Source organism: Lithobates pipiens, unplaced genomic scaffold, assembly GCF_037356315.1.
Source record: "Lithobates pipiens isolate NorthernLeopardFrog02 unplaced genomic scaffold, aLitPip1_a1.2 Scaffold_37, whole genome shotgun sequence".
NCBI classification, from domain to species: domain Eukaryota; kingdom Metazoa; phylum Chordata; class Amphibia; order Anura; family Ranidae; genus Lithobates; species Lithobates pipiens.
Window position 1 is genome coordinate 4,631,391 of NW_027507825.1, and position 65,589 is coordinate 4,696,979.

Genomic DNA, 65,589 nt, shown 5'->3' on the forward strand with positions numbered 1-65,589 from the left:
TCTGATCTTTAATTGTATTTTACCTGTACAGCACAGCCCATAGCAAAATAAAGAAAATAAAAAGCGCAGGGCTACATGAACAGAGGCACAAGAGAGCCAGGCTAGTGGGGGTTAATACTGTTGCTAGGCAACTAGAGCAGGCCATAGATTGGCCAGTTAAGTGGTGGGGGAGGTACTGCAGGAGCTGGAGTGAGGGAGGTCAGGGGTGACAGGATATCCAATGTTCTGCCGAGAACTGTCCCCCCATCGGATAGTGTCCGCCCAGTACAGGGCAGGAGCAGTGCTTGCGCATTACGGAGGACAAGGAGACGCCGAATGTCTTAGAACATGAACAGCGCCTGCACACTTAATAGTACCTTCTGCCCTGAGTCCAGGTTCAAGCCCCACCATGCAAGTGGACATACGGTAGCACTTAGTAACAGGGCCCCTCGTGGGCTCGCTTCGCTCACCGCACTTTGGGCAAGGCCTCGCTCTGCAATTTTTTATTCTAACTCTATATCCACTTGGATAGTGGGGCTTGAAACTGGACTCAGTGCGCAGGCGCCGTTTATCTTCAGAGACTTTCAGCGTCTCCATGTCCTCCGTACTGCACAAGCGCAATACAGAGTGGACACTGGTCGACAAGACACCGGCCAGCAGACACAAGGAGAAAATCGTTCCATGCTGAGCCCTTCCCCTGCATTCCCGATGGAAGATCCACAGTGCATGGCTGAGCAGCTCTGCTCAATGGCGTAATCCATAGGGACCAATTGTCTGCAGAGCCAGATCGCAGCCCTGCAGGGGACGACTGCTGCAGCTCCGGCCAGCACCCAGGTGAGACATGCTCGGTGGGCGCCCCCCCCCCAGGAGCGCTTTAGCCCCTCACAATCACCACAAGCTCAGCGCCATATTGGGAGCCCCGACTCGCACCCTCCAGCCCAGCCGGTCCAGCCACCCCTTGTGCTGGGAGGAATCCCTGCAAGGGGCGGAGCTCTGCGGGGCGGGTATGCAGCCCTACCCCACTCCCCATCCCTGGTGGTAACAGCACTGGAAATGTCGGTTCAGCGAGGGAGGAGTTGTGCTGCGGGTCACTCAGATCCAGTTTGGATCTGAGGGCTTCCAGTTTGGGTCAGCACAGCAAGTCGCCACCCACCAGCAGGAGGGGGTGAAGAGGAGCTACACAGCTATGGTCAGGCACACCAGTCCGTGGGGGTCAGAGATGCAGATGAAAAATTGAACAGCCGGGTCTTTCCACGGGCGGCTTTTTTATCACTAGTCCAGCCTCCTGAAAGTTCGCCAGGATTCCTCCCGCTCTGAGTGTGAGCTGTCCAGTGCAGAAGAGGATGTCGCCCCGCTGAGGTCGTCGATGTTGGATTCCCGAATGGCGGCTGTGGGACCTCGTCCTGGTCGGCCTGGTAAGTCATTGTCTAATGTTGTCCCTTCTTTGCAGCTTTCTGTTTTACCTGTTGTGGGTTCTAGGGGTGGGCAGGCACCAGGGGTGGGTCCTGGTGTCACTCCGCAGATAGTAGGCGGGGCCTCCCACATCCCTCACATGGGATGGCAAGCCTAGGGCCGGATGTGACAGATGATGCTACGGCCGTTCTGGACCTTTTGGTTGGGCTGCATTCATTGGTCCAACGATTTGACGCGGGCACGACAAGTTCTACGCCAGTGTCGACTTGAGTTTCAGGGGGGCGTGTCAAGCAGCCACAAAGATTACTGTGAGTTCTGCACTGGCGCTGGGTCAGGTATCGTGGCATTAACGTCTCCGGGACTAGCGTTGGCCCCCCCGTAGTATCCCCCCCGCAAAAGAAGCTAATAAAAGCACTGACTCGGTTCGCCTGGCCGATTTGGCCAAATGTGAAGTGTATGTCTGTTTTGAAGGTCCTCTGGGACCACACCTCAAATCTGAGATACTGGAAAAGATTTGGTGGGGGAGCATGTGGAAATCTTCACATTGCTCCCCCTGGAAAAGTTTGATTTTGATAGGGTAAAACCAGAAGAGTCCAAGAAAGAAGATATAGAGAAGCAGCATTATCGGTTGATTCCGCATGCGTTTAACAATTGGCTCCAGGCATTCGCCATTTTGTTATCGAAAAATGCCCTGAGTGTTATCGAAAAATCCCCTGAAAGTTTTTGTTATCTGGATTCCATTAACCGGGCCCAGAGGAGGATTTATGGGGGTGCAGCTTGACTACGTTATGATGAGTAGTTCCGTCAACGCAAGGCTATACGTCCCTCGTTGCGCTGGGACCATAAGGATATTAGTTTGTGAATGAAACTTATGTCTTCTCCACGAGCCTCAACTTAGTTTTTTCCAGCGGGGGCCAGGAGTCCTACCGCCCCTGGACAACCAGGAGGGTGAACAGGATGGCCCCCTTTCTAAATAAATACCCGGACTGGCCCGCAGCTCGTTTGTTACATGCGGGTTTTTAAGGAGGGGTTTGTGATACTTTGCTCCCTTACAGTGGCGTAACTAGAACCTTCAGGGCCCCGATGCAAGAAACCATGAAGGGCCCCCCTGACAGGGCCCTTTACTCCGAGTTTGGTGGCGGAACAACAGAACCCGGTTGCAAGTGGGTGGCTACATGTAAAGGAACCAATTTCTCCATTTGCCGCCGCTTCTCCACCTCTCCCTTCCACAGGCATTCAGCGGCTGCAGGAGGAAAATGGAGAGACGGGTTCCTCTATGTCGGTGTTTCTCAAGCTTTTTCCAGTCAGGGCACCCTTTAAGTACATCCCTAGGTGAATGGGGCTGCACTGCAACCACCCTGCAACTGTGTGCATTGCATGCAGTTGCAGCATAGTGATGATGCATTTAAGGGGTTGTAAACCCTTGTGTTTTTTCACCTTAATTCATCCTATGCATTAAGGTGAAAAAACACCTGGCAGTCATCGGAACCCCAGCCCCCACCTTTTTACTTACCTGAGCCCTGGAACTTCACCAGGTGGAGATGCGCTCTTCCTTTGCCCGGGGTTCTCGGCTCCTGATTGGATAGATTGATAGCAGCTCAACCATTGGCTCCCACTGCTGTTAATAAAATCCAATGAGGCGGGCGTCGGGGGCGCCTGCAAGGTAACCCCCCCCCCCCCCCCCCGGGAGAGCGCTTCTCCTAGGGGGTTGTCTGATAAGAGGAGGAGCCACGAGAGCCACCGAGGGACCCCAGAATACAAGGTTCGGGGCCACTCTGTGCAAAACGAGCTGCACAGTGAGGGTAAGTATAACATGTTTGTTATTAAAAAAAAAAAAAACCTTTACAATCACATTAAGGGATTAAAACAGGTGGTCAGGAGGCAACATATTGCCCCTTTACCAGCTGTCAAATGCCTCTGAAAAGCGATCTGAGCACAGATCGCTTTTCAGAGTAATAGCATTTTTTTTGCTGCTACTTTGAACAAGCAAGAAAAAAAAAACAGTTCTGATTGTACACATATGGAGTAGGGCTGGGGAAAAAAATCGATTTGAATCTTGATTTGAGTTGAGAGGTCAAATCGATTAAAATTTTCAGCAAATAGTTTTTTTTTAGATATTTATTTTTTCACCAGGATCAGTGCTGACACCGCACCGGTCCTGAGGAGCTGCATGCAGGAGTTTTTAGGTGAGGCAGTGGCTTCGGCCTAGCCCGCGAGGCCGGACCTGCGGACTAGGACGAAGCCACGGCCTCACCTAAAAACTCCTGCCCGCAGCTCCTCAGGACTGGCGCGGTGTCCATAAAAAAAAAACTGGATTCGATTTGTGAATTGAGTTTTTTTTTTTTAAATGACAACATTTTTTTTTTTTTTAATCGCCCAGCTCTAATATGGGAAGGGGGGGCAGGATTAAACGCAGATACATAAAATGTGCATAAATACATCTAAACAGCGGTGGCTCGTGCTCAAAATTTTTGGGGGGCACAAAATTTTTTATAAACCAAATCATCAAATGCAGCCACTGTGCCGTCAAACGCTGCCACTGTACCCTCAAATGCAGCCACTGTGCCCAAACGCTGCTACTGTGCCCAACAAACGCTGCCTCTGTGCCATCAAACGCTGTCATTCTGCCATCAAACGCTGCCACTGTGCCATCAAACGCTGTCACCGTGCCGTCAAACGCTGTCACCGTGCCGTCAAACGCTGCCACCGTGCCATCAAACGCTGTCACCGTGCCGTCAAACACTGCCACCGCTCCATCAAACGCTGCCACCGTGCCATCAAACGCTGCCACCGTGCCCATTTAACGCTGCCATTGTGCCATTAAAGACTGCCACTGTGCCCATTTAACGCTGCCACTGTGCCATCAATTGCAGCCACTGTGCCATCAATTGCAGCCACTGTGCCATCAAAAGCTGTCACTGTGCCATCAAACACTGCCACTGTGCCATCAACTGCAGCCACTGTGCCCATTTAACGCTGCCACTGTGCCCTCAAACACTGCCACTGTGCAATCAATTGCAACCACTGTGCCAAACGCTGCCACTGTGCCTTCAAATGCTACAACTGTGCCATTAAACGCTGTGCCATTAAACGTGTGCCCCCCCTGCCCGCTCGCCATCTACACACATGCACATACACGCACACATGCACATACACATGCACACACATACACGCATACATACACACACACACACACACACACAAATACACACACACATACACACACACACAAATGCACACACACATAAAGTCTGTTCAAAAACGGCAGTGCTTTATCTTACCTCTTCCTGCCGGGTACTGCACTGTAGGGGGAGACAAAGAGCACACACTGCTTTCACTTTAGTTACAAGCAGTGTGATGACTCTGAGCTCCCCGCACAGCGCACAGTGCCGATTACACTTCGGCTGAAGATCGGGGAGCTCGGTCACAGCCGCCCGCTCCTTCAGATATACAGGGGGGCCCTGAAGGCCCCCCTGCAGCACGGGGCCCGGTCGCCTTGGCGATCGCAGCGACCCCTATAATTCCGCCACTGCTCCCTTACTCAGATTCCCCCTCTGAAGAAGTTTCTGCGAAAGGAAATCTCCTTGGGCCGCATTTGCGGCCCATTTACGCACCCCCCCTTAGATAATTTGGTGGTCGGAAAAGCGGCTTTTCGGTTGCTACTGGTTCACCCGTGCAGCTTTCATCTGTTAGGCTGCAGATGGTTAGGGGCCTTTTACGTGGATCGCTGCATGCCTATGGGCTGCTCCATCTCTTGCACTTTCTTTGAAACCTTCAGTTCTTTTCTCAAATGGGTAGCGCGGGACGTGGCAGGTGTCAATTCATTGATTCATTACCTGGATGACTTCTTATGTGTTGGCCATCCATCCTCTAAGTTATGCAGCATGTTGCTGGCTACGATACAGCACACAGCAGAACGTTTAGGTATTCCTCTTGCGGCGGACAAGACCGAAGGCCCGGTAGAGGTTATCAAGTTTCTGGGTATAGAGATAGATTCTTAGGCAATGAAGTGTCATCTGCCTGATGAAAAATTACATGCTCTACAGGAAGAGGTCCGCATGGCTACCAGGAAACACAAAATTCAACTTTCACGAGCTACAGTCGCTCATAGGTAAGCTTAATTTTGCATGCTGTATTATGCCAATGGGGAGAGTTTTTTTGTTGTCCAGGCGTTTCATTTGGCTATCTAGGGACCACAAGACAGATCTGCGGGTGTGGCATGAATTTTTGGGCAACTTCAATGGCCAGTCTATCTGGATGGAAGGGTTGGTCAGCAACTACGATCTTGAGCTTTTCACGGATGCGGCGGGATACACTGGTTATGGAGCATTTTGGGGGGGGGTCAGTGGAGTGTGGAGCACTAACCTGCAGAATGGCGGGAGGCGGGATTCCTAAAGAATTTGGTGCAGTGGTGGTTGCCCTGTCGCTATGGGGGGAACTGTTTAGCAATAAGAAGGTTTGACTCCACTGCGATAACTTGGGTGTAGTGCAGGTTATCGATTCTCTTTCAGGGTCCCCCCCTCCGGTTATACGCCTATTACAATATCTGATTCTATGTTGTCTTCAGCTAAATGTTTTTCTGTACGCTGTGCATATTCCTGGAGTGGAGAACACAGTAGCTGACGCTCTTTCCTGTTTTCAGTTGGACAGGTTCCGGGAGCTGGCACCTGGCATGGAGAAACACGGAACCCCTTGTCCGATTTGGCTGTGGCGGATTGCGTTGGAATCACCTCACCAATTTGATTTTAAGCTCCTTGAGCGTGTTGACCTGGTCCTTCTATAATAAGGTCTGGAGGGAATGGGGTGAGTTTATGCAGCAGGCTGGGGTTGATAGTAAAGGTTCTGACATTTGGTGGTTTATTTTGTTTGCCAGTGTTTCACAGCTGGCATATCTATTTCCGCCATAACCCGAAAATTGGCCGGCCTGGCCTTTCGGTATAAAATGCGGGGCATACATGATTTTATCAAAAAAATGTTGGTAAAACATGCCCTTAGAGGCTATTGGAAGGGTGCTTGATGTCTGGACTGCCACCGGCCTATCACTTTTATTATTTTGCCATCGTTATTCCTACAGATAACCTACAGATGTTTGTTTGTCCGGCTTGGAAACCTTGCTGTTCAGGGCGGCTTTTGCCTTGGCTTTCTATGGGGCCCTTGGGGTGGGTGAATTAGTCCATCCAAGGCTGACTTCCACTGCGATGGGGTTTCTGTTATGATTTTTATCCGTCGATCCAAGATGGATCAAGCCGGAAAAGGGTGCACGTGAAATGAATGCAGATTCCTGGTTCGCCCATATGCCCGGTGGGTGAATAGTCATGGCTCCGCCCGGTAGGGGTGGGTTAACTTCTTTCCATTTGGATGGTTCAGCATTGTCCACTTTTCAATTTCTGTCTGTTCTGCGGCGCTGCCTCACAGCTGCCAGTCTTGAGGCCAGTAGTTTTTCCTCTCCTTCTTTCCACATCGGGGTGGCCACTGAATCGGCCTGGTGGGGATTGGATAATGCGGTGGTGAAGTGTGACGGCAGGTGGGAGTCGGACAGGTTCAGAATTTATGTTTGCCCGCACTTGATTTTTTATACAACTGGGTTCACTGGGTGTTGTGTTGTTTGTCCGCTTAAATGAATAGCAGTTATTATAGTCTTGTTCTGATGTTATATGTTAGGTGTTGTATTTTCTTTTCAGATATTGCCTGCCTCGTGTGGATCTTGAGACATTCATTTATGCATTGGGGGGCTAGGAGGGCTGACGTCAGGCCTAATGGTCCTCAGTTGGGCTTCCGAGGCCATTATTAAGTAGATTGGCGTTCCTATGTTTTTATGGAACAGGGTGGTTCCAGAGGTCAGATGGGACAGGCCCCCTGACATTTTAGTCTTACATGTGGGAGGGAGGTTACCTCCATTACATGTTACCGTCACCTCCGGTACATTGTACCCCTACCGTTTCACAAAAAAAGTGTCAAAAATTGTAAAAAAAGACAAGAGACAGCTTGGGACAAGCCCTTTATTAAAAAATAAAAATGTCCAGCGATGTAAATCCACTCCGCCCGACGGACCGAAAAAATAAAAAAGCCGCAACAGTTCCGCCTCCATGGGAGGCTCCTGCTGAGTGACGCTTCTTCTTGGTGACAGCTGTTATATAGCTGAGGGTGGCCCCGCCCCCTCTGATGCCGCGGGGGCTGGACATTTTTCTTTTATGATAAAGGACTTGTCCCAAGCTGTCTCTTGTCTTTTTTTTACCATTTTTGAAACTTTTTTGTGAAATGGTAGGGGTACAATGTACCCCGTTACCAATTCACATAGAGGTGGAGCCAGGATCTGGGGGTCCCCTCGTTAAAGGGGGCTTACAGATTATTATAAGCCCCCCCCACCCACAGACCCCCACAACCACCGGGCAAGGGTTATGGGGATGAGGCCCTTGTCCTCATCAACATGCTTTCTTTTGGTGGTATTTGATCACCTCTGCGGCTTTTATTTTGTGTTAAAAAAATTAAAAATGGCCAAATTAAAAAAAAAAACTGGTAATTTTTGTCCTTCATTGATGTACGCTGATGAGGCAGCAGTGATGGCCACCAATAGGTGACAGTGATGGGCACTGATGGTGAGCATTGATAGGTGGCACTTATGGGCATTGATAGGTGGCACTGGCAGGTGGCAATAACAGATGGTACTGGCAGAGGCTACTGATTTGCACAGATGAGGTGCCTGTGTTCCTTCCTCTTCGGGACCGATGTCCCTTTAAAGAGGAAGTAAAGGCAAAAAAAAAAAAAAACACACCCAGTAAGGCAAAGGCATAATGAGCTAGTATGCATAGCATGCTAGCTCATTATGAATAACTTACCTGAGAATGAAGCCCCCGAAGCGGTCCTCCGTCTTCCTCTTCGCCGCTGCCATGTATCCCGGAGTGACTTCCGGGTCTCGCTGCTCCGGCGCTGTGAATCGCCGGAGCCGCGATGACATGCACACGGGAGCCGACACTCGCGGCATATCGCCGCGATCTGCGGCCTTCCCAGTGCGCCTGCGTGCCGCTGTCTACGGCGCATGCGCCGTAGACAGCGGTGCATGTCTTCGGGCAAATATCTCCTAAACCGTATAGGTTTAGAAGATATTTCTTGGACCTACAGGTAAGCCTTAAGCTAGGCTTACCTGTAGGTCAAAGTGGTTTGTAAGGGTTTACAACCACTTTAACATAAGCCGGTGATGAGGATTACCGAGCTTTTGTTTACATCATGTGATCAGCTGTCATTGGCTGACAGCTGATCACATGGTAAGGGGCCGGTAGCGGATTGGTGATCACCCGAGTCTCAATGACTCGGTGATCACAGCACGCTCCCCGCGCGCTCTGCAGGGCGTGCGCAGGGAGCGTGCACAGGGGAGGACGTCCTATGATGGCCTCCTGGAAATTGAGGTCCACGCTGTAGCCGTCATTCAGCTATGGCCCGGAACCTGAAGCTGTTAATATATTTTTGATATATACCATTGTTCCTTTTTGAAGAATCTCTTTTCTGTACATTGTCCATTTGTCTATCTCCCTATAGAACACAGAGATTACCAGTCACATTGCACAATAAGCCATTCACAGTACCCTGGGAAAAACAGGTTGTTCCAGGATCATCTTTCTGGCAAAGTCATTTTGGCAAGTGAACCTGTTATTATATAAAGAACCTAAAATTAAAACCTAAAATTAGCATATAAGAAAAAAGGTAGGAGATAATTGAGACTTTAAATGAGGCACATAGGTCATTCCTGTTTCTAGTAAAAAAAAGAAGGGGAATTTGGGACTTGAAATGAGACAATTGACTTGGATGAGTGTGACTTAAAGTAGTGTTGCCACCAAAAAAATACAAAATAGTTTAAAATTCTTAAAATAAATAAATAAATAAATAATTGGGAAAAAAAAATTTACTCACCTCTAAATACCTGTTGCTAGGGGGTCCTTCGTAGTCTGTGTTCTTCCTTGCCCGGGCTGGTGACATCACTTCCCCTTGCGCCGCACAGTCATCTGGGACCTGTCACGTGTCCCAGATAACTGTGTGGCGTATCAGGGCACCCTGCGCCGCTCTGGCATGCGCAGTGGGTGCCCGGCTGTGAAGCCACAGTCGAATGCCCACAGTACGATTGATGGCGCCACGAGCGGAGCGGGGAACGAGGGGGGGGCTTCGTTCCCCCCGCATCGCTGGACCCTGGGACAGGTAAGTGTCTGATTATTAAAAGTCAGCAACTGCAGTATTTGTAGCTGCTGACTTTTATTTTTATTTTTTTTTAAGGGGCAATCCATTTTAATATGATTTAATTATGTATGGACATATTAAGTAAATATCAAAATACATAACATGAGCATATACCATGTACATAAGTCATTTCATATGAGAACATTGATATGGCGTAATTGAGTAAATCCATATATAAATACACAGAGGTTGACATTACAATCAACTTAGCAGCACACAACAATCTTGAATATAAAAAAACGGGATGGTAAAACATGTAGAAAAGGTTTTATGAGTCTGGATAGGGTCCTCATTAAAAACACAGCGTGGCCATCTCCAATGTGGGCATCTGAAGCCACATATTTTCTTTCTTCCTGGATTCCGTGCATGCTGGCTACCCAGCATGCACCTGCCGATCTCACGCATGTGCAGTGCGGTGCAATCTTGGTCAGCTTGCCATGCCAGGCTGACCAAGATTTTTCATAGACGCCAAAGTTAAATGTTACTGGAGCCGTGCCATGCTAAGCTGACCAAGATTTTTCATAGACGCCAAAGTTAAATGTTACTGGAGCCATGCCATGCCAAGCTCACCAAGATTTTTCATAGACGCCAATGTTAAATGTTACTGGAACCGTGCCATGCCAAGTTCAACAAGATTTTCCATAGACGCCAATGTTAAATGTTACTGGAGCTGTGCCATGCCAAGTACACCAAGATTTTTCATAGACGCCAATGTTAAATGTTACTGGAGCCGTGCCATGCCAAGCTGATCAAGATTTTTCATAGACGCCAATGTTAAATGTTACTGGAGCCGTGCCATGCCAAGTTCACCAAGATTTTTCAACAACGCCAATGTAAAATGTTACTGGAGCCGTGCCATGCCAAGTTCACCAAGATTTTTCATAGACGCCAATGTTAAATGTTACTGGAGCCGTGCCATGCCAAGTTCACCAAGATTTTCCATAGACGCCAATGTTAAATGTTACTGGAGCCGTGCCATGCCAAGTTCACCAAGATTTTCCATAGACGCCAATGTTAAATGTTACTGGAGCCATGCCATGTCAAGCTGACCAAGATTTTTTATAGACGCCAATGTTAAATGTTACTGGAGCCGTGCCGTGCCAAGCTGACCAAGATTTTTCATAGACGCCAATGTTAAATGTTACTGGAGCCATGCCATGCCAAGCTGACCAAGCATGCTTATAAATCCCAATGTTAAATGTTACGGAAGCAGCGCCATGCCAAGCTGACCAAGATCTCCCAGGAGCCAATGCAAAACCGAAATGAGGTACGGCGCCATGGCGGCTAAAAGGAGGAAGTGAAATTAGATCTAGACATAAATCAGGTAAGTGAACAGAAAAAAAATAATAAATTAGCAATTCATTTTAAGGATGCACATTAGTACTGCGTGCTGAGGAGTGAAAAATGTGGGTGTAATTCTGCTTTAAAGTCCCAAATTCCCCTTCTTTTTTAATATTAGCATATAAGCATTGAATATTGTCATTTAATCTTTAGTAAATTACATGTAAATTTTTTTATCACTTGAAATGCTTGCACTATGACAAGTGATGACATACATACATACTTTTCATTTTCATGTCAGACCTATTATTTTATTACGACACTATAAACACACAAGGAAGTCATTGCAATAGTAAATGAGCCAAATGCTAATTATTTCTGGAACAGGGATGAGTAAAGGAATTATAAAATGTGAATATCAGGTTTGTTGCCCAATCCGGCACTGTGCAAACGTACTTCTTTATGATAGGGGCGGAGTTTTCTGAAATTTCAGGAAATCTTTTGCCACTTATAAAATATATAAATAAGATTTGTTTCTGGCTCTGCAGACGTGAAGGATCCATACGTGTAGAAGGTTGGTCAGGTTGGTACCGGTGATGGGTGGTGAAGGTCTAATTCTAATTAGAAATTTCTCAAGCAATTGCACTCTTTTCCCCATCATTGAATGTATTAATATTGTAAGGTGGGAGGGGGATAATAATCTGTGTACACGGTGTTCAGGGTATTGTTATCGTTTGTTTTTTTGTTTTTTTAGTTTTGGATATCTTTGAAAAATGGCCAAAGATCCCTTCAGATTTTTTTTATTTGTATCCTATTGTTAGATATCTCTTTACTCCTTTTCCCAGAGAAACAATTAGAAGTCTCTCCAACGTCAGAAGAAACTCTTTCATAGTTGTCAGGTGTCCCCTCTGGAAGATATTCCCTCCCATCCTGTTCTAGTGACAACTGCAAAAAATTGGATTATTACAATGGTCACCAGGACAAGCCGAGAGGGTGAATCTATCCAATGGTGATGTGGAGAGCAATAAAACCTGATGGGGGTTTTAATGGGGGTGGCAAAAATGTCCTTCTGCGTAGCTGGGAAGTAATAAGAAAATGAGTATAAGTGACTGTAGGTGCTTGCGGTGCAGGGACAAGATTACCCAGTGCCTGGGTAAAAGTTGGGAAACTGTCTCCCCTTCCTGGATGGCGGAGGGGTGTCAGGATCTGGATCTGAACCTAGGGCCTCTGCTATGTCTGGTAGTAAATCTTCTTGCTGAGCTACCTGGACAGCTCGCTATCTGATCCCCAATCTTGTCTTGTACCTTGTTTCTTGTGAACCTTGAACTCTTTGCTCCTCCCGTTAACTTCCTATTTAAGCCTTTGCACCTCCTGTTTGCCAGATTATTGTGCTGTTCCCTGCCAATATCTCCACTGCTGTCCACATCTTTGCTACCATTCATTACTGACCTTTGACTTGTTCCTCGGCTACACTTCTGCTTGATCCCAACCTGCTACATCTAGTACTTGGCCCTGTCTTGCTCCTCTCCTAGTGGGGAGATCCTGCAGACCATGATCTGGTGCTAGCACACAGAAAAACCCATCCCCACCATCAGGAGTGCTGGTGAAGACTGGTTAGTGCTTAGAACCTGCAACTTGGATGAGCCCACCTCATCCCCATGGGGACCTGCTTGTGTGCTTATTCCTGCTGGTTGACGGGAGTGTCTCTGCTGCTACGGCTACTGGCCGCTGAGCCTGACCCCTGACTGTGACAAGGTAATTGGGACTAAAAGAGGTGGGTGCAGCACACCGTGCCAAAATGTCCACACCTGACCCATCTACCCAGAAGGTATCCATGTGATGAAGAAGCAGACAATATGCTTAGAGGATTTTTCCTCTTTATCAAGTACACAGTATCTCACAAAAGTGAGTACACCCCTCACATTTTTGTAAATCGTTTCTTCTCTCTTTTCATGTGACAACACTGAAGAAATGACACTTGTCTACAATGTAAAGTAGTGAGTGTACAGCTTGTATAACAGTGTAAATTTCCTGTCCCCTCAAAATAACTCAACACACAGCCATTAATGTCTAAACTGCTGGCAACAAACTGAGTACACCCCTAAGTGGGCCCAAAGTGTCAATATTTTGTTTGGCCACCATTATTTTCCAGCACTGCCTTAACTCTCTTGGGCATGGAGTCCTCTTCCACTTCTCCATGACAACATCACAGAGCTGATGGATGTTGGAGACCTTGCGCTCCTCCACCTTCCATTTGAGGATGTCCCACAGATGGTCAATAGGGTTTAGGTCTGGAGACATGCTTGGCCAGTCCATCACCTTCACCCTCAGCTTCTTTAGCAAGGCAGTGGTCATCTTGGAGGTGTGTTTGGGGTGGTTATCATGTTGGAATACTGCCCTGAAGTCCAGTCTCCGAAGAGAGGGGATCATGCTCTGCTTCAGTATGCCACAGTACATGTTGGCATTCATGGTTTCCTCAATGAACTGTAGCTCCCCAGTGCCGGCAGCTAATGATAGAGATGCTATAGTCAGTCTAATGCCCAGGGGAAAGATGGAAAACTGCCCCTCACCCCCCCCCCACACTGGGTGGAGAAGGGGATGGGACCAATAGCAGCACACGCTTCACTGAAATGGTTGTGACGTGCCCAAATAGTGCAAATAGTTGTGTGCACTCCAAACTGAAGAGTTTAATATCAGTGCACAAATATGGGGCTGTGTCAGTGGTGTCACTGGAAGGAAAAATGGCACTGCATCGGTGGTGCCACTGGAAGGAAAATATGTATCTGTGTTAGAGATGTTTTTTCCATCCAATGACATCTCTGTGTCGGTGTTGTCACTGGAAAGATAAAATGTCCCAACACCTGTGGCTTTACTGGAAGGAAAAAATGGCCCTATGTCAGTAGTGACATTGGAAGCACAAATGCCCCCACATAGGTGGTGTCACGGTACAGAAAAAATGTCTATGTGTCGTTGGGGTCAGGCCCATTATTATAAAACACTAATAGACTGGATAGAATTTCTTTGAGGCTTTCTCTGTATTTGCTCAGGAAAATCTGTCCTGCTGCTGGCTAATTTATATCAAACCCTTAGGGAATCACAGATGATAAAGAAGTGTACAAATTGGCCAGCAGGAGGGCAGATTTGATAAAGAAGAACTAGCCAAAATGTACTAGAGACACAAGGCACAGATACGAGATGTAAGAGACTGCAGAGGTGGTATAAATAAAGCAGGACCGGAGCAGAAGATTGCTCTTGGCCGGGGACTCAGGAAGCCATACCTGAGAGAGCTGCTGATCTGTTTTGTGAGAGAAAGAAAAGGTTGCATGAAAAAACAAAAAAATAAACCAGAAAATAAATCCTTGCCATCCAGGCACTAACTAAACATTTCAGGTTCCTATCTCACAGGTGAAGGGCTTCTCCCAGTCACCCACAAAACAAAGATAATGCAAAGCTTTTCTTTCTCTCACAAAACAAACTTCAGATCAGCAGCTCTCTAAGGTATGGCTTCCTGAGTCCCCGACCAAGAGCAATATAGTCCTGTCCTAAATCCTGTCTAATCCAGTCCTGCTTTATTTATACCAACTGCTGGTAGACACAAGTGGACCGTAAAATCTGGTCCGGCAGGACCCGGACCACGTAAGGAGAGCAATAGACCTCATCTCCATCCTTCAGTCTGGATGGGACGGGGGACCCCCCACAGGAGGGTCTCCTATTGTCATTGGACCTGCAGAAGGCCTTTGACTCGCTATCCTGGCTTTACCTGTTCTCAGCCCTAAAACGATGGGGGTTCGGTGAGAACTTTATGGGGATACTGAGATCCCTCTACTTTGACCCTGAAGCTAGGGTCAGACTTCAGGGTTACTACTCCAAACCCATCAAAATCACCAGGGGAACAGGTGATTAGCGATTGAAACTCTAGCCATAGCAATCAGATCAGATCACAACATCAAGGGTGTAAAGTGCGGCCTCAGTACTCACAAGTGCGCACTCTTTGCGGACAACATCCTCTTATTTGTCACCTCGCCATTGACCTCTCTACCCAACATAAGCAAACTCTTGGAATCATTTGGAAATAGTTCAGGCCTACAGGTTGACATGAAAAAATCCCAGGCACTAAATATTTCATTGAACCCAACATTGGTCGATCAACTTAAACCCTCATTCAAATTTAAGTGGAGCGAATCATCGATTCGTTACCTAGGAATAAATCTTACCCCCAAGATCAAACAGCTATACCAGGCAAATTTCCCCCCAATGTATCGTAAAATGGAAAAGGACTTCCAAACTTGGTCACTACACAATATATCACGGCTTGGCAAAATTCTCTCCATTAAGATGACTCTTCTCCCTAGACTTATTTAGATCCCTCCCAATTGTAATTAGAAGAGATCATCTTAAGTCTTTCCAAGGAAGGATAATCAAATTTATATGGGGAAAAAAAGGATACAGATTAGCCAGACGCATTCTCTCCAGCCCAAGAACGCGAGACGGACTAGGTCTCCCTGATCTCTTTAAATATTACCAAGCTGACAGATTAGCCCAACTCTCAACGGTCTATTTTAGACACAAGAAACCTGTTTGGATAAGCATTGAGAGACAGGCAGTCTCAACACACACCCTAGACTTCTTACTATGGTGTCCTCGGAAATCCAGACCCCCAATACTGTCCCCTACACTTTCCATACCCATTAAATTATGGGATGACATAATACACCTTCCTTCTCTAACATCTGTGACACGTCTAATGGCTCACATCTTCCACAACCCCCTCTTCAAGCCTGGTATGGGCATCAAATCATTCCAATGGTGGTTGGATAAGGGGATGTATTGTATTGTGTTGGATACTTTTTTCCACCTCAGGCCTGATCTCTTTTAAACACTGTGTTAAAAAATTGGAAGTTCCCGAATCAGAAAAATTTAGATGCCATCAGATCTCTCATTTGCTGTACTCTATATGGAAAAACAAACCCACTCCCCCAGAGTTTACACCATACGAGCGTTAGTGTGGCCAGGCAATGGAGCAAAGAGGGGGTATATCCATAATATACACTTCACTTTCAGAACCTACCTCCAAACTCCCATACATGCAAGCATGGGAAAGAGAGACCTTGCAGGAGACCTGGGACCTGGAGAAATGGCATAGAATGGGAACGAGAGCATCTAAAGGTATAATGAACATCTCCTTGATAGAAGTAAATCTAAAAGTGTTAACTTGATGGTACCTGGTCCCAACTAGATTAGCAAAGATGTTTCCCTCTACCTCACCGTTGTGCTTTAGAGAATGTCAAGCTCAGGGTTCCGTGCTCCACATATGGTGGGAATGTCCGAGAATCAGAGGATTCTGGAACAAAATGTTCAATCTCATTAGGAGAGTCTCAGGCCTCTCTATTCCAAAATCCCGCAAACAGCGCTATTGAATGCCCACATTCCCAAGATCTCTAAAAACTCTCATAAATTAATATCATTCATGGTTTTCGGAGCAAAAATTGTCATAGCAAAGGGCTGGAAACGCCTCGCCACGGTCTCTCTCTTGGCCGCAAAGAGGAAGATCTTGTGGATCATGTCCCAAGAAAAGATGGTCAATACAATAATGGACACCACAAAAATATTTGAAGGAATTTGGGAACCCTGGGCTAGGCACATAGGGATCTCCCTCATCCCTGGAGTCAACATAAATCGAACAAACAAATTTAAAGCAATGGCAACCTCCCCCTATAGCCTCTCTCCCCTATACTCTCTCTTTCTCCTTCTTCTCTCTAAATAATCATAATGTAACATTTAAGATAGCAGGTTTATATACCCCAGTAATGGTTTTATACGGTATACGTTTACACCGTCATCTTACTAGCAGGGACTCTCAAACTTAAACTATAATCTTTCAGAGTACCCCCTGTTCCTCCTGAGATTTTGACAGAAATAAACAGTTTAATCACCTTAGGGTGCCTAAACCACCTGGGAAATTACTGCTATTCCCGGGAGACGAGAAGTGCCCAAGTCTCGAAAGAGCACTCATGCTAAATCCTGATTTAGTCGGCCCCTGACACGGCATGAACCCTTTTGGGGTGTCAGGACTAGTGATGGACGAACTTCCGACGGGACGTTTCGCGAACGCGAAATGCGAACGGACCCAAACGTTCGCGAAACAGAACGTTCGCCGCGGGCCCCATTGACTTCAATGGGAGGCGAACTTTGCAAACCTTCATGTCGAATTTGCGGCCACGTGGTAATTATTAGGGGGTAAAACGTAGTCCCACCATCTGGACAATGACATAATACATGTATGAGGTGAATTTGGGATCGATAACTACAAGCATTTTTATTTTATTTGGGAAATTGTTCTAACAATTCAGGACTATGGAGCTAATGAAGGCAATGGAGGAGAGGGAAGGTCAGGGACCAGGGTAGGCAAAGAAGAGGGTGCAGGAGATGATCACCAGCAGCGTGACATACCGGAATGACACATGCACCGTGATAGAGGCATCTGACAGCAGCACCGTAATACAGAGCACTGACAGCAGCACCGTGACATACAGCGCTGACAGCAGCACCGTGACATACAGCGCTGACAGCAGCACCGTGACATACAGCGCTGACAGCAGCACCGTGACATACAGCGCTGACAGCAGCACCGTGACATACAGCGCTGACAGCAGCACCGTGACATACAGCGCTGACAGCAGCACCGTGACATACAGCGCTGACAGCAGCACCGTGACATACAGCGCTGACAGCAGCACCGTGACATACAGCGCTGACAGCAGCACCGTGACATACAGCGCTGACAGCAGCACCGTGACATACAGCGCTGACAGCAGCACCGTGACATACAGCGCTGACAGCAGCACCGTGACATACAGCGCTGACAGCAGCACCGTGACATACAGCGCTGACAGCAGCACCGTGACATACAGCGCTGACAGCAGCACCGTGACATACAGCACTGACAGCAGCACCGTAAGCAGCCCCAGGAGGAAGTCAGCACAGCACAGGGATGGTGTGATCCCCTCATAATAAGAACCCCCAGGAGGAAGTCAGCACAGCACAGGGATATCATAAGCAGCCCCAGTAGAAATATGACACCGCTCAACCTCTTCAAAGAGGAGGGTAGGGGCATATAGTACGGTGTGCTTTTTTGGGTCAAGGAAGTGAGCCAAATGAATTAAGAAGGTCTGTGTGCTTGATTAAAAAAATAGTTTATAGACATATACATGGTCTACTGGTCACATGTGTTGAATTCCTCCGAGATCCATGCCTCATTCATTTTTAGAAATGTGAGGTAGTTAACACTGTGGTGAGCTAGGCGAGTACGCTTATCGGTCACAATCCCCCCTGCTGCGCTGAACGTCCTTTCGGACAGGACACTGGATGAGGGGCAAGCCAACAGTTCGATTGCAAATTGGGCAAGCTCTGGCCAGAGGTCAAGCCTGCCCACCCAGTAGTCTAGGGGTTCATCACTCCTCAGAGCGTCCACATCGGCCGTTAACCCAATGTAGTCGGACACCTGACGGTCTAGGCGTTCCCTGATGCTGGATCCGGATGACACCTGTCGATGGGTCGGCTGAAAGAATGACCTCATATCCGAAGTCACCAACACATCTTCAAACCGGCCTCTTCTTGCAGGCGCTGTTGGATTGGTACCCGCAAATCCTTCTCTGGGAGTGGGAATTGCTCCTCTGCCAGCGCACGCAAAAGCAGAATGCAGCATTTCTCGAAGCAAGGCCTGGAAGTGCTGCATTCTGACAGCCCTCTGCGACGGCGGTAACATTTCCGCCATTTTGTGTTTGTACCGGGGGTCTAAGTACGTTGCCACCCAGTACTGGTCCTTGACCCTCATGCTTTTTATACGGGGGTCCCTATTAAAACACTGGAGCATGAAGGCCCCCATTTGCACTAAAGTGGAAGCGGTGTGGTGGCCTGGCTCCTGCTCATCATCCAGGATAATGTCGTCCTCTTCATTCTCCTCTCCCCATCCTCGCACAACAGGGATCCCAGAAAGGTTTAAAGCATGCTCTTCTTGCTCCTGCTCATCCGCCCCGGCACCATCCTCCTCTGACTCCTCATCAGACTCCTGTTGTTGACTTGTCTCAGATAGAGTAGCCCCCCCTGGGAATTCATCCAGCATTGCGACTTCCTCATCTTCCCGCTCCTGCTCCTCCACAGCCTGATCAATGACACGACGCAATGCACGCTCCAGAAAGAAGGCATAAGGTACCATGTCACTGATGGCGCCATGGCTGCGACTGACCAGTTTGGTGATCTCCTCAAATGGCCGCAGAAGTCTGCATGTGTCGCGCATGAGCAGCCACTGGCGCGGTGAAAAAAAACCCAGCTCCCCAGAACCGTTTCTTTCGCAGAGTTCATACAGGTAGACGTTAACTGCACGTTTCTGCTGGAGCAGCCTATCAAGCATATAGAAGGTTGAGTTCCATCGCGTCGGGCAATCGCAAATAAGACGTCTGACCGGCAGATGGTGTCGCCGCTGAATGTCAGCAAGGCGAGCCATGGCCGTGTAAGATCTTCTGAAATGGGCCGAGATTTTCCTTGCCTGCCGCAAGATGTCCTGGACCCCAGGGTATTTGACAAGGAATCGCTGCACGACCAAGTTTAAGACGTGTGCCATGCACGGCACGTGCGTGATTTTGCCCTGTTTCAATGCGCTAAGCAGATTGGCACCGTTGTCACACACCACTTTACCAACTGTCAAATTGAGCGGTGTTAGCCACTCATCTGCCTGTGAACGCAAAGCTGAAAGGAGTGCCGGGCCAGTGTGGCTCTTTGCTTCCAGGCACAACAGACGCAGCACGGCATGGCAACGTCTCACCTGGCATGTGGAATAGGTTCTGGGGAGCTTGGGCGGTGCAGTGGAAGAGACGCTAGCAGCGGAAAAGGAGGAGGCAGCTGAGGAGGAGAGGGAGGAGGATGGAGTAGGAGGAGGAGAAGAAGAGTCAGGCCTGCATGCAATCCGTGGCGGTAAAACCAAATCTACACGGGTGCCACGGGTTACATGCTTGACGGCCGTCAGAAGGTTCACCCAGTGGGCAGTAAAACTGATATACCTTCCCTGCCCGTGTTTGCTAGACCACGTGTCTGTGGTCAGATGTATCTTGGCACCGACACTGTGTGCCAGAGATACATTCACTTGCCGCTGAACATGGCCATATAGCTCTGGGATGCCCTTCTCTGAGAAATACTTCCTTCCTGGGACCTTCCATTGTGGTGTTCCAATGGCCACAAATTTGCGAAAGGCCTCCGAGTCCACCAGTTTATATGGCAGTAGTTGGCGGGCTATGAGTTCTGACAAGCCAGCCGCCAACCGTTGGGCAAGAGGGTTATCCGGCATCATCATTTTTTTACGCTCAAACATTAGGCCCACGGAAGCCTGCCTTTTTGCAGAAAAATGTGAGCTTGGCGTGATGGAAGGTGGAGTGGAGGACAATTGTGAGGAGAGAGGAGAAGGAGAAGTAGAAGACGAGGCTGGACGGTGAGAGCCTGCAGTGTGGCTTTGTGTGTTCCGTTGCTCCCACTGGGCTCGGTGATGGCTGCTCATGTGCCTTCTTAAGGCGGTCGTCCCTAGGTGAGTATTGGGCTTACCGCGACTAACGCGTTGACTGCAAAGATTGCAGATGGCAACGCTATTGTCAGCAGCGGACACGTTAAAAAAAGCCCACACTGCGGAGCCATGTGCCGGTGTCCTGGGAGCGCCAGATGTGACCGTACATGGTCGATGACTCGCTCCTGATACATTTGCAGTCTGCTTTGTCCCTGCTGTGCAATGTAAGTCATTGCTGCTTCTCCTCCCTATCTGCTGGTCCATATCTCCCTCTGAACTCCCCTCCTCTTCCTCTCTTGTGGGCACCCACGTGACATCACTAGACACGTCATCATCAACGTCACCTTCCCCACCGCTATAAGTAGAGATCTCGGAGTAGGCAGCAACACCGGGGACCAACCTCCTCCTTGGGCTGATCTGGGTACTGGCGTCAGACTGCTGAGTAGCGCTTGTTGCTACCTCCTCTTCCTGATCCAATACCAAGAGTGGCTGCGCATCAGAAATGTCCTCTTGATATGGATCGGAAAATAATTCCAGTGACTCAAGCGGAAGGTATGTGGTGGTGGTGGTCGTGTTGTTGGTGGTAGTGTCTTTGGGGGTGCACATAGCAGAGAGTGAAGAAGAGGGTGCAGATCGAGAGGATGAGGAGGGTGCAGAAGAGTAAGGCTGAGCGAGCCACTCAACCAAGTCTGGTGCATCCTTTAAAGTAATTGAACGCACCTTCTGCAACTTCCCACTTTGGCTCAAGCCTGTTGCTCCTGCCCTACCCCTACCACCCCTGCGGAAGGGCCTGCCTCTTCCTCTGCCTGTCATTTTTTAAATGACCCTGTGACAAAACTCTTAGTCCCTATACCGATGAAGGACTGCTGCAGTATAGGGCAGCGGTCAGCAGTGGTGCACGTCAACCCTATCTATTGTGGACCGATAGCGGTCCTTACAGAACAGCAGACTGTACCGCACTCAAGCCTATGTACCGTAGCACCCTATACCAAGTTACCAGTCCTTATAAGAACTTTTGTGGACCAAGCAGGTTGTGTATTAGTGTTTAGCAGACTGTACGTCAGTCCCTATACCGCTGAAGGACTGCTGCAGTATAGGGCAGCGGTCAGCAGTGGTGCACGTCAACCCTATCTATTGTGGACCGATAGCGGTCCTTACAGAACAGCAGACTGTACCGCACTCAAGCCTATGTACCGTAGCACCCTATACCAAGTTACCAGTCCTTATAAGAACTTTTGTGGACCAAGCAGGTTGTGTATTAGTGTTTAGCAGACTGTACGTCAGTCCCTATACCGCTGAAGGACTGCTGCAGTATAGGGCAGCGGTCAGCAGTGGTGCACGTCAACCCTATCTATTGTGGACCGATAGCGGTCCTTACAGAACAGCAGACTGTACCGCACTCAAGCCTATGTACCGTAGCACCCTATACCAAGTTACCAGTCCTTATAAGAACTTTTGTGGAACAAGCAGGTTGTGTGTTAGTGATTAGCAGACTGTACGTCAGTCCCTATACCGCTGAAGGACTGCTGCAGTATAGGTGAGCGGTCAGCAGTGGTGCACGTCAACCCTATCTATTGTGGACCTATAGCGGTCCTTACAGAACAGCAGACTGTACCGCACTCAAGCCTATGTACCGTAGCACCCTATACCAAGTTACCAGTCCTTATAAGAACTTTTGTGGACCAAGCAGGTTGTGTATTAGTGTTTAGCAGACTGTACGTCAGTCCCTATACCGCTGAAGGACTGCTGCAGTATAGGGCAGCGGTCAGCAGTGGTGCACGTCAACCCTATCTATTGTGGACCGATAGCGGTCCTTACAGAACAGCAGACTGTACCGCACTCAAGCCTATGTACCGTAGCACCCTATACCAAGTTACCAGTCCTTATAAGAACTTTTGTGGAACAAGCAGGTTGTGTGTTAGTGATTAGCAGACTGTACGTCAGTCCCTATACCGCTGAAGGACTGCTGCAGTATAGGTGAGCGGTCAGCAGTGGTGCACGTCAACCCTATCTATTGTGGACCTATAGCGGTCCTTACAGAACAGCAGACTGTACCGCACTCAAGCCTATGTACCGTAGCACCCTATACCAAGTTACCAGTCCTTATAAGAACTTTTGTGGACCAAGCAGGTTGTGTATTAGTGTTTAGCAGACTGTACGTCAGTCCCTATACCGCTGAAGGACTGCTGCAGTATAGGGCAGCGGTCAGCAGTGGTGCACGTCAACCCTATCTATTGTGGACCGATAGCGGTCCTTACAGAACAGCAGACTGTACCGCACTCAAGCCTATGTACCGTAGCACCCTATACCAAGTTACCAGTCCTTATAAGAACTTTTGTGGACCAAGCAGGTTGTGTATTAGTGTTTAGCAGACTGTACGTCAGTCCCTATACCGCTGAAGGACTGCTGCAGTATAGGGCAGCGGTCAGCAGTGGTGCACGTCAACCCTATCTATTGTGGACCGATAGCGGTCCTTACAGAACAGCAGACTGTACCGCACTCAAGCCTATGTACCGTAGCACCCTATACCAAGTTACCAGTCCTTATAAGAACTTTTGTGGAACAAGCAGGTTGTGTGTTAGTGATTAGCAGACTGTACGTCAGTCCCTATACCGCTGAAGGACTGCTGCAGTATAGGGCAGCGGTCAGCAGTGGTGCACGTCAACCCTATCTATTGTGGACCGATAGCGGTCCTTACAGAACAGCAGACTGTACCGCACTCAAGCCTATGTACCGTAGCACCCTATACCAAGTTACCAGTCCTTATAAGAACTTTTGTGGAACAAGTGAGTTGTGAATGTTTAGCAGACTGCAGCAGAAGGGCAGCAGTCAAGTATAATATCCTTTCTATATTTGGAAGAAAGAATATTATACATGTACAAGCCTATTACTGTACCACTGATACCAGTCCTGAAAAGAACCTTTGTGGAACTAATAATAACAGCAAGTCTTTAAAATTACCCTCACTGCCTGACAACACTGCTTCCTTCCTGTCCCTATACAAATTGGCAAAAAAAGAGAACGATTAGTGGTTACTGGAACAGCTCTTTTGTGGACCTTGATAGTAACAGCTAATGATGATGATGATGATGATGATGATGAAAGACTAATCTGGCTGTCCCTGTAGCATACACCGTCCTTTCCCTTTCTCTAAACTAACAAAAGACACTCAGGCTGCTGCAAGAATCAGCAGCACAGCAAACCTATCAACACCTAACACCTATACCAGTCCTGAAAAGAACTTTTGTGTACCAAATAGCTAGTGGTTTATCTCTCCCTACTCCACACAGGAACCTGTCCCTATCGTAACAGAAGAAAGAATGTAAAATGGCCACCGGATCGGGTGTATTTATAGGTTAGGGGGAATGTACAAGTGTCCATGTGCTGTCATGTCTCAATTGGCTGTCCTGTATCACATGATAAACGTGTCACCAAAGGTTAAAGTTCTTGTATACATTAAACACGTAAGTCCGCCGCGGCGAACGACGGAAAAAGGCGTTCGAACGTGCGGACCGCGAATGTCGGAAATTCGCCGCGAAACGACCGCCGGGCGAACCGTTCGGCCATCACTAGTCAGGACCGACACTTGAAACTTAGTGCACTTACCCTTTGTACCCCTGTACAGCTGATTCTCAGGAAGAGGACGTAATGTTGAGATTACCAATTGTCAAATGATATTCAATTACTTGGTTGTATATTTTTCTTAATCATAAGATATGTCTCAAAGTGAAATGGTGGCATTAAGCTGTGATGTACTGCTTTTCAATAAAAGAGTTAAAAGTAAAAAAAAAAAAAAAAAAATCTGGTCCGGAACAAACCCTGCTAAGGTGGTTTGTAAAACCTGGACTGGATTCTACCTTAGTTTCCTGCACATTAACGCATGTGAAGTGATACACAACGTCCATCGATCACCTCACCTTTCATAATGTCCCAGTAGTTACATAATTACATAGTTAATCTGGTTGAAAAAAAGACCATCTAGTTCAACCAACATAGATAAAAATTAAAAAAAGGACACACACACAACTTGAAAGCTTATTGTATCCCCCTTATGTATTTATACATGGAGATCATATCCCCCTTATATATTTATACATGGAGATCATATCCCCCCTTATGTATTTATACATGGAGATCATATCCCCCCTTATGTATTTATACATGGAGATCATATCCCCATATGTATTTATACATGGAGATCATATCCCCCTTATGTATTTATACATGGAGATCATATCCCCCCTTATGTATTTATACATGGAGATCATATCCCCATATGTATTTATACATGGAGATCATATCCCCCCCTTATGTATTTATACATGGAGATCATACCCCCCCTTATGTATTTATACATGGAGATCATATCCCCTTATGTATTTATACATGGAGATCATATCCCCATATGTATTTATACATGGAGATCATATCCCCCCCTTATGTATTTATACATGGAGATCATACCCCCCCTTATGTATTTATACATGAAGATCATATCCCCATATGTATTTATACATGGAGATCATACCCCCCCTTATGTATTTATACATGGAGATCATATCCCCATATGTATTTATACATGGAGATCATATCCCCCCCTTATGTATTTATACATGGTGATCATATCCCCCTTATGTATTTATACATGGAGATCATATCCCCCCCTTATGTATTTATACATGGAGATCATATCCCCCGTATGTATTTATACATGGAGATCATATCCCCCGTATGTATTTATACATGGAGATCATATCCCCCGTATGTATTTATACGTGGTGATCATATCCCCACCATTTTGGCTAGGGCAAGACCGGCAGTAAAGCCCGGCAGCTTCACAGACGTCTCTCTCCTGCACATCCGTGAAGTATGCTGCGCTTTGTGAATGGCCCGGGCAGAGTGAGAAGGGGGAGGGGGTCTCTGGCTGAGTTTTCTTGGCGAACTCAATCAGAAGTGGGAGCGGGTACCTATCAAAACCAAGTACCTACTCCGGATGGGGGGGGGGGGGGCGTGAACAAGTGAAGTTTCCCCTTTTGGGTGGTGCTTCACTTTAAACCTCATCTACCACTTAGTTGCCTAATTAGACAGAGCATTGAGGTCGGCTTGTAAATTGGAGACATCCTGTAAGGAAGTTATTCCACTGCATAGCTCGGTGTCATCCAGAAAGACTGAAATCCCAGACCCCGTAACATTTATAAAGATAATAAAAAGTAAGGGTCCCAACACCTTGGGGTACACCACTGATAACCTTAGACCATTCAGAGTAAGAATCATTAACCATTGCTCTCTGAATTTGGTCTTTTAGCTTTTTTCTATTCATTTACAGGCTGATTTTCCCTTGAGTGTCCTAATCCTAAAAAAAAGCCCTATCTACATATAATCAAATAAAAAAAAAAAAGGAAAATTTTTTTTCCGTCAGGACTCTCAAATTTTTGCATGTGGGAATTCGGTCAGCTAAATTCCGATGGAGCGTACACACGGTCGCATTTTCCGATGAAAAGCTCTCATCGGTCTTTTGCTGGCCGAAATTCCGATTGTGTGTACGCGGCATTAGTCTTATCAGTGGTTGAAATCAAAGACTCAACTAACACATTGTCATTACCTGCAGGTGAGCGTCTATACTGAGAAGACATGAAGTTCCTCCTAATTTTGCTTTTGCTCATCCCGGTCATAACTGCTTCAGATGAACACAAATCTAAAGAGTGCCATGAAGATGCAGAAGGTGGAAGGAAAGCCCAAGCACTAAAAGAAGCAGCAAAGGGAAATACTGAATTTGCCTTTGATTTCTTCAAGCATCTGACCTCTGTGTCTTCTCAGGGCAAGGATTCACCACCCAAAAATATTGTTTTATCACCTTTCAGTATTTCTTCTGCTTTTTCCATGCTGTTGTTGGGCGCCCAATCAAAGACCCACCAGGAAATCCTGGAAGGTTTGAGCCTGAACAACAAAAAATCCACAGAAAGTGAGCTCCACCAGGCGTATTCCACTCTTCTCCGACTTCTGAATGAACCAAAAAGCAGCCTTCAAGTTGACATCGGCAATGCCCTCTTTGTAGAGAAGACACTGGCCTTGCTGAAGAGGTTTGAAGATGATTTAAAGAATCTTTATCATGCTGAATTTAGGAAGACCAATTTCAATGACCTACAAAAGGCTACAAAAGAAGTGAATGAATATGTGAAGAATAAAACTGAAGGCAAAATTAAGGATCTCGTCAAAGAATTTCCTGCAGATACTAAGTTGGCCCTGGTCAACTATGTTCTGTTTAAGGGTAAGAAGAGAGCCACAGGATCTGGAGTAGACGATTACATATGTAGTGCTACCCGAGGAGAGGCTGCTGTAGATTACCCCAGGTCTTATTTGCTCGCACAGAAGCTGCTAGTCACAAGAACAGTTCCATGTATACTGACAATACAAGCTCAGTCTAGGGGATGTCAAACAAAACCAAAGAGACTTCTAAGCTCAACTTACCATCCAGCATGTGACCAAATTTTCCTGTCTAACAATAAGCATTAAAACAGGGATTTAGTCTGCACACATTTGCAAATACATGCATAAGCTACAGAGCACTGTAAAGGAACCCCATTTTCTGTAGTCCCAGCTTAAAAATTTGAGAGCCTCCACAGTAGAAGCACTGGTGAGGCAATGCAGTGGATACCTTTTCTGCCATAGTGATATGTGCTGGGTGTCCAGTGCACCCCTGAGCCTTTAAGAAGGGTTGTGTTCCCACCAGGCTCACCCAACCTCAAACTATCCATTATAATGCATGTGCTTCCACTGTGGAGGCTCTCAAAGCCCTTCCAGTGCTCCTTGCTGTGGAGTCCAGTTATAGGTGGGACAGTGGCCAGTTGTTTATACTGTTTAAATGCTGGTAAGATAACGCAATGGCCACCTTTGCTGCCATAGTGATATGTGCTGGGTGTGCAGTGTGCCCCTGTGCCTTTAAGGAGGGTTGGGCACCCTTCAGGCTCACCTACCCTCTACCTATCCATTATAATGCATGCGTTTCAACTGTGGAGGCTCTCAAAATTTAGTTAGGATTACAGAAAACAGGATGACTTGATGAGACTCTGTAGCTTATGCATGTAATTGCAAATGTGTGCCGACTAAAGCCCCGTTTTTAACGCATATTGTCAGACAGGATGATTTGGTTGGTTGCAGGCTGGTTGATAAGTTGAGCTTGGAAATTTCTTTGGTTTTGTTTGACACGCATCGCTCTTACAGAGCTCCTTGCTGTGGAGGCCACTTATAGGGGAAGGATAGCCAGGGTCATGCACAGGAGAGCAGAGAAAGACAGTCCATTAAACAAGCCGGGGTCAAATCAGGAGACGGGCATAAGACAGGTCCAGGGGCAAGCTGAGTCATTAACAGGTATTCACAGCAAGGTTTCACAGGAACAAACGCACTAAAAAAACGAAGATCAGCCAGCAATCACAGAGGATAGCTAGCTCCCTTATAAAGGCCGCTTGGCGTCAATCCGGGCTGAGAACATGCACATCAGTGCGCCTGCACATACCCATGTGCCTGCACATCCATTATGCCTCCAGCTGGCATTTCTGCCATGTAAGGCACTGGCGGGAATGGCGAGTCTTCATGGGCCAGTGTCCTGACAGTAAGTCTTACTCACAATGTTCCAGGTGCTGACTGTGATCTTCCATGGGTAGTTCCTCATTAGGGGAGATAAAAAAAAACACTTTCTCCATACCAGGACTTCAGAACAGTGCTCTCCTGCAAAATCCTTTAGCAATGTTCTCCCAGCCTTCGGGCCCAGCCACTGATGAGGTCCTAACTGTAGTTCCCATCTCACTACAGCTGCCTCCAGGGGCAGCAGGCCAGGAGAATAGGATCCTATTAGCAGGGGAAGACCTTCTTGTAAGGCTTCCCTTTCATATTTATCACCTCCCCGGCCACCTTCTGGATGCCCCCTTCCAGGAATTGGCTGAGGTGGGATATATTTCCCTTGGGAGCTGCAACGTTTTTCATTACCTTAGTTTCACAAACACCAGGCAATTTGTATTTTCTGTAAGGCTTTATTCCTTGAAACTTGAGATGATGTTACAGATGGTAAAGAATATGAGTTGCCTCTGTTAATCCCGGTTCCTGACTGATCCTGTGTACTATCCTTTTATGAACCGACCAGCAACACTCAGAATAATACTGTGGGTTGTGGATTTCAAAGTCCCAGGCCTCACCGCCAAATTCCTTGATTCTTGCAATCCGCCCATGTCAGTTGTGGAAAGTGTCTCTCACTAGGTTCTTGGACACATAGCAAGTTTACGGATAAGTACCCCTGGGTTGCACTCCCTTTGCTCTCTCCCATCGACAGTCCATGTTTCCCACAGAAGGTCGATCCCAGTTTTCTCCACCCGCTTTACACCTACTTCCTCCTCCGCGTGGTCCTGCATATCCCAGGCAGGGACGCCTTGTTCCTCCTCTGGTCTACATAGAGACGTCTGTTCAGGCCATCCAGCACTGAGGTCTCTGAACCCCCAGGCCTTCAAGCCCCCTCCTGCTATCCAGCACTGGGGTCTCTGAACCCCCAGGCCTTCAAGCCTGCTCCATGCTCTAGATCTCTCCTTTCTTCTCTCTCTCCTCCTCCTCTGGAAGCATGTGACCCCCAGCTTATATGCGAGTCCTGCCCCTGCCAATACAAGTTAATGATTGGTCCAGAGCTCTCCACATTAGCTGCCTGCCACTCCAGTCCCAAGTCCTGCCTCCCTTCCAGAACATTTCCACTGAAAGGTTGAGGGGATCTCTCTGAGCCAGAGTATAGGTGGCCACACCCCCCTCTATTCTTGCACTTCCCTCTCCCAGATAAACAACCAGGCCTAGAAAAGTGCAAGGCCCGGGCTATATTTACCTATCACTACCTACAGAAACATACTTAGCACCCACCTAAATGGGGTGGGTGCTATATATGATATAATATTTATAATATTCATATCTGAATATTTGACTCTCCCTGCTCTATATTCTGGAAGCTTCTCCCAGGAGAAATCAGACACCCAGCTTAGAAAGCCAGACCAGACAGAAACAATAGATCACTGATTCACTGACTACAGTGAAGCTAACAACTGAATTTAGCCTTATAGCCTAACTAGAGAAGGGTGCTACACATATCAGTTGATTCCAGGGTTGTCAGCCCTGCCCATTTTTCTGCTGCTATATAGCAAAACACACTCCCTTAATTAATGGAGGTAAGGAGGGAAGAGATGTTCTGTAGGCAAGTAATGCTGAACTAGGCAGAGCTCAAAACACTGCTTGAGGTTTCAGTGTTTTAGGAAGTAGATTAATGATGATAGAACCTTGAGACAATAATGGTTGACACTTCTATGTTCAAATTTTTGTCAATATTATGTTGTCCCTGTGGGGTATCTGGATGATAGGTAGGCAGCTTCTTCATTTTTTATTATTATTATTTATTATTATTAATTAGTTATGTTCCATTCGTTTAGGTGCGGCATTCGTTATTTCTAATAGTTCGTATTCGTTACGTTCACGAACAGCCAAATTTGAAAGGAAATTCCAATACCTATAATTTAATAGTTAGTAATAGTTACATTATTATTAGTTATTATTTTATTTTTATTTTTTTATTTTTTGGATTTTCAAATTTTTGAATTTACGAATTTTTGAATATCCCGAAAAATGTGTTAAGTGGGTTTTCTTTAATACGGATGTTTCCAAATTAACAAATTTGTTTCAATTTGTTAAAAAAATAATAATTTGGAACTAAACTAATTGCACATGTCTAATGTCATGACATTGCTTCCGTGTTACTAGATCCGAGACCCGATCAAAGCCAATTCCAGCTTCATTCGGGTCTCCAGCCAGCCAGCGGACGTATAGGATGAGATGGAAGAGCTTGGGAGAGCCGTGGAAGATGGCGGGAGTAGGGGGGTGGTCCCCTCGCGCTCCTTGGGATAACAGCCAAGCAGCTTTTTAGCCGCATCGGTTGTTATCCCAAGAAAGCCAACCGCCGGCTGTAAAAAAATTATACCGGGTGGTTATGCGTACAGCTGAAGGCATCACCCCGGTACAAATCCTTCAACCCGAGGCTGCATATTTGCATCCGGTCGGCGTGAAGGGCTTAAAGAGACAAAACATGGGAAATGTTCAGGTATTGTTGAGATATATTGAATGTGCTTTTTTTCCCAGACATTGGCTTTAATGCCATGAGCATGTTTTATTTGGGGCATCACATCTAATAATTTCATGAGTTTATTTATCCATTCACCAGAGATTTTATTGGATTTAAATCACATACATGTTTTATGTTATTAGGAGAATGGCAGGACACTTTTAATGCAGCATTTACAAGGACCCAGAAGTTCAAGGTTGATACGAACACAAAGGTGGATGTTCCAATGATGAGTCGAACGGGTCAGTACAACATTTACCGTGACACAAAGCTTCCTTGTACAGTGGTGGAGCTTCCATACAAGGATAACGCATCCATGATTATCGCCATGGCTGAGCCGGGCAAGATCCGTGAGGTAGAGCAAGGATTGTCTGCTGAGACCATGCAACGATGGAGGTCATCATGGAGAAAATGGTAAGAGGAGAACACTGCAGGCCAACGTACAAAAAAAACCCCCTAAATTTTGTTTACATGTTTATTCAAACTTAAAAAACATTTTCATATAATTGCATACCATGTATCTATATTCTGACATGCCATATGCCTGCTGAATATGGAAATTGAACTTGCTGGGCGAGCATTTATAAACTCATTTAGCTTACAGGAGAAAGACAGCCCAAGACAGACATCAGCAGTGCTGTGATGTTGCATAGTTGGCAACATTGTAAAAAAAAAATTCTGCGACACTTTTTTGGCTGTAGGCGGGGTTGTATTATAATTAGGGGGCAGGGCATGTGTTTGTAGGTGTGGCATAGGTAAAAACTGAAAATGTGGCGTGCCACTGCGTGAAATGGGCGTGGTTTTACGTGCATAATGGGCGTGGCTTAAATAGGCGTGTGCTCAAATGGGGTGTGGTTAGAGTCTGAGATGAATGCTGGATGGAAAGGGAAAGGGGGGGGGGGAGAGGGATGGAGGGACAGCAGCCCCAGATCCTACACCACAATAGCAATATGTGTTTTCCAGAGTTTGACAATCAGCTGATAAAGATACTTCAAATACCTGTTTTTTGCGCTTCAATCATACCGCCGCCATAATTGTTATGGTGTCAGGATAATTAAAGGGCATTATTTCTATTATTATATTGTAATATAAAATGACATCATTCAACTCACCATAATGCAGAGTCAGTGGGAGCCATGAGCGCGTCACTAGCCACGTTGCCTGCCACCAGATGCCATCAGGTGCCCCATCAGCGGAGCCTTCCTCACATCTGTGTCTCCATCAGCGGAGCCCCTCCTTACATCTGTGTCTCCATCAGTCCTCCTAACATCTGGTGTCCCCATCAGTCCTTCTTACATCTGGTGTCCCCATCAGTCCTTCTTACATCTGGTGTCCCCATCAGTCCTTCTTACATCTGGTGTCCCCATCAGTCCTCCTAACATCCGGTGTCCCCATCAGTCCTCCTAACATCCGGTGTCCCCATCAGTCCCCCTAACATCCGGTGTCCCCATCAGTCCTCCTAACATCCGGTGTCCCCATCAGTCCTCCTTACATCTGGTGTCCCCATCAGTCCTCCTAACATCTGGTGTCCCCATCAGTCCTCCTTACATCTGGTGTCCCCATCAATCCTTCTTACATCTGGTGTCCCCATCAGTCCTCCTAACATCCGGTGTCCCCATCAGTCCTCCTAACATCCGGTGTCCCCATCAGTCCTCCTTACATCTGGTGTCCCCATCAGTCCTCCTTACATTTGGTGCCCCCCCCGTGACATCTAGACTGCCTCCCAGTGACATCCAGACTGGCCCCCCCTGTGACATCCAGACTGCCCCCACTGTGAAATCCAGACTGACCTCACCATGACATCCAGACTGCCCTCCCCTGTGACATCCAGACTGCCCCCCCCCCCCGGCATCCACACAAAGTTGGTCAACCAGAGCCATGTGGTTACAATAGAGATTGAGCTGCGGCGCTGCCCATCCCCCGCCCCTTTTCATAACAGGTCATAGAGACTGGCAGCGGGGCCGGGGGGGGGGGGCGGTGAGCGGTGCCGCAGCTTAATTTCAATTGTAGCCATCTGCCAACCCTAATTCTATGATCTTCTCGAAAATGGCGGCCTGCGGAGATATGGTCTCCGCCGGCCGCGGACCTCTAGCGGACCTCGTGGTGAAAATTGGGAAAAATCGAATTTCCTGGGAAACGGTTAAATTGGGAAAAGGGTCTAAATCCCGGGAATGTCCCGAGAAATTCAGGACAGTTGGCAACTATGATGTTGACTAGTATCCTAAAGGGTAGGAAGGAGGCAGGACCAGAACAGGAAGGAGGTGTGAGAAGGGCAAAAAGGAGGAAATACAAAGGGAAGCAAAAGGTGAAACAAAGGCAGGCAGGTCAAAGTCAGGCAGGAGGTGGTAAAAGGGCCTGCAGGAGGCAGGACAAAGACAATTACAAGGTTTGACAAGACAGACCAGAGCCAAAACAAAAGCAAGCAGAAAGTGGGACAAGGACAGGCAGGAGGCAGGTCAAATGTAGGCAGAAGGCTGGAAAAGGCCAGGCAGGAAGCAGGACAAGAGCAAGGAGGATAAGGGAAAAGGATAGGCAGGAGGCTGAACAAAGGCAGGCAGGAGTGATGGCAAAGACATTTAGATGGTGGGATAAGGGCAAATGGGAGGAAGGACAAAAGGTAGGCAGTTTGTTGAACAAGGGCAGGCAGGAGGCAGGACAAAGGCTTTCAGATAGTGGGACAAGCGCAGGCAGTAGGGATGATAAAGGCATGCAGGGGGTGTGACAAGGGCAGGCAGGAGGCAAAACAAAGGCAGGCAGTCACAACGGGCAAGGGCAGGGCAGGTCCCACGGGCATGATGTGAAGCTTTGAAGCCATTGGATCATTATGACCCTGAGGCAGCTGGCATTGTCAGAGAGGTCGGGGATTACAGCCTCTGTGTTTTTTTTCTTGACAGGTTTATTTTTTAAAACTGGCCGTGCACATTACATTTTATGTATACGTTCTTTTTAGATCCACCAAAAATTGTATGGGGAAACTTATAACTAGATTGAATGGACTATTTAGGTAAGCCTCCGCAATACATAGTTGTATTTAACTATGGAGGGGGTCCTGTTTAAGTTCACCTTACAGATTTTTCTGTAAAGGTGAACTTACACTTTAACTATGTTTACGGTGTGGTGCTTTAGTGCTTTGCAGGGAAACAAAAACCGGCACATCACCGCTGTCGGAAGAGAGCATGGTGTGGTTTACATGCACACAGATCTCTCCTGTAACTCATTCAAATGATCGATGGGGCCATAAATGGGCGGGAATTGTATGGATTCAAGCCTCTAGGGCAGTGATGGTGAACCTTGGCACCCCAGATGTTTTGGAACTACATTTCCCATGATGCTCTGGCACTCTGCCATGTACTGGAGCATCATGGGATATGTAGTTCCAAAACATCTGGGGTGCCAAGGTTCGCCATCATTGCTCTAGGGTGTGCAGTACCGCATCTGGCCAGAAGTGCTGGGTGTCCGTGACACTCGGAGCCGCTCTGAGACACTCGGAAACCCACAGAGTGTCTCCGAGCGCCTCTGAGCGTCTCCACGTGTTTCTGAGTGTCTCAGGGCATCACCAAGTGACTCCGGCGCCCTCCACTCTTGGCCACATGCGGTACAGCATACAATAGGAGTCACCGTGGAACGGATTATCTGAGTTTCCATTGAATCTTATAGGTAAACTCGCTTTGATATACGAGTGCTTTGGATTACAAACATTTTTGTGGAACTGATTATGCTCGTAATCCAAGGTACCACTGTACCTTGGATTACGGGCATAATTAGTTCCAGAAGTATGCTTGTAATCCAGAGCACTCGTATATCAAAGCGAGTTTCCCAATATAGGCTGAAAGCATGACACTCCCGGTCTGGTATCATCAGATGCCACTATTTATTCCTCAGATGACAACAAAATTAGTTCGGAAACGAGTCGGAGGAACAACTTTGTCTCCTTGTTTCTATGAATTTTGACTTCTACTTTTCTGACCTTTCCTTCCTCACTCAAAGGTATTGGTGATGAGTCCCAAAGGCCACTCATTTCTTTGGGACTGACCGTCCTTATCAAGAACAAGGTCTCCCCCTTATAGGTTGGGCTTGTTGTCTTGACATTTAGAACGTGGCTGTAAAGTGGAGAGGTGCTGCTTCCTCCACCTGCCCCAAAAGGTATTTGCCAGACTTTGTACTTGTCTCCACTGGCACAAGTGTAAGTCTTTGGTGGTGAAATTCCCGTGGGGAGCACTGATTACTCCAGTTTTCTGTGTAAGGATACAGTCGATCTCCTTTGGCATAGGCTTCATGCTGTACAGTCATTATCATTCCACTGTACCTTGGATTATGAGCATAATTCCTTCCAGAAGAATGTTTGTAATCCAAAGCACTTGTATATCAAAGCGAGTTTCCCAATAGGAAATAATGGAAAGTCAGATAATCCGCTCCACAGCCACTGCTTGTCTATGCAGTACTGCATGTGGCCAGAGGTGCAGGGGTGCCAGAGACACTCGGAATCACTTGGGAACACCTCTGGCCAAATCCGGTACTGCACCCCCAACATGCTAGCAAAGCGAGTCGGGATTTTTATAACAGCACATATTGCGAAATGCTCGTAAACCACGGTTCCACTGTACGTGATTCTGCACAGCTGGCCCGCACTGCAGCAGTAAAACTACAGTGTGCGGTCGACAAGTGGTTAATGATAAATTGTCCTGTTTTCTTTCTAATGCTGGGTGTTCTGTTCTCGCTGTCAGAAACCATGAATCAGACTGAGACAGAAGTACAATTAAATCACACTTGTTTATTAATAAAAATAAAAAGGTAAATAGGAAAAAGCGTAGTCAAGCATAGCCAGAGTCCAGTAGCCAGATTGGGTAGTCAGCCAGTCCAAAGTTCATTAATCAGATTGGGTAATCAGCCAGGCCAGAAGTCAGGGATCCAAGGAGAGCAACAGCAAGCAGGATAAGAAGCCCGGAGGGATGTCAGCAAGCCAGTCTTGAAACAAACAGCAAGAGAGGGTTCCTTGTGATGTGACCAACGCGAAGGCAAAGGAAAAAGTGAGCTGGAAGGCTTTAAATAGGCAGGTCAGACGAGCATCATCGGGAACAGCTGGTAACTGTGGAAAGAGAAGATAGCTGGCAATTAGCCGACAGCTGAGCGGCCATCCCAGAGGAGGAAGGGCTAAGCCAGCCCTGACACTCACTACACATTTACCCGTCTGGCGTGTATGTAGCTCAACATACAGTTTAAACCTTGAATCCCAAAATAACCACACTGTCTGTAACCTTGGATCTTTATTACAATGAACAGGTGGTGGCCATATAAGAATAGGATGTGCACGTGCGTGTATGATATGGTGAAACTAGAAATAAACAGATAAATGGACATATATAAGAATTACATGAACATAAACAAACATCTACTAGGTATACAGGTAAACAACCTTTAGTATACCAGCGATGCTGCCTTAGAAGGATCAGGATTTTCCTCTGAAAGATGTGGTGCAGGCTCGGCTGGCTCCATGCAGTCTGCCCCAATGGAAAAGATGAAAGAGTTGTAATAGGAAGTGGCGCTAGTGATATGGCAGGGCATGTGTATTAACCATAGAGCACTGCCCATCAATAGTCTTTTGTTAAGAGTGCCATCTAGTGGACAATGTTGGTATTGCAAGTCCAGAAGATATTATTTTTTTCCTTATGGGCTGAAGGACTGACACTGGGTCATGTACGGCTCTACAATTGTTTTGGTGGATTAGCAGCTCTATGGGGGTCTCAGCTGCAGTGGGGTGGATAGAGAAGGTGGTTGAAGTTTCCTTTTTTTATTCCAATGTTTGTTGCAGCCATCAGCATATTTCAGTTCTCATAAGCTTCATCGTTTTTGTTTTGTTTACTCCACAGGACCATTGAACTTTATGTACCCAAATTTATTATTACTTCCAAAATAAACCTGAAGGATGAGTTACCTAAAGTTGGCATCAAAACCCCTTTCACCAATGCTGCAGACTTCTCCGGAATCACTCGCGATTTCGGGCTTAAAGTGGGATCGGTAAGAGTCCATTCTATTCATTATTCCTGTTATGGAGTTTATATTTGGCCCATAAACATGATATCCCCTCTGACCTACTACCCTCTAGATATGTCCAATTCGGTTCGTTCTGAATTCCTTTTTTAACCACTTGAGACCCGCGCTATAGCCGAATGACGGCTACAGCGCGGATCTCCTTTGCCGGGACTACGTCTATTGATGTCGTCCCGTGCACGAGCGGCCTGCGCGCCCCCTGAGGGGCGCACGGCGCGCTCTGTGATCGGCGAGTCTATGAGACTCGCCTGATCACCGATCCGAGCAAGGGGTCAATCCCGACCCCTTATCACGTGATCAGCTGTCAGCCAATGACAGCTGTTCATGTGATATAACGGAGCCGGTAATCGGCTATTATTCCCCCTCGCGCTGACAGCACGAGGAGAAAAAAAAAGAGCCGATCACCGGCGGCCGTGATCGGGACATCAGTCCCGATCACGGCCAGCCCTGCCAGTGCCCACCTGCCCCCTGCCAGTGCCCACCTGCCCCCTCATCACTAAACATCATTAAAAAATAAGTGCCCCCGTCAGTGCCACCCAGCAGTGCCCACAGTGCCACCCAGCAGTGCCCACAATCTGCCTCAACAAAGGTGCTGCACCCCAGTGCCACATATCCATGCCCATCAGTGTCATCTACCAGTGCCCATCAGTGCCCAGCAGTGCCGCCCATCAGTGCCCAGCAGTGCCACCTATCAGAGCCACCTATCAGTGCCACCTATCAGTGCCCATCAGTTCCATCTATCAGTGGTACCTATCAGTGCCCCTTAGTGCCACCCATCCGTGCCACCCATCTGTGCCACCCATCCGTGCCATCTTATCTGTGCCCATCTTTGCCCATCAGTGCCGCCTTATCTGTGCCCATCGGTGCCGCCTTATCTGTGCCTATTAGTGCCGCCTTAACTATGCCTATCAGTGCCCACCAGTGCAGCCTATCAGTGCCCACCAATGCAGCCTATCAGTGCCCACCAGTGCAGCCTATCAGTGCCGCTTCATCAGCGCACTTCAATGAAGGAGGAAAATGACCTGTTTGCAAAATTTTATAACAAACTATTAAACATGATTTTTTTTTTTTGCACCTTTTTTTGTTGTTTAGCAAAAAATAAAACTCCCAGCTGTAATTAAATACCACCAAAAGAAATCTCTATTTGTGGGAAAAAAATGATAAAAATTTCATTTGGGTACAGTGTTGTATGACCGCGCAATTGTCATTCAAAGTGCATCAGCGCTGAAAGCTGAAAATTGGTCTGGGACTGAGGGGGGTTTAAGTGCCCAGTAAGCAAGTGGTTAATGAATTTCGTCAAAATTCTTTAATTTGGAAATATCCGAATTAACGAAAACCCGTTTAACAAAATTTTTCCCGAATATTTGTAAATTTGAACATTCAAAAACCCCAAAATTCGAATATCTGAAACAACTAACTAATAATAACTTAACTATCACTAACTATTAAATTCTAAGTATTGAAATTTCCTTTCAAGTTTGGCTGTTAGTTAACGTAACTGTCAAGAAGGGCTAGGCAGTACCCAAGATGGCGGCAGAAGAAGATGAACTGGGACCTCAGCCAGAACACCTCTGGTGCATCTGCGCGCGCCTTTGCGCGCAGGTGTGCGCACACGAGCATATGCCGTGGGCATGCCGGTGGGCATGCCAGTGCTCAAGATGGGAATCCAGGACAGCCTGTTTCCTCAGCCAGATTGCCGCCAGTTTGCCTGCGTGTGCCTTTGCGCACAACAGCAGGCACACGTGCGCACCCTGTGGCAGATTTTGGCACCCAACAAGCTATTTAAACCCGGCCAGTACACAGACTTGGTGCTGTCTGCTCGACAGCGTTCCTGTGTGTTCCTGTTACCTGTATCTGAGATCTGTTCCTGTTACCCAACCTGGCTTGCCTCTGACGATTCCTGCTATCTGCCTTGTCTGACCACCGCATCTGCCTACTCCTTCTGCTACCTCACTGCCAGCCCATCACCGACCCGGCTTGTATCCTGACTGCTCTTCTGCCTCCTCACCTGCTCCTGACGTGTCCGCCAGTGTATGTTCTGTACCTACCCTGTCTCCTGCCTGGAGAATCCTGCTGTACTGCCGCTCATCCTGCAGCTGCTTCTGATTCCACAGTCAGCGATCCATCAGGCACTCGTGCGACTCTGCACTCCTGTGCCTCCTGTCTGCCCTACCAGAAGGCCTTAAGTTAGAGGTGTAAGAGAGGTCGTCTGCTGCATACCAGGCTCTACAGTACCATCGAATTACGAATTATCCGAAATAACGAATGCCGTATCTAAACGAATGGAACGTGACGAATCAATGAAAATAAATGTAGCGCCACCCCCGAAGGAGGCAATTGGTGAATTTGGATTCTCTGATCTCCACCTCAACTCCAAGAATGACCTCAGCCCCTCTGACACACCTGGTTAAATAAAATTACTGCAAACACATTTGAGGACACATGCAGTAAATACCGTTATACTGGTTGTGGATTATCACCAAAAATAGACACACACCTGGTAGTGATAAACAAGTTGAATATATTCACTCGGTTTAAAGCATATGGAAACTTACAACACTGTTAAACCTTGCTACAAATAGCTAATACATTAGAAAAGACAACCTTCAATAGTTAGCAACTTCAGGTAAGGAAGGGCAGTAATCTATAATCTATATGCCCTTAAAACAGGCGCTGAGAGGGAGGAGAGAAGACGTGTCAACTTCTCAGCTCCTTCTGGGCCCCAAAGACCCTTGAGAGGCAAACATGCAAAGAAAAGAATGGGTTACACAAGTACAGTAAACACTGTTCTGTAATGTTGCAGGTCCTGAGGTGAAGAATACTAGTGTCTTCGGCTAGCAAACGCTGGGGCCCTTGTAGATTCAAACAAGCTTGCATGGAGCAGTAATCCCTTGGAATGTTCCATTGGGTAGAGATTAAAAGGGGCAAACTACTAGAGGTGGTAGCTTCCAAACAAGCATCCCGTAACACTTAAAATGAAAATAGGTGTCTGCATGCAGTGTCAGTATGGTGTCCAGAAGGATGGTGGGTTTGCAGCCTCTCACCCATCCTCGGTGCGGTGACACAACGGTAATCCCAGGTGCTTGTTCAGGCTCCTGATGCGCCTAGCAATGTTGTAAGGCACTGGATCTCTTGCTGATGGCCGATCGATATGACTGATAGTAAAACTCGCAAGGTGAGCAGGCAGTGGCCGACCTGATACCCGGATGGGTATCTTGATCCCTGAAAGGCGTGGGTCGTCTATTCTGAGCTGAGTGGTGCTGGGCTAATGAGTAGGGTCCCTGGACTAAATAGTAGTGGACTACGTGGCTGTCTCTGCTCCTGGCACTCCTCAGGCATCCTCATTCCTCCGTCTCCAGGCAGTCTCTGGAAAAGCTTGGCTTTCTCCTCCTCTGATGCTACCAGAGTCCCTCTCTCTGTCTCTCTTTTTAGACCACTGACCTTATTCTCCTCACAGATGCCTTTTCCCAGGCTTCAGGATATCCCTCCTCCTCTGTTGGGGCACACAGTCCCTGGTGTCAGTGTGTGTCTCTCTCTTCAGTCTCCCGTCAGCCCTCTCTCTTTCTTTTACCTCAGTCCTTCTCCTCTCCTCATTCTCCTCGCACCTCCTGACACTCCCCCTTTTTCCCAGTGAGCTCTTTTATTTCTCTGTTTTCTGGAAGGACAAGTCAGCATTTCTCGGTCTCCATCTTGTGGCCAAAATGAGAAATTGCATTGCAAAAATGCCTGCTACATACTCCCCCCACCAAAGAACCTTTGGTCCCAAAAGAAAGGACAGAGTCGAGGTGAGGTTGTTTAGCCCACAAGTCACCAATATAGGGATGGCCCACCTAGATGTGTCAGGGGGGTGAGTTGGAGTCTCCCTCCACTAAACCTGTAGTGGGAAGGATCTGCAGGTTGTGCATTCTCTGAGGTGTGAGGATCGCTTCTTCAGAACTTTCACCTAAAGTATCATATGTCAGCCGTTTTGGTGGGTGAATTGTTCGCTCTCCTGTCTGCTCTTTGATCTCAGGTGTTTCATGTATAGTAGCCTCTTCTTCTGATTCTGCAGAAGGTTAAGGAGCTTTTATGTCCTCTACAATTGGGTAACTCGGAAGGTCTGCTTGGCTTGCCAAGGGTTGACTCTGTGGGATGGACTCTGGAGCCTCAGGCCTGAGTGTTCCCGCATCTGCTTCTCTGGGAGAAAGGGGAGTGGCAGTCTCTGCCACTGTAGAATGCCATAGCCAATCCGTGCCCATTTCTTCATCCTTACTGTCTTCTGCATCCATGTTTGGTTGCAAGGATTGGGACCTGGTTACTGGAGGTGATTCCTGAGAGATGGTTTGAGTAGGCTGTTGATTTGGTTGATGAGGTATACAAACTGCTTCTTATAAAGGTAGCAGATGTTTCCTGTGCCAGGTCTTTAATGGGCCTGTGTTTCCTTCTGGGCAAATCTGGAATACTGGCAGTCCTGGCAACTGCTTGCAGATGATGTAGGGCTGCGACTTCCACCGATCAGCCAGTTTGTGTTTCCCAGGGATACCCAAGTTCCTCAGTAACACTCTGCCACCAGGTTGCAAATCATGTACTCTCACCTTTAGGTCAAAGTTTTGCTTGTTTTGCTGGCCTCAGGTATCTGAGGCAGCCTGGGCTTTCTCATATGCTGTCTTCAGACTCTTCCTCAGGCGGTACACATATCCCCTGTGTGACACCATCGAGGTATGATCTAAAGAGGTGCCAAATGCTAAGTCCACTGGTAGTCGAGCTTCCCTACCAAACATCAGCCTATATGGTGAATAGCCCATGGCATCGTTTTCAGTGCTATTATAGGCATGTACAATAGCTGCAATGTGCCTGCTCCAATGCTGTTTCTTTTGAGCCGTAAGAGTCCCAAGCATATCAGGGAGGGTGTGATTAAAGTGTTCTGGCTGGGGATCTCCTTGAGGGTGGTAGGGGGTGGTTCTTGACTTCTGAGCACCCAACAGGTCTAACAGTCTTTTAATGAGTCTACTCTCAAAGTCTCTCCCCTGGTCAGAGTGAATGCGCTGAGGTATGCCATAGTGGACAAATAACTTATCTACCAGAATTTTGGCCACCGCAGATGCTTGCTGGTCCTTAGATGGGAATGCCTGGGCATACCGTGCGAAGTGGTTGGTCACCACCAACACATTTCCCTGCCCACTCAAGTCAGGCGCCAGACACAGAAAGTGGATACACACCAATTCCAGTGGTCCTTGACTCTGAAGATGGCCCATTGGGGCAGCTCTGTTGGGCAAAGTCTTCCTCTGTATACACGGCATGCAGGAGTGACAGTATCCCTCAACTTCAGCCCGCATACAGGGTCAATAGAACTGGTCTCAAACCAGTTTGAATGTCCTCTCAGGTCCTAGGTGGCCATGATTGTCAAGTAAGGCAGTCAGCACAGTCTCTCTATGCTTTCTCGGTAAGAATAGCTGAAACTTATCTTCAAGATCATCTGAGGGGCCCCTTCGGTAGACCACCCCTTTGCGTAACTGCAGTCAATCCCATTCCTTGTGTACTAGTTCTGCTTCTGTTGGAGAGTCTGTTGTTAGCAGTATATCTGGGCGTTGGTCCTCCAGGGCCTTCAGTGTTAAATTACAGAGGGGATCTTCCATCTGGTCTTTTTTTAAGTCCTTATCTGAAAGCTTATTTATTATTTGGGGATACCTGCCACTGAGACTCCGATGGCTTCTGCCCCAGTTGTTCCTCTGTTCCTCTAATGTTCCTCTCCCTGACACATGGCTTGTATCCCTTCTGGAGTCAGTTGAGTCCACTCTTCAGAGGAAACTCCCAAATCATAGGGTCTCCTCGAAAGGGCATCAGCATCTCTGTTCCCATTTCCCAATTCCTGGGCGGTATTTTAAGCTGAAGCGAAACACCAATGGTATCCAGTTTTGCTTTATTGAGTATATACGTGAGTGGATAGTTATCAATTTTTACCACAAAGACTGCCCCATACAAGTAGTCTTTCAATTTGTCCACCACTGCCCACTTCAGAGACAAGAATTCCAACTTGTGAGTAGGGTAGTTTTTCTCAGCAGGTGCAAGACTTCGGCTCACATAAGCAGGTGTCCATCGTGCTCCTGATACAGTACCGCTGAAGGCTGGTAAAACTGAAATTTTTCCAGGGGCACCTTCAACCCCTCATCATGGAGTCTCCTCAGAACCTCCTCCAGACGCTCTTCATGTTCTTCAAGGGTTTTGCCGAAGATGATGATATCATCCAGGTACACCAGAACTTCAATTAAGTTCATGTCTCCTACTGTCTTCTCCATCAGCCTCTGAAATGTTGCCAGAGCACCAGACAGACCTTGAGGCATCCTATCAAACTCAAAGAACCCTACTGGGGTGATATAAGCGGTCTTTTCTCTGTCCTTAGGGTGCATGGGGATTTCATAGTACCCACTCTTCAGGTCCAGGACGCTGAACCACTTCGCCCCTGATAGGCTCTGCAGGGCATCTTCTAGTGGTGTATTGATCAGGCATAGTGCTCCTGTTGAGTGTCCGATAATGGATGCATATCCTCAGGGACCCATTTTTCTTCCGCACCACCACTATGGGGGAGGCATAGGCGCTTCTAGACTCCCTGATGATGCCTGATCTCTTCAGCTCTGCTAGTTGTTCATGGAGATCTTCCAGATCACCCAGTGGGATCCGTCTGACTCTTTCCCTGAATGGCTTGTCTTCCTGGAGGTGAATACGGTGCTGGGCACTTTTCGCACACCCCACATCAAACTCATGGTTTGAAAATATATCCTGTCATCTCAGGAGCTGGGCTTTGACCTTTTCTTTTCACTCAGGTGATAGTGATAGTAATTGTTCTATGGAGATTCTGTCCTTTTCTCCTTTCCCCAAATCAGATGGTGAGACTGGGGTGGCTGGATTTACTTGTCCTAACAGCATTTGGGCTCGCAGTTCCAATGGCGATGCCGTAACATTCCTGGATGCTGGCAGGGATCTTCCCATGAACCCTAATTGATACGACTTATGGGATTACTCCACTCCGATTGTCCTCTCCCTGGCGGTCAGCTTCAAGGACAACAAAGGGGCGCGTTTGTTCCCAATTGAGCTTGACTGAAGCTTGTAGACACACCACCTCTCCAGGTTGTAGTATCTTCTCACTTCTGTCCAATCGCCAAATCATCCCCACTCCTTCAGCTGGGGCTCTCTATTCCTCTACTAGGTGCTGATACACTTGTCTCAGCATAGGGTGTATGCCTTTGGTTGGGATGTCAGGCTTCAATACAAGAGGAGTGAGCAGCCTTCTAACAAGGTCAGTGTTCCTATGAACAGAGAATGTTTGTTGGCTTCTGATGGGCAATGGCATACAACAGCTAAGGTATCAAACGTTTCTGTTTGTTCAGTCACAGAGGAGTCAAAAATCAACTTGACCTGTAAGTATCCATCAGATGGGAAATTTTGGGCTCCAATACCCCATATCTCCAGTTCCTCCAATTTCTGCAGCGGTAAGAGTTTGAGGTGCCGGTCGTAAAAAAGTCTCTATATAATAGGGTAACTTGCGCCCCTGTGTCCAGAAGGGCCTTTGTATAGATGCCTTCTACTTGAATTGACACGATGGGAGAAGATCCCCCAAGTTTGTCAGGGAATCTATCAGTAGTGGGGTAGTTGACTTGTCCTGTCATTTGTATTCGTGCCCCCTTTTTTTTCCACTTCAGCAAAATTTTCCGAGAGACTTATTTCAACTTTCCCAGTTCAAATTTTGGTTTCTTCTCATTTTCACATCATTGTGGCTTATATTTTTATACTTTAATTTACTCACTTATCGGGAAATTTTAACTTACATACAAAAAAAAGGATCATTACCCCCCAATTTAACCCCCTAAACCACCCTTCCTTACCCTCCCTCCCCCTCCCCTGTTCATTATGTTTTCTCCTATTCCTATGTTACCTTCCTCTGCCTGCCGTCTTCTCTAAGTACTTTTCGGAGGATTTAAATTTTTCACAACTTTCCCATATTTCAGTGTATATCCGGGATCGTCCTTTGTCTCTACTCTCCAGATGTGCCATTCCATTATGGTACTCTATTTTATCAAACTGGTCTCTCATATCTGGCTTTTCGCTGTTTAACCAGCTCTTTGGGATCAACCCTTTTGTGGCATTGAGGAGTGTCGGGATAATTGTTTTCCTTATCTGCTTCCTTGGTTTTTTAAAGTCCTGAAACAGACACGTCTGTAGATTGTATTCTATGTTCTCATTCGTTATTTATTTTATAGTGCCCCCTTCTTAATGGGCTTTTTATTTTGTTTGCATCTCAGTTGAGCCCCAGAGAGGGCTGGTATGCACCGACTCCCCGCAATGTCCTCTCTTGCGGCTCCGGCTCGAGGGCCCTGGTAGGATGAATAGGAAGCACACGAGTCAAGAGTGGCACAAGTGCCTGGCAGGATCAACAGCAGAAGATGGATTAGGAATTCGGGAAGCACTATGTAGAAGGACCTAAAACTGGACCGGAAAGTAGGCAGGAACCTAGAAGGAATAGAGAAAGAGACGGCGCCCTCTAAGTGCAGCAATAAAGTTGCTCAAATTAATTAAAAATGGTTAAAAAAACACTCACATTAAATTAGTGGTGTACAGGCACATCAGGGATGTAATGTTTCATCCGTATGTCCATGGGGGCGACTCGCAGGGCTGTAAGGCAAGGTTTCAGGCATCTGACTTTTTGACCGATGGTTGGTGTTTTGGTCTATTCCATGTATTTCCTCGGAATGGTCAGAGCAGTCGGGGTAGTGCTGGTAGCTGTGGTGCCTTTGGTCCGATGTTCAAGGAGTCGGTGTCCTCAGGAGACGGGCTGGGCAAAGCGGGCGCTTCGGAGCATGCATGCTCCTTCATCAGGCTTTTTGGAACCTAGAAGGAGCTGGATCAGCAGGCAGGTGCAGCAGACTGGAACCGGACAGCAGACTGGAACTAGGAACTAGGATACCGGAGCTTGACTGCAGATAGGAGCCGGACAACAAGCTGGACAGCAGACAGGAACTAGGATACCCGAGCTGGACCTTAAAGCGGAGCTGGACTGCAGATAGGAGCTGAACAACAAGCTGGACAGCAGACAGGAACCAGGATACTGAGACTTGAGGGTCAGACAAGCCGGGTCAGTAATCAGGCAGACAGTGGAGGTACCAAAGGATCAAGCAAAAGAGTAGTCAGACAGGCCAAAGTCGGATGCAGGCGGAAGACAGGGATGGTTGGGGACAAGCCAGGTAAAGCACTAGGTATAGAGCCTCCGTCAGAGACTCTATACCTATATCAGAGATGATGTGTCAGACTGACACACCACACCACCAATCGAGGTGGCACGTGATTGCGGCTTATTCTGAAGGACGTCATATGACGCCCAGTCAGGATAACAGAACCCTGTAAAACAACTCATTCAGTTTAAAATAGAAATGATAGGCAAAACATTTGTGTATAGTGATCACATTCCATCTGTTCACAGCTGCATAAGAGCTGGGGGAGGAGAAGCAGCAGCATACTGAGATTTCCAGTGAATGGCTGTACAGTGGGGGGGGTGTCAGACAAGTCTGGTCATTGGAGGAGAGGAGGCTGCGTTCCCAGCACTGACCATGGTGTGCTCTCCTGCTTAGTGTGGTCAGTATTTAATAGTAAAGTAGAGAGACTGGCAGGAACACCAGAGATTTCACACAAAGGAAGCAATACAAAGAGAACAGGAGACTTTCTCATACAAGTACATGGTACAGCAGCCACATATCAGGAATATGAAGTGTTGGGGTAACAAACACTTTTAATGTTGCGGACAAGCTGCCTCGGATCAGAGCCATGCATTGGCATGGTGCAGGTGAGCCCGCTGCCATCATCATAGCAACAAATGGGGCCATGCATCCTGGCACTATTGTTGTATGGTGCTGGCGGGTGACCTGTCCATGGCAAGTCACGGCTTTGTTCCGGGGCAAACTGGGTCTCATGCTCATGGCACCCCTGAAGAACCGTGATGGCACTTCAGGGTGCCGTGGCACCCTGGTTGGGTAACACGGGTCTAAACGACAGTAAGCAAAGGAACTGGCGAAAATTATTAGAAAAATCCCACAAACATAATTGTGTATATAGAATGTTTCTTGGTCTTTTCTTGTAGTGATTATAAACTCCCATTACCCCGACACCAATCATCTTATAGGGTTAGAGCTGAGCAGGTTGTGTTTGCTGATTATTTGCTGATCTCATCATGTCTGTTATTATATTTCAGGCCGTACACCAGGCTGTCATAAATGTGGAGGAAAAAGGGACAGAGGCCGCCGCAGCCACCGCCCTGGGGATAGTTGCAGTGTCAGCCCCCCCAGTGTTATCCATTGATATGCCATTTGTTTTCCTTATATTTGAGGAAACAACCAACAGCATTCTTTTCATGGGGAGGGTCATCAACCCTACAGAGAAATAATCCACAATGTTCCCATCTCTGCCACAATGTAACATTCTGGGGGATTAAATAAAGCTTGATGAATAAAAGCTGCACACTCTTTCCGGATGGTTTGTCAAATATTTAGATCAGGGGGGTCTCCAAACTTCTCATAGGGCCAGTTTACTGTCCTTCAGACTTTAGGGGGGCTGGACTGTGCCCAGTGAGGGTAGAAAATATCCCGGACTGGCATCAGTGAGAATAAACATTGCCTCAGTTACATAGAGCCTGTGGTCAGTAGGTGGAGGAATAGTGCCCCATTGTTGGTAACAGTGGAAGGAATAATGCCCCATCATTGGTGTCATTAGGTGGATGACTAGTGCCCCATTGTTGTTATCAGAAAGAGGAATAGTGCCCCATCATTGGTGTCAGTGGGAGGAATAGTGCCCCATCATTGGTGTCAGTGGCAGGAATAGTGCCCCATCATTGGAGTCAGTGGGAGGAATAGTGCCCCATCATTGGTATGCAGCACCTTGTCCTCATGTTGATGAGGACAAGGGCCTCTTCCCGACAACCCTGGCCGTTGGTTGTCGGGGTCTGTGGGCAAGGGGCTTATTGGAATCCGGGAGCCCCCTTTAATAAGGGGGCCCCCAGATTCCAGCCCCTCACCCTATATGAATAAGTATGGGGTATAATTGCAAATTTGGAGCCCCAGAAATCTAAGGCCGACCGGTACTGACTCCCCAAAGACGGTACCCCTAAGACATTTTAACATTGGTGCCTATGGGAAAACTGGCCAGGTTTGGGACCCGATTGCTCGCCTGTTCAAACTTTGCATGCATACTCCCAAGACCATTGACTACATGGAGCCGAAGAAAGTGAGTCAATAGCATATACGGTTCGGGAAATAGGATCGTGCAAATTTGAGCTCTGGTTGAACTTTGGAACTTTGCACTCCCTAACTGGGGAACCTTCCAAACTGGTGTGCCATCGAGTTGCGGGTGGACCCCCCACCCTGGCACCCCCCTTTAGGGGGGGTGCTGGGTGGGGGGGCATGCCGGACAGATCACTGGCCAGCCTGGAGTGAAAATGCAATATGTAAATAAAAAACAAACAACACAGGTTTTTAAAGTAGTTTATTAGTCAGCTCCGGGGGTCTTCTTCCGACTTCGAGGGTCTTCTCGCCGAGCTCCTCCGCTATCTTCTGCTCTTTTGCTAGCGGAGGAGCCCGGCTTTCTCGTTCGTCATCGTTGCTGACTGGGGGTCTTCTTCCGACTTCTCCCGCTCGTCGGTTAAAGGCATAAGGGGCGGGGTCACTGGGTGATGTCTCATGGTGACCCCGCCCCTTATGATGTTACAGTCCCAGCATCCCCCGGGACTGTGACATCATAAGGGGTGGGATCATCATCCAGTGACTCCGCCCCTTATGTATATATAAGTCGCCGTGCACCGCATCCCTGGCATTACAGCCGGAGAGAGCGTTGTGTCAACATCGGAAGAAAAGAAGAGAAGAAGAAGGCGGCGACAGTGACGAACAAAAAGACCGGGCCAGCGCTAGTAAAAGAGATGGAAGAAGATAGCATTGGAGCCCGGCAGAAGAACCGACGAGCGGGAGAAGTCAGAAGAAGACCCCGGAAGTTGGAAGAAGACCCCGAATTCAGAAGAAGACTCCCGGTCGGCGACAACGACGAACGAGAAAGCCGGGCTCCTCCGCTAGCAAAAGAGTGGCAAAAGAGCAAAAGATAGCGGAGGAGTCCGGCAAGAAGACCCCCGAAGTCGGAAGAAGACCCCCGGAGCTGACTAATAAACTACTTTAAAAACCTGTGTGTGTTTTTTATTTACACTTTTTTCCCCTAGGTGAATGGGTAGTGGTACATCGTAGGGTTTTTTCAGCATAGTGGTTCCACTTAAAATTCATACCAGGCGATGGGGCTAGCAAGGTGTCAATCTCACATACGGTGGGGGGCCGGAATCTGGGGGCCCCCTTATTAAATGGGGCGTAGGGTTTTTTCAGCATAAGGGTTCCCCTTAAAATCCATGTCATGCGATGGGGCTAGCAAGGTGTCAATCTCGCCGATGGAGGCAGTGACATTGACTTCCTTCGTTAGTCCCATCTACCTGGAGTCACGTTCAAAATGAACAGACATTTCTCAGTGTGCGGGAAAGTCTGTTCATTTCAAAAGTCCGGCGGACTAGCACACAGACGGCCGGATTGTCCGCCGGACTGCCGAGTCCGGCGGACGATTTTGAGTCAAAACTTCTTTCTAAGTCCACTGGACTTTTGGTGAAAAAAAATCTTCTGGAGCCCACACACGGTCAGATTGTCCGGCGGACCAGAGTCCGATCGTGTGTACGGGGCATTAGACATGCTTCCAAAAGGTAGCCAAGGTCCTGTGCATCTCTTCACTCTCCTTCCTGCCGGAGGAGTACCCCAATTTTAGCAATGTCTTTGACAAAGGTCAAGCCAGTAGTTTGCCTCCACACCGGTCGTATGATTGTGCATTTGACCTTCAACCTAGTAGTTTTAAATGACTTTTTTTCCTTTAGCAATGTCATTTTGCTGTCAGACTGTTCTAAACACGGGAAACATGCGCCAGTTTACACGCATACTATAGACACCCCCCAGGTATGAAATTTAAAGGACTATTACACTTTTATTGTTTCACTTTAAGCATTATTAAAATCACTGCTCCCAAAAAAACTGATTTTTATAACTTTTTTTTGCATCAATACATGTCCCCTGGGGCAGGACCCGGGTCCCCAAACACTTTTTATGACAATACCAGTGGCGGCCCGTCCATAGGGGGCACATGGGTACCGCCCCCCCCCAAAGCTAGTGACAAAAAAAGATAAAAAATAAAAATAAATAAATAAAAAAAGGGCCCTTTAAAAAAAAAAAAAAAATGGAAAAGTTCTTTAAGTTCACTGTGCATGGGCGCCGGCCATAGTGCACTATGGAAGTGTCATGCCAATTCAATCCCGTGATTGCAGGCAAGACGCTACATTTGCAAGGTTTTGTGCTGCTTTGTGGTGCACAGCTAAGCGCCTCTCCACTGTGATTGGGTCAGCCTTCTGTCTGTCTACCTATCTGACCATTAGCACCGCCGTAGGACTTGCATAGGTGCCAACTGTCCCGAATTTCCCGGGACATTCCCGGGATTAGGACCCTTGTCCCAAATGAATTTTGTCCCGGGAAATGTCTCGGGAAATTCGGTTTGTCCCGTTAATTTCGCCGCAGGCCACTATAGGTCTCCTCCGGCCACCATTTTAAAGAAGACCAGAAGCTGGTCTACAATAAAGATGCTGCGGTGCCGCCCACACCCGTTGCCAGTGTCTATGGAAGGTGGGCGGCGCGCAGTTCAAACTGAAAGGCGCGGCAACTACGGCATCTGGAAGATCTGTCGGGGGCAAGTCTCAGTCTGGAGGATGTCAGAGGGGGCCAGTCTCAATCTGGAGGATGTCAGAGGGGGCCAGTCTCAGTCTAGAGCAGGGAACTGCAATTAGCGGACCTCCAGCTGTTGCAAAACTACAAGTCATATCATGCCTCTGCCTTTGGGTGTCATGCTTGTGGCTGCCAGAGTCTTGCTGTGCCTCATGGGAGTTGTAGTTCCGCAACAGCTGGAGGTCCGCTAATTGCATATCCCTGGTCTAGAGGATGTCGAAGGGGGCCAGTCTCAGTCTGGAGGATGTCGGAGGGGGCCAGTCTCAATCTGGAGGATCTGTTGGGGGCCAGTCTCAGTCTGGAGGATCTGTTGGGTGCCAGTCTCAGTCTGGAGGATCTGTTGGGGGCAAGTCTCAGTCTGGAGGATGTCAGAGGGGGCCAGTCTGGAGGATGTCAGAGGGGGCCAGTCTCAGTCTGGAGGATGTCAGAGGGGGCCAGTCTCAGTCTAGAAGATCTGTCGGGGGCCAGTCTCAGTCTGGAGGATGTCAGAGGGGGCCAGTCTCAGTCTGGAGTAGGGATGAGCCGAACACCCCCCGGTTCGGTTCGCACCAGAACTTTCGAACGGACCCCAAATTCATACGAACGTTAAAACCCCATTGAAGTCTATGGGACTCGAACGTTCGAAATTAAAAGTGCTAATTTTAATGGCTAATATGCAAGATGCTTTTCTAAAAAGGGTTTGGGGACCTGGTTCCTGCCCCAGGGGACATGGGTAAATGCCTAAAATGTTTTTAAAAATTGGCGTTTTGGCAGGAGCACTGATTTTAGTGAAAAAAAAAAAGTGAAATATTCCTTTAAATATCGTGCCTGGGGGGTGTCTACAGTATGCCTGTGAAGTGCCACGTGTTTCCCGTGTTTAGAACAGTCCCTGCACAAAATGACATTTAACGGAAATAACGTCATTTAAAAGTGCTTGCGGTTTTAATGTTATATCTGGTTCCTGCAATATGGTTGAAAATCATTGAGAAAAATGGCATGGGTAGCCCTCCCTGCCCATTACCAGCCCTTTTGGGTCTTGTACGGATATTAAGGGGAACCCCGTACCCATATTAAAAAAAGGAAATACGTGTGGCCCCCCAGGCCCTATATACTCAGAACAGCAGTACACAGGCGGTGCAAACAAGACAGGGACTGTGTAGGTTTGTTGTGTTAAGTAGAATCTGTTTGTAATTTTCAACTGGTACATTTTTAAAGTGTAGCTCCAGTCAAAAAATCTATTTTTAAGCTTTTTGGAAAACATAGGGAAGGGTTATCACCCCTGTATAATTTGTTTTGCCGTCCGTATTTTTTCATCTCACTTGCTGTTGTCTCCTTCCGTTTGCAAGTAGGAGATGTTTGTAAGTTGGATGTATGAAAGTAGGGGTCTGCCCTATATGCTCTGCAGAAATGGCAGAACAAGGTGTTGGTTTTGCCACAACATTGTAAGCCCTGAAAGTGACTCTTGGTGGGCGCTGGAGCGCCCTGCTGTGAACGATTATATCAAGAATTGTAATTACATGCCATTGTTGAACAGTGGTAGAAAAATTGACATTTGGTGGTTGTGGTCCTGGTGCCACAAAACTATAAGTCCTCACAGTTACTCTGGGTGGGCACAGGAATGGGCCCTCCTGTGAAATATTATATCAAGAATTGTAATTACATGCCCCTGTTAAACAGGGGCTGAAAAATTGGGCTGCTGGCACTGGTGCTGGTGCCACAACACTGCAACCTCTCCCATATACTCTAGTTGTAGTGCAGGAATGAGCCCTGCTGCAAAGCATTGCATCAAAAATTGTAATTAAACGCCCTTGTTAAACAGGGGCAGAAAAATTGGGCTGGTGGCATCACCCAGAACCAAAAATGTTCTTCCAACATATCAGCGGAGGAGGAAGAGGATAGACAATCAACATAACAGGACAGTCACTCAGCATCAGCATAGGCAGTCTTGAAGGGATGTGATATTTCAAAAAAAATTATTTGGTTACATCACCTTCAGGTGCTTGGTAGCTGTGGGTGATCCAAGACTGATTCATCTTGATGAAGGTCAGTCGATCAACTGAGTCGGTGGACAGGCACACCCTGTGATCGGTAACAAAGCCACCAGCAGCACTGAAGGTGCGTTCCGAAAGAACGCTGGATGCAGGACAGGCCAGTAGCTCAATTGCATACTGTGCAATCTCTGGCCAGTGATCCATCCTCAAGACCCAGTAAGCCAGAGGATTTTTGGTGGGAAAGGTGTCCAAGTCTTACCTTGCCCCTAGGTATTCCTGCACCATGCAAATCAGACGCTGGCGATGGTTGCTGGAACCAATCATACCTTGGGGCTGTGGACTAAAAAATTGTCTGAAAGCATCGGTCAGACGGCCACCTTCTCCACCGCTCCTTCTGACCGATGCCTCAGCAACACGTTGTCCAGGACCAGGAGTTTGTAACCTCCCAGTCTCTGGGAACGTGTTGCACAGACCTTTCTGCAAGGCCTCCCGGAGATGTCTCATCCTCTGCTCCCTCTGCGACGGCAAGATAAGAATACGAGGATCCTTCCGCAGGCTTTGCAGGATCAGAGAGGCCATGCAGCGTAGGTTAGCTGAGGCATTCGGTCCGGAATCCTCTGGGTCACTAAGGACAACATGATCCGCAGCTACCTCCTCCCAGCCATGTACAAGTCCATGGGTTTCTTGGGACTGTAAATCATCCCTACAAGACTGCTGCTGCTGCTGATGCTGAGTGCCAGCCTTCACCTCCATGCTGACACAATCATCCTCCTCCTCCTCCTCATCCTCTTACTGTGTGATGGGTGGCACAGCAGGAACACTGTCTGGATAAAGGGGGCCTTGAGAGGCAAGGAAGTCCTTTTCTTCCTGCCTCTGTTCTGCCTCAAGTGCCCTGTCCATTATTCCACGCAGCGTATGCTCCAAGAGGTGGACAAGAGGTACAGTGTCACTGATGCATGCACTGTCATTGCTCACCATCCTTGTGGCCTCCTCAAATGGTGACAGGACATTGCATGCATCCCTGATCATGCCCCACTGGCGTGGTGAGAAAAAAACCGAGCTCCCCTGACCCTGTTCTGGTGCCGTAGTCGCACAGGTACTCATTGATGGCCCTCTACTGCGTGTGCAGCTGCTGCAGCATGGCCAACGTTGAGTTCCACCTGGTGGGCATGTCACATATAAGGCGGTTCTTGGGCAGGTTCAACTCCTTTTGGAGCTCAGCCAGCCGAGCACGGGCATCAAATGATCGGCGGAAATGCACACAGACTTTCCTGGCCTGCTTCAGGACATCCTGTAAGCCCGGGTACCTGCCCAAGAACCGCTGCACCACCAGGTTAAGGACGTGAGCCACACAGGTCACATGGGTCAGTTGTCCCTGTTGGAGGGCGGAGAGGAGGTTGGTGCCATTGTTGCAAACCACCATTCCTGGCTTAAGCTGGCATGGCGTCAACCACCTCTCGGCCTGCCCCTGCAGAGCTGACAAAACATCCACCCCAGTGTGGCTCCTGTCCCCCAAACAAACCAGCGCAAGCACGGCATGGCATCGTTTTGCCTGCGTACTTGCGTAGCCCCTGAAACGCCTACGGAGCACCGCTGGTTCTGAGGACAGAGCACTGGAAGAGGCCATGGAGGAGGAAGAAGAGGAGGGGGTGGAGGAGAGAGGTGTGTCACAACCAATAGTAGCGGAACAACCTCCAACACTACTGCACCTTGTCCTGCATCCTTCCCAGCTGCCAGAAGAGTGACCCAATGGGCCGTGAAAGACAGGTAACGTCCCGGTCCATGCCTGCTGGACCATGAGTCAGCGGTAATATGCACCTTACCGCTGACCGCCCTGTCCAGCGAGGCAAGGACATTGCCTTCCACATGCCGGTAGAGAGCCGGAATCACCTTCTGTGAGAAAAAGTGGCGTTTGGGGACCTGCCACTGAGAAACCGCACATTGTACAAACTCACGGAAGGGGGCCGAGTCTACCAACTGAAAAGGCAGCAGTTGAAGTGCTAGCAATTTAGCCAAGCTAGCATTCAACCGCTGGGCATGTGGATGGCTGGGAGTGAACTTCTTTCGCCGGTCCAGCAGCTGGGGCAGGGACATTTGCCTGCTATAATCGGATGTGGTTGTACTGCTAGCAGAGTGCCCGGAAGCACTTGGCTGTGACACACCTAATTCTACACCTTCATTCCTGCAGGTTTCAGAGAGGACTGAAGGTCTAGTGGGGTTGGAGATCCCAGCTGATGAGGAGCAAGGAGAGGTGTGCTTCATTATTTGGTGTGGGTCTTTAAGGTACACTTGCCAACAAACTGCATGGCAGGTCAACATATGTTTGGTAAAGCATGTGGTGCCCAAGCAGCTGATGTTTTGGCCATGCGAGACACGCATGAGACATATGTTGCAAATAGCAGCGGTGCGATCTGATGCACTCGTCTCAAAAAAAGCCCACACCAAAGAACTTTTGTAATGTAGCAGATGTAAATTTAGTTTTTGCCTCAGAACAATAGGGTTTCTGAGGGTTAATTGTGTAGGTAGGCCTTAACACCAGTCTGGTCAGGCTGTGTTTGGAAGTTCTGCCTGGTCATGTGAGCGGTGAGGTGCACATGACAGGCCAGAACCAGGTCTGGTTGGATGTTGAGGTATTAGCCTTGTCGGAGCCAATCAGTGGGAGTGCCAGGGCCCGCTGAGGAGTCTGGGGAGGGGTACTTAAGGGGTGTGGGTCACGTGTAGAGGAGAGGTGTTGGTGAGACCCGTGTGGTCTGTTCTGGTTCTAGGACTGGGGTAGTGGCACCTGATTGACCTGTCTGGTCTGGGGTAGGGATCCATCTGTTCCCGAGTCTTGGAACCTGCTGGTTCGAGGTGCAGTAACTGAAGGAGGATTCAAAGTGTCTGGGTGTACTCTCGGCTTGGAGGGACACCACAGCTCGTGGAAGTGACTGGGGGAGGACTCTTCGGAGGAGGGCCGGCAAGTGGCATTGTGAGAAGTGGCTGGTTACTGAGTTGGGAAGGACATTGACAAATTCACACTTTTCCAGTACCATTGAGGAGATGGGAAACTTTCCATGTACTGAGGAAAAAGGTTCCTGTTCACCCTTAGTTGATTGTTCAAGTTTTGAGTCAACGTGCTGACTGCCATGATCTCTGGCTAGAGATCTGTTCAGCCTTGAAGTACCCAGCTGCGAGTGGCTACTCTCTGGTTGGAAATACAGACTTTGCTAGACCTGCAGTTCAAGGTGCCTGAGTTCTTCACCCGTGCCCTCTGTTCCCTAAGAGACTGTGTTGTTGAAAGTTGTTGCTGCAAAATAAACCCTTTTAAAGAGGATTTCTTCTGTGTCAGTGTTCAATTCGTTGGGTATCAACCCTGGGAACCCCTAGACGTGGAAGAGCAGGCCAAGAGAAGGTAACTGGTAAGCCCAATAAGTCAAGGCCGCCCTGCAATGGGTTATGGCTGCTACAGGAATAACGCGCAGTGGCAGCACCCTGCACAGGTAGAGCTCTGCCGTGGGATTCAGTCGGTGTGATGCCCTTAAGCTGGCCCCTGGAGGGCATCCTGCCTCGTTGGAGATGTGCCTCCTCCTCCTCCTCCTATCAGGCACCCATGTGGAGTCAGTAACCTCATCATCCCCTCCCTCCTTATCACTGGAGCAAACCTGGCAATATGCTGCAGCTGGTGGAACATGACTGCCAGATTACTGTTCTTCTTGGGCATCCCCTCTCTCTGGGCTCACGCTACTGCCTTCCTCTAGCTGGGTATCATCATTAGAGCCTTCAAAACGCTGGGCATCCTCTTGGAGCATGTACCCAACACTGTGCTCAAACAGTTCGGGGGACTCCTCAGGAGGACATGGTGGGTCTAGAGAAGGAGTGACTGATGCCATTGAGCTGAGGGAAGAGGCCGCGTTGGCAGCTGCTTTGACAGTACCCTGGGCCTGGGTGAGAGAGGATGAGGAGGATGAAGAGGGCTTGGTCATCCACTCTACCAAGTCTTTGGCATGTTGTGGCTCAACACGTCCAGTTGCCGAAAATAAGGACAAGCGTGTCCCATGGACACGTGCTGATGAGGATGCACCTCGTCCACGACCAGCACTGTTGCCTCTAGACACAGAGCCTGCTTGCCCTCTTTTATTGGCTCCTGACTGTCTGCCTCTCCTTGTTGGCCTTCCAGACATACTAATGACCTGCAGGGAGATGAAAACACCAGCAATTGTGGTAGCTTTAGGTGCACACAGTACACTGACTGTAATTACTGCAGCTGCCTGCGGTATAGGATCAGCAGAACACCAGCAATTGGGGTAGCTTTAGGTGCACACTGTGCAGATGACACAGTACACCGACTGTAACTGCTGCAGCTGCCTGTGGTATATGACCAGAACAACACCAGCAATTGGGGTAGCTTCAGATGTACACTGTGCAGTGTCACAATACACCGACTGTAATTGCACTAGGTTCAAAGGAAATGAAGACACTGTCTCTGCCTATCTGTCCCTATAGTGTGGGGCGTGTACTTAACCCCCTGAGCCATAATTGGCCACAGGCTCTCCTCGCTGATGGCGCTGTGATTGGCCAAGCATGCAGGTCATAGTGCATGCTTGGTCAATCATCAGCCAACAATGCACTGCGATTCCACAGTGTATTATGGGCTGTGCGCGGCACACAAATTTGGCGTGAACAGCCCATAAAGTTCTGCTTTCACCGAACGGGCGAACAGTCGGTGTTCAAGTCAAACATGCGTTCGACTCGAACACCCAGCTCATCCCTAGTGCTGAGCAGAGTTTAGCAGCTGTCTGTAAGAAATCTCCAGCTCCCATTCCTGAACGGCCAGAAACTCTAAATCTTTCAGTGCCCAAAGCACTTCCAAGACGTTCAGTAGCTCTTCTCTGTAATCTATGATTTTGTACAACCGCCACTCCAAATCACTCCCAAAGTTAGGGGACCCTGACAGATTCACATACAACAGTCCCAGGCCACCATAGCCAAAGCCTTCTGTTGGGTTGCTATCCACTATCCAGGGGCATTCTTGGGATACATGCCACCGGAGGGCTCTGTAGCACTCATCCAGCCGTATCTCTGCCCAGACCAGACTGCTTAATACAGCTGTCTGCTCCTTGTGTGTTTTTTCTCCCAGAAACAGCACCCACAATCCATACTGTGAGCAATGCCTTTCCTGGATGGAGGGGAGAATTACAGTATTCCCTGGTGGTTCTGCTCAATGGCTAGCGTTTCCTTCCAGAGTTTACAGCGGATAGAATCATACCATCCCAGCAGGACCTGCTCTGATACTGGTCTTCTGTGCTGTATCTGCATCTCTCGCAACCTCCTTCCGTTTTGAGCATGCCCCACAGATGATCAATAGGGTTTAGGTCTGGAGACATGCTTGGCCAGTCCATCACCTTTACCCTCAACTTCTTTAGCAAGGCAGTGGTCATCTTGGAGGTGATTTTGGGGTGGTTATCATGTTGGAATACTGCCCTGCAGCCTAGTCTCTGAAGGGAGGGGATCATGCTCTGCTTCAGTATGTCACAGTCAGTGATGTAAATAACTCAGTTACTCTCTCTCTGGATAGGTGGGGAGGGATGGGGTGGTAGAAGAAGAAGAAGAAGAAGCATGTGTTGCATTTTGTTTTTATTAACACTTTTTTCTCCAGGTGAATGCAGGTGAATGGGTAGGGGTACATCGTACCCCATACTCATTCACATAGGATAGGGGGGCCAGAATCTGGGGGTCCCCTTATTAATGGGGGCTCTCGGATTCTGATAAGCTTCCTACTGGCAGACCCAGACAACTAACGGCCAGGGTTGTCGGGAAGAGGCCCTTGTCCTCATCAACATAGGGACAAGGTACTTTGGGGACAAATGGAGGAAGAGGGGCAAATATTTGCCTTGCCTTGGGTGTTACGCCACTGGCAGGTGTATCATACAGGAGGCTTTTAAACTTCATTTCTGAACAGTTGCCATGTAGGGCCATCCCATTCAATTAAAATCGTTAATTGAAAAATGCACCCAGGCAGCACATAATTTATTACAAGAGACATTCATTTCTGGTATCTTGGAAACTCTTATCAGTTTGGACCATCCCAGATATCTCACTATAGAACACAGAGATTACCGGTCAGTAACTCAGTTACTCTCTCTCTGGATAGGTGGGGCGGGATGGGGCTGTTGAAGAAGAAGAAGCCTGTGTTGCGCTTTTTATTAACACTTTTTTCTCCAGGTGAATGGGTAGGGGTACATCATACCCCATACTCATTCACATAGGGTAGGAGGGCCAGAATCTGGGGGTCCCCTTATTAAAGGGGGCTCTCGGATTTGGATAAGTCCCCTGCCGGCAGACCTAGACAACCAATGGCCAGGGTTGTTGGGAAGAGGCCCTTGTCCTCATCAACATGGGGACAAGGTACTTTGGGGACAAATGGAGGAAGAGGGGCACATATTTGCCTTGCCTTGGGTGTTACGCCACTGGCAGGTGTATCATACAGGAGGCTTTTAAACTTCATTCCTGAACAGTTGCCATGTAGGGCCATCCCATTCAATTAAAATCATTAATTGAAAAATTCACCCAGGCAGCACATAATTTATTACAAGAGACATTAATTTCTGGTATCTTGGAAACTCTTATCAGTTTGGACCATCCCAGATATCTCACTATAGAACACAGAGATTACCGGTCACATTTCACAATAAGCCATTCCCGGTATCCTGGGAAAAACAGGTTATTTCAGGATCATCTTTCTGACAATGTCACTTTGGCAAGTCAACCTGTTATATAAAGAACCTAACATTAGCATATAAGAACTGAATATTGTCATGTTAATTTGTTTCTTTATCGCCGGAGACGGCAAGTGAACATATGCATAGTTGCATACATATATTTTCAGTTTCATTAATCAGACCTATTATTATATTTGGACGCTATAAGCGCCCAAGGAGCTCAAGGTAATAGAAAATGAGCCACATGGAAGTTATTTCTGGAACAGGGATGAGTAAAGCAATTATAAAAAGTCAAGATCAATTTTGTTGCCTAATCCGACGTTATGCAACTAAAATTTTAATGATGGGGCAGAGTTTCCCAAGATCCCGAGGGGAAATCTTTGGCACATATAAATAGGATTTGTTTCGGAGTCTGGCTCTGCAGAAGTGAAGGAACTCTCCCTGCAGAACGCTTGTCAGGTTGGTACCGGTGGATGGGTGGCGATTGTCTAATTCTAATGGGAAATTTCCCAAGCAATTGCATTATATTCCATTTCATTGAATGTATTAATATTGTAAGGTGGGAGCAAGATAATAATATGAGTACACAGTGTTTGGGGTATTGTTACCTTTTTGCTTTTTTTTTTAAGTTTTCGTTATCTTTGGAAAATAGCCAAAGATCCCTTCAGATTTTTTGATCTCCTATTGTTAGATTTCTCTTGGCCTCTCCAAAGTCAGGAGGAAGTCCTTCATATTTGTCAGGTGTCCCCTCTGGAAGATTTCTCCTCTCTTCCTGTTCTGGTGATAACTGCAAAAAGTAGAATTTTTACAACGTTCACCAGGACAAGCCAAGAAGATGAATCCATGCAATGGGGAAGCGGAGAGCAATAAACTCCGATAGGGGTTCTAATGGTCCTATGACCTGTACACGCGGTCGGAAATTCAGACGGAAAAGGTCTGATCGGATTATATTGTCGGAAAATCCGATCGTGTGTGGGCTCTATCGGACTTTTTCTGTGGGAAATTCAGTCGAAAAAAATTTGAGAGCAGGATCTCAAATCCGATCTGACTTTTTCCGATCGTTTGTAGAGAATTCCGATCGGACAAAGTGCCACGCATGCTCAGATCAAATTACGAGACCAAAGCTATTGGCTACTAGCCTCAACGTAGTCCCATCGTAACAAACAAACGTCATCATGTTCCCGAACGATCGGATCTTCCAACTGTGTGTATGTAACACCAGTTTAGGACAAAATCCGTTGGAAAAAAAATCAGACGGATTTTGTGGTCGGAATGTCTGACCGTGTGTACAAGGCATAATGATTCTAATTCTAATAGTTCTAATGATCCCCATGACTAAGTTCCGCGGGGGCGGGGTGAAAGACATTGAGGGTGTGGCCTGGTGGGAGCCCAGGCTGAGGTTGTCTATCTCTTACCAACATAGGACTCTGTGGATGTGTGCAGCACCAGGGATCTTTCTTCTCTTCCTTCTGTGGGTTCTAATGGGGATGGAAAATGTGTCCTTCTACCTCTACCTCCTAGTGGTTGGAATATGAAGAGAACGTTATGAGCAGCTGTAGGTTCCTACAGTGTTGGGACAAGACTACCCAGTGCCTGGGGCAAAAATGGAAAACTGCGTTTCCCCCCTTTTCCTGGGTGGAGGATGGGATTGTGGCTAAATGAGGCGGGTGCAGCGCACTATGATGGAATGCCCATGCCTTCCATAACCTCCTAACAGGTATCCATGTGCAGAAGAAGCAGGTAACGTGTTTAGAGGATTTTCCCTCTTGATCATGCCTAAATAATGGTGATAGTCGTCATTGTTGGGACATGGAAATCCAGTACCGTCTTTAATATTGATTGGACCCTGGGCAAAACTTTTCTTGGGGGCCCCCTCCCCATGCAGTTTCGCTCTCCACCTGCTCTGAGACATACAATAAATAGCAGCTAGACTCGAATCAGTTTACTGAATCAGATCAGGCAGCTATTGCGATTGGTTGCCAGAGGTTTCAGTGTATCATTACCGCTCACTGACTGGTTGCTAGAGGTTACAGCACACATTACAGCTCACTGGTTAGTTGCTAGAGGTTACAGCACATGATTTCTGGTTGTTGATTGGTTGCTAGAGATTACTGTGGATATGACCTCAGGGGTGCATGATATACATATCAATGCCGCCGGCTGACTCTATTTACATATGAATGCCGGTAATTTTACATGTAAACACAGGGTCTCCAGGTGAGTCATCTGGGACACAGCACAGGACTAAAACCTCAAGGGGCGAGGGAATTTAAACCAGGATAGTTGACAAGTATGAAGCAGCTGCTTTGTGCCCCACAACAATGATAGGGCCCAGGGCGGCTGCCCCTTTTGCCCTGCCTTAAAATAGGAAACAGTTCTGCACTGGGTGGAGAAGAGGGTGGAACCAAACTCAGGACATGCTGCACCGAAATGTATAAATGTTTGTGGTACATGCTGAAATAGTGCCAATGGTTGTGGGGCACTGCGGCAAATGAAAAAGGGTTTAATATCAGTGCACAAATATGGGGCTATCAGCGATGAAGGAAAAAAAATTTCCCTGTGTCGGTGGTGTCACTGTATAGCAAAAATGTCCCTGCGTTGGCGGTCTCGCTAGAAGGAAAAATGTCCTGCGTCAATGTTGTCACCGGCAGGAGAAAATTTCCCACCAGCTGTGGTGTCACTAGAGGGAAAAAATTTGTCCCTGTGTCAGGGGTGTCACTGGAAGGAAAAATGGTGATTGGGTGGGGTCACTAAATGGAGAAAAGTCTCTGTGCCGGCGGTGGCGTCAGGTCCAAATCTGTCCCGCTGCTGGCTAATTTCTATCAAACACCTAATAAGCATTAGGAGACCACAGATGTACAAATTGGGCAGCAGCAGGGCAGATTTATTAACCGCTTGCCCTTCAGAAGATTAACCCCCCCTTCCTGACCAGGCCCTTTTTTTTTTTTTTTTGCTTTTTGGTACTGCATAACTGGTAATTGCGCAGTCATGCAACGCTGTACCCAAATGAAATTTTTATCATTTCATTATTTTTTTTTATAATTTTTTTCTCACAACTAGAGCTTTGTTTTGATGTTATTCAATCACACCTGCTTTTTTTTTTTTTTTTTTTTTTTTGAGCTAAAAACAAAAAAATATATATATTATATTATATAATAATATAATATATAATATTAAATATATATATATATATATATATATATATATATATATATATATATATATATATATATATAAAATATATATTTTTTACTTTCTGCTATAAAACATCCAATAAAAAATGTTAAAAAAAAAAAATCGAATTTCTTCATAAATTTAGGCCAATATGTATTCTGCTACATGTCTTTGGTATAAAAAAAAAAATACCAATAAGCGTATATTAATTGATTCACGCAAAAGTTGTACCGCCTACAAACTATGGGATATATGCTGGAATTTTTTATTTATTTATTATTTTTTACACTAGCAAAAGGTGGTGATCAGGGCGGGGCTGCGATATTGCGGCGGAACAATCTGACAATAACTGGCACTTTTTGGGAACCAGTGACACTAATACAGTAAATTAGTGCTAACAATATAAACTGTCACTGTACTAACGACACTGCCTGGGAAGGGGTTAATATCAGAGGCAATCAAGGGGTTAAATGTGTGCCTAACAGTGCTTGGTGAATTCCATGTGAGCTGTTATTACTAAGGGATGTGCTGGTTTTTATTTGCAGGGGGAAAAAAAGATGACACATGCCCTTTGAAAGGACGGAGCTCCATATTTTTTACATTCACACAGCTCCGACCTGTCATCTTCTTCACCAATCAGTGGGTGCCAGCAGTCAATCATTGGCCGGGACCCGCTGATCGGTTTGTGCTGTGACTGATTACAGAGAAGCCGGTGTGGCTGCCGCATGCACCCCCTACCCGGACGTGCTGGATTACATACTCAGCCCTTGTACACACGGTCGGACATTCCGACGGAAAATGTCCGATCGGACCGCGTTGTTGGATAATCCGACTGTGTGTGGGCTCCATCTGACTTTTTCCGTCGGAATGTCTGACCAACAAAGTTTGATAGCTGGATATAAAAATTTTCCGACAACATGATCCGATCAGACTTTGTCCGATTGTTTGTAGAGAATTCCGATCAAAGTGCCGCACATGCTCAGATCAAATTCCTAGACCAAAGCTATTGGCTACTAGCCTGAACGTAGTCCCGTCGTAAGAAAATAACGTCATCACGTTCCGAACGATCAGATTTTCCGACAAATATTTCCATTAAACCAATAAAGAATGTCCACCCATGGTTTACCACCAATAGGAGACAGACCCATTTTCATGGGGTGTGGTCTATGCACTCAAAAAACATTTACTGTCCAATCATGGAGATACACTTGTCAACTTATTAGCACTTATTAGTAACACACATAGCTAATAGTATACAGTGCCTTGAAAAAGTATTCCTACCCCTTTAAATTTTCCACATTTTGTCATGTTAAAACAGCTGATTTAACCACTTCATACCCAGGCCACAGTCAAATGACGCCCACAGATGGGATCTCCCATCCTGGGTGGACGTCATATGAAGGCCTCAGTATTTCGCCACTCCTGCGGGCCCCCGGGGGCCCGCAGCACGGCGATCGAGGATGAGGTGTGTCTCTCGAACACAGCCCATCCCCAATCTGTGGCATTTTCATCCCCATCCACCCCCCGATACATGTGGCCGGCCGTGGTCCAATCACAGCCGGTCACATGTACTGTGCCGTTACAGCGCTCGTGCACGCGCCTAGGGCGCGTGCAGAGCGGCGATTGGGGATGCGGCTTGTCACCCTGACACAGCCCAACCCCGATCGCAGTAAAGAGCCTATGAAATTGGCTCTTTACCACGTGACCGGCTGTGTCCAATCACAGCCGGTCATAGAATGTAAGCAAACTGCGGTAACAAGATGTTACCGGGTTCTCCTCCTCACACACTGATCGTGTGTGAGGAGGAGATTGAGGTAACATCTCGGTACTGCCTAGTGTACACAAATCACACACTGATTACCCCCCCCAATAAAGAGGACCTGTCACCACCCATCAAAGTACCTGTCATCACCCATCACAGCCCATCTGAATATCCGAGCACCTGTCCCAGCCCATCTGAGTACCCAAGTACCTGTCCCAGCCCATCTGAGTACCCGAGTACCTGTCCCAGCCCATCTGAGTACCCGAGTACCTGTCCCAGCCCATCTGAGTACCCGAGTACCTGTCCCAGCCCATCTGAGTACCTGTCACAGTCCATCTGAGTACCCGAGTACCTGTGCCAGCCCATCTGAGTACCTGTCACAGTCCATCTGAGTACCCGAGTACCTGTCCCAGCCCATCTAAGTACCCAAGTACCTGTCTCAGCCCATCTGAGTACCTGAGTACCTGTCACAGTCCATCTGAGCATCCAATTACCTGAGCACCTGTCAGCCCATCTGAGTAACCGAGTACCTGAGCACCTGTCAGTCCATCTGAGTACCCGAGTACCTGAGTACCTGTCGCAAAAAATAAAAAACCCAGTGGTGATTAAATACCACCAAAAGAAAGATCTATTTGTATAAAAAAAATGTAAAAATTTTGTTTGGGTACAGTGTTGCATGACTGAGTAACTGGCATTCAAAGTGTGAGAGCGCTGAAAGCTAAAAATTGGTCTGGTAAGGAAGGTGTATAAATGCCCTGTATTGAAGTGGTTAAATGTTACTGGAGCCGTGCCATGCCAAGCTGACAAAGATTTTCCTTAGACGCAAATGCTAAATGTTACTGGAGCCGTGCCATGCCAAGCTGACCAAGAATTTCCATAGACGCCAATGTTAAATGTAACTGGAGCCGTGCCATGCCAAGCTGACAAAGATTTTCCTTAGACGCCAATGCTAAATGTTACTGGAGCCGTGCCATGCCAAGCTGACCAAGAATTTCCATAGACGCCAATGTTAAATGTTACTGGAGCCGTGCCATGCCAAGCTGACAAAGATTTTCCTTAGATGCCAATGCTAAATGTTACTGGAGCTGTGCCATGCCAAGCTGACCAAGATTTTCCATAGACGCCAATGTTAAATGTTACGGGAGCCGAGCCATGCCAAGCTGACCAAGATCTCCCAGGAGCCAATGCAAAACTGAAATGAGGTACGGTGCTGCGGCGGCTAAAGGAGGAAGTGAAATTAGATTGTGTATTTTAAGTTTGCACATTAGTACTGCATGGCGAGGAGTGAAAAATGTGAGTGGAACTCTGCTGTAAAGTCACAAATCCCCCTTCTTTTTTTAACATTAGCATATAAGCACTGAATATTGTCATTTAATCTTAAGGCTACTTTCACACTGAAGCGCTTTACAGGCACTATAGCACTGAGAATAACGCCTGCAAAGCACCTACAAAGCGCCTCTCCTGTCACTTCAGTGTGAAAGCCCGAGAGCTCTCACACTGGAGCGATGAGCTTGCGGGGCGTTAAAAAAAGTCCTGCAAGCC

The 65,589-nt window shown here is 47.5% G+C and overlaps 1 protein-coding gene across 3 annotated transcripts; it reads left to right on the plus strand.

Moving 5' to 3' along the window:
• Nucleotides 1-308: 308 nt before the first annotated feature.
• On the plus strand, nt 309-47,111 carry LOC143956499 (alpha-1-antitrypsin-like). Of its 3 annotated transcripts, XM_077466698.1 has the most exons (6): nt 309-813; nt 6,035-6,195; nt 26,058-26,717; nt 30,731-31,001; nt 36,455-36,602; nt 46,852-47,111. In XM_077466698.1, the coding sequence occupies exons 3-6, from the start codon at nt 26,081-26,083 to the stop codon at nt 47,041-47,043; spliced, it is 1,248 nt and encodes a 415-aa protein (XP_077322824.1). In that variant the 5' UTR covers nt 309-813; nt 6,035-6,195; nt 26,058-26,080; the 3' UTR covers nt 47,044-47,111. The 3 variants fall into 3 exon arrangements, with proteins under 3 accessions (XP_077322824.1, XP_077322825.1, XP_077322823.1); XM_077466699.1 differs by lacking the exon at nt 6,035-6,195; XM_077466697.1 differs by lacking the exons at nt 309-813; nt 6,035-6,195 and adding an exon at nt 11,381-11,482.
• Nucleotides 47,112-65,589: the final 18,478 nt, after the last annotated feature.

What these genes read in the sequence shown, in the direction of transcription:
- LOC143956499 (XM_077466698.1), top strand. Translation starts at nt 26,081, where the DNA reads ATGAAGTTCCTCCTAATTTTGCTTTTGCTCATCCCGGTCATAACTGCT. An exon ending in CAACTATGTTCTGTTTAAGG is followed by an intron (nt 26,718 to 30,730) that starts GTAAGAAGAGAG and finishes TTATGTTATTAG; the next exon opens with GAGAATGGCAGGACACTTTT. An exon ending in TCGGGCTTAAAGTGGGATCG is followed by an intron (nt 36,603 to 46,851) that starts GTAAGAGTCCAT and finishes ATTATATTTCAG; the next exon opens with GCCGTACACCAGGCTGTCAT.